The following is a 66,199-nucleotide window of genomic DNA, read 5'->3' on the forward strand; positions in this document are numbered from 1 at the left end:
ACGTAGTTCGTAATCACGACCCTGTGCCTTAAATTTTATAAAATTAATCAAAATTAACAAAACCCATATTTTAATCTCAAAAGAACATCATTCCCAATCAAAGTCAACCCACAGAAATTAACACAGACACGAACCTGGTTAGAAAGAAGACGATCATAAATGAATTTTCAAGAATAGGAACAGTAATTCACCAAACTATATAAAACCCTAGAGTAACTGCAAACCTTGATTAAAACGAAGCTGGTTTATGAAAGCTGAATCATCAGCAGTGAAGTCCAAATTCATACATACACATCTTGATTTAGATACATCTTATGAAACTACTCGGTGCATTCGAGTGAGTTTCGGTAATCAAAGATCAAACAAGTTAACAATTTCAACAGTAAAATCAATTTTCAATTACCTGTGCAGCAAAATCAAACTCAGGTCCTCTCTCCCACCGGCCCCCCCTCGCTCCCACCCACCTTTATATAAGCTGGTTGAATTGTCATTTTAGCCCCCTCGTCTTTTAAAAATATGCAATATAGTCCTTATAAGTTAACTTCTTGTCTGCTTATCCCCTTAGAAAATATAGACAACGCTCCTTGTTTAATATAAAGTTCAAAAACATTAAGGGGGTGTTTGGTTAGAGGCATTAAGCAGTAATTAATGGAAATGGAAAAAAAAAAACTGTTTGGTATCATATAATATAATTGATTCATCCCCCTAAAACAGAACAGCCCTTGAGCTGAATACTACTCCCTTCTCAAAATAAATATTTAGTTGTCCATCATAAAAAATACGCATAGTTTTAGACACGTGTAATTATTACAGTATTAGTAGTTATAGATGGAGTGAATAATTTATTCGTCTTATAATTAAAGATAAAACTGAAAATCAGGTATTTTATTTTTGAAAATCGACACTTATTTTAAGACAAACTAAAATAGAAATGTAGACATGTATTTTGAGATGGAGAGAGTATTTGATTTTTGTTTCATACTTTTCTTAAAAATTGTAGTAGGTGATCTTGTGATAATTGAGTAGAGTACAGGGGGGGTTTTTGAAAAATAAAATGATTGGAAGAGTGGCCGTAGATATGCAGGATTGTTGATAGACTGATTAAACTAACGGCTGGGATTGAACTCCTCTTCTAGTTTGATTTACCAATAAGATTTTTACACGTGGCTATGACAACTGCCATAGGCGGTGGGTTGCAAAGAAAACTAACCATTTGTCTTTAAAAACACATTTCTATTCAAAATTTTAATTTAATTCATTATTTGTTAACGCGGAACTTTTTTGTGAAGCAAAAGAAAGGAAGGAAAAGTGGATTAAAGTTAAAAAAAACTTGTGTTTTCGAGACGTTTTTTTGAAAACGGAAGGAAAGAAATTATAAAGGACGTTTGGTTCGTCGGATTTCGACGAAATCTGATGAAATTAGAATGATCAATTTCGTTGACCATATTTCGTTCATGTGTTTGTGTAACATCCAATTTTTTTTTATATGCCCAATTATTTGCTAAGTATATTTAATTATTAGGTTAAAGAGAACTTATGATTTAGTAGGATTTTAGGTTTGAAATTTTAGAATTATATTTTTTTTTTTAATATATTAGAGGATTTGGAAAATTTTACGTCGAAAAGATACGTAAAACGGATTTTTTTGGGAGATCTTTTTTGGAATATTTTGTTGGATGTTATAGATTATCTCTTTAGGAACGTGTAGACGAAAACCTCATAGAAAACAGAGGTCCGAGCGAAAAGTTATGAATAATTTAAGTGTTGATGGTCAAAATGGGTACCTAGCCGGACCAACCCGGCCCAACTCGAGTTTTAGCATTATAAATTGGAGTTTTGGCCCATTTTTCTTGTCATATAAGTCCAGAACTCACACACACACACTAGAGGTACGATTTTCACACACATAGCCTTGATTCAACTCAAATCAAAGAGGAACTACAAGATCTTGGAAGGATTTGATCATCAAGTAAGGTATAATCTATTTTTACACTTGTTCTTGGTTGACATTCTTGTTTTATGGATTGCATGTTGAGATAGAGTTAKGGTTTCATATGGGTTTGATCTTAAGTGTATAAAATGAGTGCTTTTTAGTGTTTATGGCTTGAAATGATCATTAGATTCAAGAGATTATCAAGATTTATGCAAGTTCAKCATATGAACTTTGACTTGATTAAGTCAAAGATTTGGGAGATAATATAAATGATAAAATAAAGGTTGGATTTTGGTTGTTTATGTCAACTATGTTATATTAAGTTGAGATTCAGAAGTTGGAATAATTTGGAATCGAAATGGTTTGAGAAAAATGTTTAAAAATGAGAATGTTGACTTAAGAATGCATTGAAAATGTGCAGACTTTGAAATTCTGTATAAAATCGTAGAAAAATCCAAATGAGATGAGACCAATTTCCTTAGTTAGATATTTGAGTCTAGTTTATTTCTTATTTTATGATCAAGGCATGAATTCGAGCTTAAAATGGGAAAAACAGTTCTACATGCAGCAACTGTACATAGAAATTTAGGTAAAATGTTCAAATAGGATATGTGTATATCATGAGTTTCTTATATTGGTTGCTTATGAGATTTTGTACATTTACTTCAAGGGATAATTAGGACATGATTTGATACTTTGGAAGCAATCTAATTGTGGTAGATTGGACTTGCTTTGTGAGCTCAATTCAGAGCTTTTCGGTATTATACGGTTGTCCGGTGAGTTATATAGTTAATTGTTACATATTGATTTGAACATATATATTTTCATATGAATGTTTTTGGTCTTGAATGGAGTCACACGATCTTGATTTGTCTTTGATTTCGTCTCTTGAGTCGATTCCTTATTACTATCTCGGTACATCGGTTTGCTTTCTGAATCCGGATTCGTTGTTTTGTTCCTTGAATTTGTACGCCATAGTACGGGTACTACTTCGTGTGGTACACCGGAAGTTTATGGTGAAGTCAAGATCCCGGGTTGGACGGGTGAGACTTTATGCGATTGTGAATAGTCATTGCTCGAAGAGGGAGCAATGAGTAGGGAACCTTGGCACATACCCGGTAGAGGAAGGCRGGCAGTGCGAGGKTTCCCGTAATGTATGATTCTGACTCGGACTTTGGCAAGAGCCCGGGAGGTGAAGGATGATGCACTGTCCTCGTTATGTTTACCGATTCGATCTCTTGGTTCTTGATATTTATTGGTATTCTAACGTTGTTGAATATATTTGGTCGTTGAGCCTGTCTCCTTGTTGTATCGAGCATCAATGGTATGGTGTATTATGGTGATTTGAATATGGAATCCTATAATCTTAGCATCCGGTACGTAATTGTTCACTCGGTTTCTTGTAAGTCTCGGTTTCTTGTAAGTCTCGGTTTGCATCAGGACGATGTCTTGAACTCTTTTATTGATAAGAGTTTATTATGTATGTTTATAAACATGTGCGATATTGATATGTAATACTTAACTATTTAACTTACTAAACGTTGGCTTACCATTTAAGTGGCAACCTCTCTCAGGAAAAAAGACGGATAAAAAGAAAGAACCCGTCGTTTGACTTGAAGATTTATCGGGGATCTTGAAGATATCGATCTTGCTTTTGGGTAAATAGTAGCTTGTATATAGTCTTGTCCCGTATTCTTTTGCTACTTAATTCGGGTTGTAATTAAAAATCCGTTATATCCGGTTTGAAATTGTGTTTTGGGTGGTTTTATCACTAAAATAGAACGGATATTTCGATGTTTTTCTAGAAATTAATATCTCATATTTTGAGGTTAATTAATGTTATGCCCAGATTTGTGTGTTTCAAAGTGTTGGCCTCTGGTTCTTCATAGCCTCTGGACCGATGCATCGCCTCTGGTCTTCTTCCAAACTTAGTCGTTTTATCAACATTTTTTTAGATTTTCCATCCTTGGCCCCGATTGCTTTGACAAAACTTTTAGAATAATTAGGATTAATTTTGGTCCCAATAATCAATAAATTATATTTTATTGGAGATTTTATAAAAATTGGTAATTTGGGGTTTGCTCAAGCGAGATGTTACAGTTTGTTTCTTCCTCTGGACAATAAGTTTGTTTCTTTCTCTATCAATCAAACGTGGGTCTCAATTTGGTTTTCTATCCATTTTGGGTTCTTGTTTCTCAATCGATTCAGGTGGCGTATGGCAGCCAGAAGAATGGTGCTGAGTTCGCGTTTCTCTTTCTCGATATGGGTCTCGATTCGATTTTCTATTTATTCTCGTTTCTCACTCGGTTTTCAATTTTCCAGGGAGGAAGAAAGGTGTTGGGATGGTGTATAAGAGGGACGGTGGTTGTTAGATAAAAAAAAATGAAAGAGGATTAAAAAATGGAGACAATGGTAATTCTACATATATATTATTTTACATTAAATGCTAAGTTTATTATTATTTATAGTTAAATTTACAAAAATACATCAAAAAATGGTTTTTTTTTTTTTTGTCAATTTTCATTAATCCATTCTAATTCCTTTGTAAACCAAACAGACAAATTCCAATTCATTTGACATATTTCATTCTATTTTCTATCAACAAAACACTTGGTCAAACCGGATAACATTTTTAATTCTTTTGACATATTACATTCCTTCCAAAAACATTCTACGAACCAAACACCTTAAGTTTCCTCCCAAAACTTTCCTTCCAAACGTGGAAGGAAAGGAAAAGAAAAGAAAGAAACTAAAACTTCTTTAAAAAATATTAAAATTACAAAACTATCCAACATTTTATAATAAAGAATACACATTTCCTTTCCTTTCTCTCCTGTTTGTTTACGAACATAAATCATTATTTTCTTGATTTTCCTTTACTTCCTTTTTTTTTCCTTCCCTTTCTGTTCTTTTCTCCCCAAGTTCAAAAACACAGTGTAAAAAGAACATTCAGCGGAAAACCACAAAAAATCTAAATATTGTAAACACCCTAACAACCATTCACTTGTCAAGTATCTACATGTGCGTAAAAGTAATTGAAAATGTTTCATGTTTTCCATGCACATATGCAAAACAGACAAATTACCTTTATGCACATTTGTATATCTAAAAAATAAATGGTTTTCTCAATTTTTTATTTAGATGTACGTATGCTTACCAGACAAATTACCTTCATGCATATATACATATAGGACAAATGAATGATTATTTGGGTATTACTGTCTTTTTATTTTTTATGGTTTTTCCCAAACTCCCTTTGTTAATACATCATAGGCATGCATAAGAAGTCTAATGGGATAAACCATTGTCTTACATAATATGATTTTGATATCTTGTGCATTACAGCATCATCTAGTGTCATGAGAGTCTCTTGAACATATACACAACTGTGAAGATATGTTTATACTGTGTGAAGGTTACAACATTTATAGAATATAATTTAACCTTCCAATACACAGTGAATGGAAGTTACAATCTTAACATAATATAACGTAACATTCACTCAATATAAGAGTATCTTCACTGTACTCAGCCTATTTCTCACGTGATCCCAACTCTTGGGTAGACACATAAGAAAGTAACAGAAAAGAACACGAATGTGTTTTACCCGTGTTGCTTTTGGCACTTGGATAAACGCTCAACGACTTCATTCCATGCTGCAGACACAACGAAACTAGTTGAGCGAAAAAGTGTAAAAATGTTTAGCATCATAAAGATCCATGAAGATACCTACCGGGAAACTTTTTATAATCAGGATCTATTCCGTTCCCATTTATGTCCAAATGATTTGGCGTGACATATTTGCCGACAGTGACCACGACGCCAGATCCATCATGAAGTTCAAATACAGACTGAATCAGACCCTGATAATGGTCAAGAACGTTAGAATTTACCATAACTAATCAGGAATCGGTTAAATACTTATATTCAGTTAGCAGAGAGGCAGACCTTTCCATATGTCCTTTCACCAACAAGAATGGCTCTACAGTTGTCATGAAGTGCAGTTGCAACCTATAAGAAGTATCAAAATCACTGGTTAGACTTGTGTATTAATATATATATATATATATATATATATAGAGAGAGAGAGAGAGAGAGAGAGGGGTTCAGGGGAAAACCCCCAAAAAGCTAAAAACACCTTAATAACCGTTCATCTGTATGGTATGCACATGTGCATACAAGTAATTGAAGAGGTTTCATGGTTTCTATGCACATGTGCATAATAGAAAAATTACTTACAAATTACTTGGATGCAGATGTGTATACCGTACAGATGAATGGTTACTAGGGGGTTCCTCAGTTTTTCATTTTTTTGAAGTTTCCCCTAAACTTGACCTTATATATATATATATATATATATACACACACACACTACTGACGAACAAGGTCGAAGAAGATGTAAAATGGTAACGAGAGTGCTTACTATTTCACTTGCGCTAGCGGTATTTTTGTTCACTAAAACCTGGATTAGAAATAATTAAACACATTGTCAAGCTTTTGATTTATTGGAGTCCCACGTTGGCGACCATTTCTACTTCCCTTCTTTCCTCAAGGGCTCGTTTGGAGGGTAATGGAATGGGGTTTCCAAATATTCACGAAATGCTCTCAAACCCACCACGAGTTTTATAATAACTATCAAGTTTTCACATAACTCTAATAAGTAGGAGTTGCCAAGATAGATATCGTACAATGACAGGAGCTGTAACAAGAGGCACCGTTTCTGCTACTATACTTCTTACGCTCTGAGGTTCCCTTCCAGCAGTATATATTACCTGTTAATAGCCAACCAAACCGTTAGATGGTAGATCATACTTCACCTTATAGTGAAAATAGATGCAAGATAGGAATGGAAACAATGGCAGAAGGGCAAAAGGGGAACTAAAAGAAATGCATGTATTATACAATTATAGATGTAAAAGGGGTGTTAGATCACTTAGGGGCTGTTTGGTTGGTTTTCTGTTAAGTCCTATACAGATAAAGTGGCTTGTATGGATTAATCAGTCTTTATAGATAGGGAGGGTTTTTTCATAGATGGAAGGAGCGTGTTTTTTAATTGGGAGGGACATGTTTGGAAAAAACTTGGCTTTCTACATAAAGTTTCCCCCTAAAAACTTACTGGTCAAGCTACTTTCTATATCATTAAGCCACTACCAAATAGTCATGTATAGCGAACCGAATAAGTTGAGAGTTGCATTGAGCTCGTTAAGCTGCTAACAAACAGGCCCTTACCGTCTCCCCTTCATTTAGAAATAGTTTGGCAATTTCAATACCCTCCTGTACCAATCCACCAAGATTATCTCTAAGATCAAGAACGAAGAATGAAGCTCCCATGCCTTGAAGTCTCCTCATTGCTATCAAAACAAAATCATAAGAAAATTTTAGTTTCAAAAAGGGAAAGAATGAGTTTAGCATTTTATGATATGATCCCACAATATGATCTCTATTACTAAAATTGAAATGTACCCGTAACCAAATCCTTTCTAGCGAGTGCATTGAACTCTTTCAAACGCACGTATCCAACTGAAGTCTTGCCATTATCCATTTGTTCCAAGCGATAGAAAACCGGGGTTTTGGCAACAAGTTGCCTTTGGACCTCAATAGACTGTATAGGACCACAATTACCATGCTTGACCTGAAAATCATAAATTTTTATCACAAAGTTAGATGAGGATAATTCATATCAAGCTGTAAATGCAAAGTGTTTATTTAGGATTACAACCATGATGTTTACGGATGTGTCATTGGGGCCTTGTAATATTGATAAAGCTTCAAATGTTGATTTCCCCTTCACATTTACTCCATTGACAGATAATAGTTCATCTCCCTGTAGGAAGATAGATTGCACGTAAAGTCAACCAAATCAAAAAGAGTCTATATATACTTGTGTGTGTGTGTCTATACATGTACACATATATGTATGGATGAGGTTTCAAATACAAACCATGTAATTCTTAACAAACCATAACCAACGTTTATATTAGGAAACAATTGAGATATTAATGGATAATAATCATGATTCATTCATAATGACCAAGATATTTATGGAAGATGATAAGGTTCATTGATAATGATCATGGTTTTAGATTAGGAAACTATGGTGATATTTATGGAACTAGATATTAATTAGACTAGATGGAGGTTAATATTGGTTTGTATGGTTTGTATTTGAAACATATTCTATTTGTATACGTTCATAAATATACATACATACACACACATACATACACATCGAATGTTCAATGGTACACATGTTGATGCTTTGGACCTTTGGCTTAGTACATTCAGAAAAGGTAGATACTACACAACATATTATGTGTGCATGTGATTTTAACGTGTTTCACATATGTTATGCCTCATTAGCAACGAATACAAAGTGATTCTACAATCATTTGGAGATTGCTACAAATAGAAAACAACGGAATTTTTAACTTTTTTTTATCAGAACACGTAACATTGATATATGTAGGATTACAATAACACAGATATGAGGTTTCAACATGATATTTCTGAAAAATGCCAATTAGCATAATATAAGTCGATGCCAAGTTCTTCTGGCAACACTAGGGACAACAAAACACGTTTCCCAGCAGAAACAAGAAAACATAATGGTTACCAAAAGGACCGTAAGGATGTAGCAGAGCATATATATATGTGTGTGTGTGTGTGTGTGTGTGTATAGATTAGGAATTATAAGTACCTGTCTTACACCGGCTGTATGGGCAGGGCCATCCAAAATGAGCCCCAAAACCATTAATTTTACTTCGCCATTTTCATCAGGAATTTCCCTGAGGTTAACTCCAATTCCAGACATATCATACCTCGCCATCTTTGAGAACTTCAAATATCGACGAAAGGAACAAATGCCATGGAATAAGACACTGGAAAGTTTGTAAGTGAAAACAACAATTATATAACATCAAATTCAAATGATGAAATGGTTAAAGAAAATTTTTATATTAGTATTAGACTATTACATAAAACATATGAAAATATCACTTGATGCATCCCAAAGAATACTACAACTGGATTTTGAGATGTCTCAAGTAATTGTTGCAAATACCAATTATTTCCGGTCCAAAATGACCACAAGATCCAATGCCACAACCCCAACAACATACGGATGCAGATTGAAATGTGCTTAACAACTCCAAACAACAACAATGATCATCGATATGCAACTAAGTACATCAAAAGCAAGTAAAATGACATGTGGTTCATGAGAACCAATTACCTCCGCAGGAGAAAGAAAACGTGTATAAGGGTCGCCTAAGCTAGATAACATCCTCCGGATTACATCATGAGCTTTTGATCTTGTTGGGAGTGATGTACCCATAATATCTTCCTTCTTTTGCTACAAGATAAACATTACATATTTTATTAACAAACCTTTGCATAGAAACCAATTATGAGCAAAAGAATAATTCAAGCAACAGGATTATGTATGATAACACAAAACGTAGTGGATATAAAATCTTTTCAATAAGAATGCATATTAAACTAACAACATTAACAATGAAATACTGAAGTTGAAGGATTTCAACTATTTTTTCAGGCTAAAACCAACCCTAAGTTTCGAAATTCATTAATGATAAGTGATGCATTTTGTTTCAAACTCTAAAATTGAGACAAGATTCAACAGATAGTGAGTAAATTAACAAAGAAAAAGAAACCCTATAACTAAACACAAAGACACATAACGGTTTTGTGAAAGAAAGAGATACACACAAGCCAAGATTGAGGAGACCATCGATTTCGATCACCACCAAGAAAACTATCATTAACAATCTCCCATGCTTCCTTCACAATTTCTTCATTTGTCACCAATTCAGGAGCCCTTTCAAACCTCCTCTCCTCTTCTCTCCGTTGATCTTCTTCCCGACACTCCGATTGAAAGACTGAAGGGGTAAAATCCGATGCGATTGAAGGCGGAGGAAGGGGAGATAGCGGTGAGAAGAAGAGGAGATTGAAAGAGAGTGCAGCCCCAGTTAGCGAACCGATTAAAGAGGGTTTTTGAGGAGGGATAAGCAGAGGTTTTTGAGGGCGGTGATGAGCGATTGGTGGCGGGGAGAAGGAAAGGGAAGAAGACGATGAATTACAGAGGAGGAAGACCCTCATCTTCTTCACTGTTTTCCCCTGTGTGTGAGGATACTGCTCCTGATTCCGTTCGTTAGTCGTTGGTTGGTACACGTGATAATCTGGGTCGGGTCGGGTAAAAACATTAGGCCATCCTAAATGGTTGGGTCGGATTGTACCACTAAAATAGTTTTAAGGGGCCATTTACCATAAATGTTTACCGCCGTCATTTACCGAACATGATAAGAATCGAGAATTTACTCTGTAAAAGACATAACAAAAATCAATAATCTTACTTGATAAAAAAAAAACTTACCATAATCCATTTTGGTAGAATGTTAACCGTTGAAATAACTAAGGTGGCGTCTGGTTTGCATAATGTTTTTGGATAGAATGAAATTTGTTATTTGACTTTGAAATAATTGGAAATAGAATATTGTCAGGTTTGACCACCTCTTTGGTTGACAGACATTAGAATAAAATATGTTAAGAAATTGGAATATGTTTATTTAGTTCCTAGAATGTAGCTTTGGAATTTGAATGAGATATTGATAAATGACCAAAATGTCCTTTTTGAAAATTTTAATTTTTGTAAAACTAAAAATACTTTGATAAAATAATTATTTAATATGTAAAACAATATAAAATACACAATGCAAATATAACCATAAGTCAAACGACATTATTAAATCAATGCTGGTAGGCAGTGGTTCAAATCGATGGTGATCCACGGTGGTTCAGGTCGGTGGTGGTCGGCAGTGGTTCATATGGCAATAGTCAGCGGTGGTCGGCAGTGGTTCATATGGTCAGTGGTGATTCAGATCGACGGTAGTCGAATGTGGTCGACGATTGACATATTGAGTTTTATGAGATTGGGATATATTGGGTTAAGAACATATTTGGTATTATAAAAATAGAGAATTTCATTTCATCAAAATATCATACAATTGCTAAAGAATATTAAATTCATTTATTCATGGAATTTGTAGGATTTTGAAGATTCCTTCCGTAAAAAAAAAAAAGAACCAAACAAAAGAATAAAATTTAATCAATAAAATTCAACATCAGATTTTTCTAAAATCTACAATATGTATGGCTCTTCATTCCTGACATTTATTTTATTTAATAACAAACAAATATATATAAAGTTATGAGGTCATAATCAATATAAAAAAGCACAAATGCTTTTATCAAGGGTAATAATGTACATGCCAATAGCCAAAATATGTTCCATCCTTCAAAACAAAACAAACCAAGCCAACACACCCAACGCTCATGTAGCTGAAAACAAACCCCTACTACACACACAAAGCAAGTTTGTACCAAATTTGATTCCACCCATACCTCATCAACAAAATAACATGATACAATAATTGTACTCCAACCCGACAATAATCACATCTTCACTTCTATCACCTACACATAACTAAACTACACTAACCGTTAATACTCGCTGTAGACGAAATAGCAACATCTTACCGATTCATGGCTTCTCGAGGATACATCGTTCATAAAGCGCCACGAGCTCTTTCTTGTTCGGGTTCTTCAGTTGAAGCAGCTCAGCACCAAAGTTGTGTTTCGTGAGCTCTTGTTTCAGTTTCAAAATGGTGAATTTCGTATGATCTTCGCTACTGGTTTGTTGACTCTGGTTATCTTCATCGCCTTTAAACAAGGAGCCACCATCTTGAGGGCTAGTCGTGCTCCTAGACCTCTTGCTTGCTCTTCTTCTATTTTCAACATCCATTTCTTGAACCGAATCCGTGCCCATTGTGTCTTCGACTCTAACACGTTTTCCATGGGAAGCGGTTTTAAGCTTACCATCGAGTGCAGATTCGTTTAGGCGGACGGTAGTCATTTGTTGCTGGAGCAAGTCGAGCTTCCCCTGAGTGGCTTGTAGCTGAACAGAGAGTGCTTCGGCCCGGTTATTAGCTTCAGCCCGAGCTATCCGCTCGGTCTCGAGAAGGCCTTCGAGGACGTGTACGGTACTAGCCCTTTGTTCGTTGTTTGATTTTAGTAGCGTTTCAATCTCTTTCTCCCTTTCTCCGACCCGTGCCTCTAGCATCGTGACTTTAGATACAGCATCCATCTCAGCAGCTCGGAATCTATCCAACTCGTTAGCTAGGTCCTTTGTTTGCCTTTCAAGGTTCTCTATACGTCTTTCGGACCTCGCGATTTCGGTTAATCTTTCGCCTGCTAACCGTTGGATCTCGCTTTTTTCTTTCTGAGCAGTGACTGCTTCGGCGCGTGCAGTATCGGCCAACTCAGTTGCTCGTTTAGTTTCCTTTTCGGCATTTCTACATCTTTCCTGGACTTCCTCAAACCTGTCAAACTCCGATCGATATTTCTGCTCCAAATGAACTTTTTCTTGCTCCAGAATCTTTGCTTCTCTTTCGTAAGATTGAGCAGTGGCATTTGCACTTTCCAACCTTTCTCCCAACTCCTTGATCTGACTTTTCAAATAAGATACTTCTGAATCGTAATTTGTTATCTTTGACTCGGCAGTCTGGGAAACAATCATTGTACATGTCATCAATTCCATGTGCACATAAAACATTTGAAGGAAATTAAAACCAATCCGTCCTGTGGTTTTGTTCACATGCATAGTCCCTCCCCCTAACGTCCGTTAAATGTTAAGTTGAGAGGAATTTCGGTCATTTTGCCTTTTTTTAGTTAAAGTGAAGTACTTTCCAATGGTGGTTTATTAAAGCAATTTCAAATATTGATAAAATAAGTCAAAATAACCAAAATGCACCTCAACTTGACCGATGCTCTTATCTGACGTTAAACTGAGGGACAATCCATGCAAACAAATTCAAATGACGGGGGTCTGGTCCAATTTCTAAACTGGGGTGACGATTGGTTGTAATTTACCCTAAATTAAACTTTGATGTAGGTGACGAAGGGCAAAGGGTCGCTCACCTTTAGTTGCAAACTCAAAGTCGTCACACACTGCTCCGCGTATTCAAGCTTTGATGCCCTATCTTTTAGTTCAGCTTCCTATAATTTCAGTTGTGGAGAAATCAAATCAAGCTTCAATGTTACATAAAAATAAGACAAACATAAGAGATTAAGCAAGAGATATCACCTTCTCAGCCAATGTACCAGCGAATTCAGCTCTAAGAGTATCTTCTCGATGTTGTGTTTGTTTACTTGAACGGTCTTGCACAGCAGCAGCTTTCTCGAGTGCACTCTTTGCTTCTCTAACAGCAATGTCGTATTTACGTTTCCACTCCTGTGCCTCCTCTTGAGCAGACATGGTTTGTTCTTGTGCAGCAGCTAATCTCGCCTCAGCAGCACTGTTTCTCGCCTTGAGATTTGCTACTTCTGAGCCAGCCTGATCTTCTAAAGCTTTTTGCTTAGATAATGAAAGTTCGTATTTTCTTTTCCATTCCGTGGATTCCTGTTTAGCGGCTTCCAGAGTTCTTGATAAACCGGAGCATCTTTCATCCAATGAGCTCGAGTTTTTCTGAAGATTTGTTATACGACTCATATAATCCTGTGAAAGCTTATTTTTGTCATTGATGGCATCCTCATAGCGCTTTAAGTAATCGGATTTGTACTTCTCACTAGCTTCTAATTGCTTGCTAAGCAATTCCATTTTATCTTCAATTGAGCGGCATTTCAGCTGGAGGGAACTCTTCTCTGAAACAATATGGTCTATTTGCTTCTTGACAAGATCAAGAATTGGACCTTCCAAACTTGAAGGTTCAAAAGAAAAATAAAATGTTAAAATCTGGAGAAAAGCTAGCAAAGTGGATTCAATCGGTATAAATGTCAAACCTTTGTCGTAAGAATGAAGTTAGTTTCTGCCATTTTTCAGGACCATGCGTAGTTGCTTCATACTTTGATAAAAGCCGATCAAGAACCTACATGACGACAGCAACCATTTTAAGCCCCTTAATCGTGCGAATCCCACAATCAATAAATTACTTGTTATCTCAGCCTACCCTTAACAACTGAAATAAGTAAATTACTTTTTCATAAGTAATCAATTGGCATGAAATTTAGACCAAATGCCGGTTTCCATGTAACAAATTACTACATTTACCTGACAGAGTAAGCTAAAGGGAAAAAATTACCTATATGCAAACTGTAAAGGTTGGTCATAATATTTTACTGTAGTGCTTCGAAGTCTTACCATGTCCAAGTATTTTCTTGAAAAATGTACCATCTCCACCAGGAAAAAAAAATCCAAATTTGGCTTCTACACATTAAAGTGGATACCTTTTAAATAATAAGGTAATACTCCCTCCGTCCCAAAATTAAATGTCCATATTTATATTTTAGTTTGTCCCAAAATAGATGTCCACTTTTGAAAAATAAGTGATTACTTTCCATTCTACCCTTAATTAGGAGATGGAAAATTTAATTACTCCCTCTATTGTTAGGGGTAGAAATATCATTTAGTTCATTAAAAGTGTAATAATTACACTTTTCTAAAACTGTGGACACTTATTTTAGTAGAGAGGGAGTAGAAAATAAAAATTTGGAGCTAAAAAACTTTATACATCCATGTGGTCTTCCATCAGAAAAGTGCTAAGTTTGAATTTTCAAAATAAAAATCAGATTCCAAGTATTTGAGCATGACATTGATGGATGCATCATGTTAACTTCACCACCAGAGAGCATACTTCATTCTGACATAATGTATAAAGGGTTACATGTATTTTAAGAGAGGTAAGCAAATGATAAAACAGTCACGAACTTTGCATATAGCTGTCACACAATCCCAACATATATGCTGAGGAATTGCTTAAAAGCAGGTGCAGCACTTGATCAGTTTTATAAAAGCACGAATTTCTGTTCTTTCAATGTGTAGATGGACACTTGATATTTGAAATAGTAACTTGCAACGAAGTAATGTGCAGCATAAACGCATAATCACATCTCTACTTTTCATTTATTAAATTCCTCATATAAATATAATGTATCCCTACATATTATCATTACCCTTTCCTGAAATTGGTCACGTCAACCATTCTGTTGTATAGTATCTGTTTTATGTGACATGATTATAATCATCATGGAATGCTAAATGCCTGCTAGGGCTACCACAAATGACTACTGAATGCTCCAATATTTTACTTTGAGAAGCTAAAGAAATACATTTACACAGACAAAAGAAACAGAAACAAGATATAAGAACGTTTAACAGATGAAAGTACACAAACTCCTTAGAGCATGCACAACTTCCACTCATGCATTTGACTCAAAAAAAAATGACAACCGCTGTTCATTTATTCTTTAAGCTCACAATCAATACTGTGCGAGCTGATTTTCAACACTCAATACAAACTTTCTTGAACATTAACAGTCAGCATTGAGCAAAGGCCATAACAATTCCATACATAGAAAATAAGTATAATAATACCTTTAGAACATCATCTAATTTTGTGGAAGGGGCCTGACAAGTTTTTCTTAATTCCTTTTCCATGTTCTGTATGGCATTCGAACATTGCAAGTAAGCCTCCCTGAAGGCATTCCTCTTATAATCCTGCAATAGTTTAACAGCCAGTAAAAACAAGAATAAATGGCTAAACAAAAGGCCACAAACTTCAAATATTTTAGGATGAACTCTTTATCCATAACGAACAAGCTATGAATAACATAAAGAATAGAAGTCTAGTTTGTGATTCTGACATATAACAATGCTTTTCCCTTTTGTACTTTTGTAAAAGCGAACCACTCCTGAACAGAATACATGATAAAAATCTGAAATTCAAGTGCATTGAAAGTTTGAAACAACATCATCACTCTAGACCTCAGAAAAAATAGCAGTTGCACTCAAATGTACTCTCCTAATTCTTGGTTTAGTAAAACAAATGCATTCAAAAGACTGAACTCCCACAAATCCTATGCTGAATATATTACAGGCAATGAACTCTAAAGACTAGCATATTTATGCCGGCAAACTGTAAGTTGGTAGCTTGGTGGTGTATAATCATCAAGGTATTTTGGAATTTCTAGCTTGTTAGAAAACCCAATTTTGTTGGTAAACCCGATATTCCACATACTATCAACTTCAGAGATCAAGAATTAAATAAATATATTTCAAAAACTTGTGGCTTTAGAAAAATGATGCTGAACAAAACTAGCATGTAAAAATAACCGTCACAGCTTTTATACTGGTGTTACAGTCTATTAATATACAGTAAATAAATTATGATGAACATCCCTAGGATCTGTAGTGCTAACTTTCTCTTTTCATTTTAGCTGGGAAATAACTAAAGCAAATGATGATGTTCCTCTGAAAGATTTGCAATTGTGAAAAACCGGTGCATATTTCAGTAGGTAAACATGAGTAATGTTTGGTAAAAGATCACAAGGAGGGATGTGTGTTTATAAGAAACAGTTCTGAATATTTTAATTGTTGATCGCAGGCAGACCATTAACAATCTAACGGAGGCAGCACAGAAAATTACCTCAAAAGCCTTCCTCAAAAATGTATGAAACCGTTTTTCATATTTTTGCCTTGCAGAACCAGTTCCCACAGCAATGGCATTAAAAGTGGCCACCGCCTTTTGAACAGCCTCTTCATGTGCTTCTCGCATTGCAGCCTACAATGATTTGGAGAGGTAGATTATCTAAACACTCATCCTTTGGGTTAAATAAAAAAAATGAAGATAATGAATCATACCTCCTCAGGCGGCTTTGTACGATCGAAGATGGACACATAGAGTTCAGTAGCCGAATCATATGCCCTTTCACACTCTGCTTCTTCAACACTCTGTAAATGAAAAATAGATGAGACCGACACCTCATTTACAAAGTGCCAACGCAGCACCTCAACATAGTTTACCATAAATATATACACCTCCAGAAACCACGTTCTCTATGGGATGATTAAATGTAAGTGAAAAATAAGACTATCAAGTTCATCAGTTTCCTTGTGTCACTAGCCTCAGACTTCAAGATACATGTCCTGCAACATTATGCAGGCAAAGAGTGGTCGGAACACTAACTTATCATCTCGGTCTGCAGTATTATTTATGGTCATATGTTGTATGAGAATTTTCCTCTAAAGATGGATTAACAATAAAACATCAGCATTATTCAAGCATGTACTTCTACAATTATTAGTATGAAGCCTATCAACTAATTATGTGACAAAAGAAAATTTTAAGTTACAGTTACTAAATTACAGGGTAGGTTGTGAGACGTATATAAAACTTAAGAAATTTAAGGAGCCTCATTCATAAAAGAGTCCTCCCAACTACCATTCTTCCAAACTGTGACTGTGAAACAAGATGAACTGCCAAAAAAGACAGAAAAATTCAAACCAATAATCATAGAACATCATAACAAACAAATTACTTAAAAACTAACCTGCCACGAGGAGGTTATTGTAGGCACTGCACCGTTATTAAGAGCATCTAAGAAGGATTGAGTGATACGAGCAAAAATGGGTCCAGTCATAACTGTGGCCCCAACTTGCTTGGGCCTGGTCCTCTCAAATACAAACCTTGTCAAAGCATCTAGTCCTGATTTGAACTCTGGCCTCATTTTCTCCAACTACGTATCACAAACAAAAAGAAGATATGAAGGTGTTGATAAAGCAAAAGACTAATTAATGCAGATGGTTATGATATTATCATTAATGCATCACTTGTATTGTAAATTGTACTAATGGTACTTGTATTGTACTAATAATAGTCATGTTCATGAAAGATATCACTGACCGGAATCTGGTCAAGTCGCTGAAGCTCATTCTCATTGTTCAAAGGCCTAACAAGAGTAAAGCAGTCTCTATCCGGAAAAAGAGCGCGGATGGATTCTCGAATCTAGCAATTATCACATGTTAAGAAATCTAATAAAACATGTGCAAAAAAAACAGCAGAAACGACATTGTATATTCTAAGACCAGCATCGCATCAACTCAACAGTGAAAAAACACCATATAAAATCATGTGTATATTCGTCTAGATAATATATACTAGTAGATAGCATGACGTCAAGTCAAATTGACAAACAACAGAGAAAACAAAGAGCACATGTTGCTCTCCGAAATAAAACATTAACAAACAAGAAGCCTCCCAACTGGAAAAAGATCTCACACAGATTCTGGAATACAGCGATTATAGATGAGCAATTGTTAAGGGATCTGATAACAACATGTACACCAAAGAGAAACGTTTATATGTTACCACCAACAAATGAACCTCTCCACAGGTATACATATACACACACGTACTTGCAATGATACAAAGTGCATGTCTATCAGCAACATATTATAATACCAAGGCAGTCCAGGCCCGTTCATGGGCGAGATGAAAAAGGGTCCCTCATTAAATCTTCAACATATTGTTTTTATCATCAGAATTAACGTTGTATTCAATAATTACTAATAATTCATATAAAATTGCTTTTCCCGAGTATTCCTACACGCAAAATCAATCAATAATTATTTCCAAACTAACATTATCTATCATACCATTTTTACGTAACATCATCAATCTGTTCCACCGTCAAAAACATCCTATGATATACCTTTAATATATAATTGACATCACTTGGGGTCACCATGTTGATTATTCAAAGTAACATTGTATGTAGATCAATATAAATAGTTGGGTTTCCATCTCACCTCATGTGAATGTTTTTCATCACCGTTTTAAACTATTATGGTTAAAACAAACTTTTTCAGAACGATCAATCTTAGAATCAAAAACCCATGTTCGTTATTGATTTGAGATCTTATTCTTGTTTTAGACATAGGAGAGTACTTAAGATTCATGCACTCAAGATAATGTAATAAGGAGTCAATGATGTATGAAAAACAAGGGTAGTTATGGAATCCTAAATATAGATACGAGCTGGATCCTCTCATATGGTTAATAATTTTTTTTCAAAAGTTAGGAGTTTCCTTAGTTAATGATAAGAAATCTATAATATTCTAATACAAAAATAGAATTCATGAAGATGGAATAATCATAAGAGTTATGAGATACGAATGATGGAGAATATATCAAGGTTTCCTAGGCAAGTAGTTTTAGACTTTGGTACTAGATCAAAAACCTAGAGAAACAATAAGCAATACTATAAAATAAACGACCAATTAACTTTTTAAATGTTTCTTCTCAAATGTGATTTTATAATACATGTTTGAGCCCGTAATGTAATACTAAATTATTTTTGGTTTCCTAATTGATACTAAATAAAGTTCTCTTTTTTTATCAAGAAAAAAAAGTTCTCTTTTTTTACCAAGAAAAAAAAGTTCTCTCTTTTACTTACTAATTTGTTGAACTACTACTATATATTAAGAAAATTGGGCCCCTATTTCTTGTGGGACTTGGAAGTGCATGCGGCCCACCCTCTCTCAGACGGCCCTGAGGCAGTCAGCACCAACTCCCTTCTTAAGAAAAAATGTTACCAAGAAAAAGAATGGAGTTGTTTGTCTGGAAAAAAGACTCAGATGCATCAAGAAATCTAATCACCATGTATATCAAGGAACAAAGAATCACGTTTACTTTGCAAGTCGAGCAACGACATGAACTCAATACCTATGTTGTTGATTGTGGCGCAATAGCGGCGAAATCTAGGATATCGGCCCTAAGCAAATTATTGGTGGTCAAATTGCGGTGAAAATAGCGGTAAGCAATTATCAGCGCAATTTACCACAATTTTGACCTATATTTAGGGTCAAATTGCATTCTACAATAGCTTTTTTTTTTTGGTTCTTTGGGCTTTATTTTGAGTCTTTGTTTTGGGCAGTTGGGCTTTTTAGATCTGGGATGTGTTTTAACTTTAATCCATTAACATGACAATTACTTTCTTTCTAATATCAACCCAAGTTGGGCTTTTAAGATCTGAACCTATTGCTTGCTATTAGCTCATTTATGAATGTTTTCCCTATTTTGTTTTGTGAAACTTGTTTAAGTTGATGGTTTGACGTTGAAACTATATTCTTAATTAATGCAAATGATATATTTATGTATGCATACATATATATATATATATATATAATTCTAAGAAATATTATATGAACCGCTACTTTTGGACCATTATACCACCGCTATAACCGCTATTTTAAATATTGATCCTGACCACAATTTTGTATTTTCACTGCTATAACAGCATAGCTCGATACTGATCATATATGCATTAGCAGTGTGGTCCGAAAGATCCATAAAGAACAAAAAGGTTGCAGTCTTATTTGCAGTCATTCACTTTCTTACATACTAAAATATTACCCACAAAAACGTTATAGTGAGATTGAGTTTAATGGGTAACCTCATTCTTGGCAGCAACATCTCTTACACCACCATTAACCGGCCTCAAAGCAAGCTCTAGGTAGTCACGAGGTGTTATTTTCCTATTGTCCTCAGCTAAATCCAAGTAAAAGTCCTGCAAATTGGAATGTTGTAATAATAAAATAACCACAAGAGCAGTTGCTGATTGTAAACAAACATGTGTAATATCAGCAACTCCTTAAGGTAAATAACATGAATATGTTTGTGACTCAACAGTCAAAAATGGTGCCACATGGATTTACCCTTAAAAGCCAGACAAAGATCGGGGAGAACTGTCCAAGCTCAGAAGCTGTAGTCTTGCCCCCAGAGGCTCTTACACGTATATGCTTAGTCATTTCAGTTACAAGAGAGAGGCGATCAAGTGCAGCCTCATCAATACCTCCCATCTGAAAAGAGAAGGAAAAACATTGACAACTAGATACCGAGGTAGCAACAGAAAGAATCAAAATAAAAATTAAGCATCAAGCATTAACCTGATTGTATATAAACATGCTCGATAAGAGGACAGCTAGGGAGAAAATTTGTGTGCTGTATGTCCCCTGTAGAATAACCCACAAAGAATAGGAATTTAACAAACATATTGCAAGAAAAATAAGCCAAAGAAACTAGATTTGTTATATTTGAACTGAAAAGGACGAACTAAATCTTTCAAAAGAAGTCAAGCCAACCGTTTGATCGTAAGCATCAATTCCTTCGCTATCTAATAGTAAAAGGTTGTATTCAGTTCCATCAAGAGCTGTTTTCTTTATAGGTGTACTCCACAACCAAAGTCCTTTTGTACATGGACGATGAGTTGATGCTACCTGAAATCCGTTACTCCTTCCAAGAAGCTACAACAAATAATAAACAAACTATTAGAAAAAAGACAATCAATAACCTATTCCACTTATCAAGAAGATGAAATACTAACAAAACATATGGTAATAGTATTAGAAAGAATATGTTTGCAGCCTTCACTTCACTCATGAATGGCGAGAATTACCTCAATAAAGTGTTACTTCTTAATCAATATATAAGAGGTTCTTGCCCTATTCCATAACTTTACCTCTACAACAAAAAACAATATTTCACAACACTCGGATTATGCATTTGGCCAAGGCATACACTGTGACACAGCAAGAGAGAAAAAAAAAGTCGCTTTTCACCTAGTCATGGAGAATGGTGCAACGAGGTAAACGTGTATGGGCATATGTGCCATTTTGCATTATTGGGCATTGTGGGTCAGGGTATGGCAATGCCATAGTGGCCCTCTTAAACCATTTGAGCTATTCCAATCATAGAGGTGTTGGCTTTTCAATTGGTCGTCTAGGAATTCACAGTAACCAAATAAACAGTTAAGAAAACAGAAAAGTTCAAGCTTTAGAACTTTGGATTCATCCACAAAATGCTCCAAAGAGATACGGGCCCCTCTTCTTTTCCTTGTTCCTACATCTTTTTTTCTCCTTCCTCAAACAAAATATCTTTAAGAAGTATGCAAAGTTTCATTATTCGTTTAAAAATCTCTTCAATAATATCCGAGATTCTATTTTTTCTTTCTTTACTCTGTCTGCTTCTCTTCCAGTTTGCAGCTTCCTGTTTTAGCCATGTTTCAGTCTCTGACGTCTTTGTTTTAGCTATGTTTCAGCTCAATGCTTCAGCCTTTGACATTGTTTCTTATGTACAGTTTTAACCTTTTAAGGTTGGAAAGATGATTCTTCTAGTAACTTAATCAATCTAAAGTGCATTACTATGGTTAAATGTCAATTAATTAAAATATTGGTTATGTGTGTATACTGTTTTTTTTTCTTATTAATTTATCAAATTAAATACGCCATGTCACTCTTTCCGTTTGAACCATGCTTGCCACCATGGCAGTTATGAGATTTTCTGCTTGTTACAGTCCAAATCCAATTAAAGACATTTAAGAACAGCACCTAACAGGAACCCATCTTCTGAACACACAGCCATATTTCTAAATAACAGGACCAACTTAAGTGACATTTGAGAAGTTGAAAATCTTTGTGGCTAACAATGCGTGATTGAGTGATTGTTACACAAAATGACGTTGTATCTAGACTGGGAATGTTTGAATTTAAAGCAACTATAGCAGTCTTATCTACTTCAAATAGTTTTAAATGTTTTATGGATTCTCTCTCCCCCACTTATGTAGCCTAGCTGGATACCCTTTTCATGCAACTAATGTCAATAGAAAAACTTTTTTGTTATATATCACAGGCATGCTTCAAAAGTCTAATCAGATACACCACTCTCTTGCTTATGATGATAAAATTATTAAGCATTTTCATCTCTTTTGCATTTATCTTCTACATCATCATGTAGTGTCGGAAGTTATACCTTTATACTTGTTCTTTGGCAATAATGAACTAAAACAAGTACATATAATTTAAGGGTTCATAATCTAATATTTTAAAGACAATCCTCTACCAGCATAATAATTGGGTATTTCTCATTAACCAGTTCCTTTCAAATGATATTTGATATGGTTTCCAAATGTTCTGCAATTACAAGATTGAAAATCGCCACAGCCACAGATTATTGCAATTCTTGTGAAATAAATATAATACGATAAATGTACCATCCTAGAATGGAAGCAGCCAAACTAGACCACCGGTAGTTGTTCCACGGTACAGATTCTACCTAAAACCCTAGCTTCAGAATGACTACTTATCGTGTCTACAAGGCCACGATAAATAATTCAGAAAATTTCCCTGACATTCTAAATTGGAGCAATCTATCGCATTGAACTTACATTAACCAATTTCATAAGCAACGTTTCCACCTAAAACCCTGGCTTCGAAGTTAATGACTAATCATATACTCGCAAGCAGTAAATTTACTAACCCTAAGTCTTTCCTGCAAAAAGAAAAGGTACCTGATTCAAGATGAAACTCTTGCCCTGGCGAGCGCGGCCGCAGACTGAGACCACGCCTACGGGTTCTTTAACTAGCTGAAGAACAGAGACGGCTTCCGGATCCATCTGGAATTTCCCTTTCTCGTCACAGTAAACAAGGCGGATAGGTCTGGCTGGGCCGGATGCTACGGCGGTGGATGAAGAAAAATTAGGGGCTGAAGAAGATGCTGTCGCCGTCGACTGCGGAGACGCGTCATCGGAAGAGCCTATGCCTAAAAATCTCATCGCCGTCGGTGGATCGTAGCAACGCCGATGAGTTGTGAGAGTGGGTTTTTTAGGACATTAAAGCATTCGAGGTTTTGAAACGGAAGGCGGTCGGAGGGAAAAGAGAATATAAAGGGTTTGTGGCCCGCACGCTTAATTACATCTTTATAACTTTATTTTTATTTTATTTTTTATTTTATTTTTTTATCAAGGGTCCCCTCCGATATAGCGGTTGTTTGGTAGCCGCTAATGGTTTAGTTATCAGAATCATTAAGTGGCTCTCATAATACAGTGTAAAATGAAATATAATTGTTTACAATGAAATTAGGGCGTTGGATAGTTAAGGAAGGCCATGATGCAAAATCATTCAGATAATTTTATAACCATTAAGAGACATTTTTTTACCAAACAAGATTCACATATTAACCATTTAGATGTTGCATCTTGATGGAACTATTAAGAGGTAAACAAACAACCACTTACTTAAAAGGTTCTTATCATGTTAACAAGTTAATTGTTTACCAAAAAAATCATCTTACCAAAAACTAGTGTTGACCGCCATTCATCATCTACTCCGCTTATCTCCCCTTTTATACCCTCAACCATTATCTCCCATATAATACCTCCATTGGGAAGCTATTTGTGTTTCTTGTTTTCAAGGGGGTGTTTGGTCCGCATAATGATTTATGAATGAATGGAATCTATCAAATGAATTAGAAACTGGAAGAAATGTTATCATGTTTGACCAGGAGGTGTCTGGTTGGTAAGAATGGAATGTAATATGTCTATTGGGTTGGAATCTGTCTGTTTGGTTTACAACGTAATTGGAATGAAATGATGAGAAATGACAAAAAATGCCCTTTTTTGAAGTAGAAATCGGAACATCACAACACCCCTTTTCCATCATCGCATCATCTTTTCCTTCTTCTTCCCTTTTATAACACAGTTTAGATCGTAACCCACATCTACATCACAGCATCCCCTTTTTCCATCATCGCATCATCTTTTCCGACGAACCAAACAACCCCTAAGTTTCTATCTCCCCTTGGAAAAATGGCTTGGAGTTTGGATTGTTCACAAATACCAAAAAGATATAAATATTGCTCCAATGTTACCTTTTTCTCTAAACTTTTTCTTCCTCTCTTTCTCTCTCACTATTGGCCCTTTTACTTTCTCAAGTACTTTTTTAAATATTTAGGGGACGTTTATTAAACGCTTATAGGTAAGTGCTTACCGGGTAATTTTTCATAGCGGATGAACATGACAAGGGTCAAAAAGCCTACACGATAAGAGCAATGATAAAGATGAAGGATCTTACTCGGTAAGTGAGGGTGACGACTCTTACCCGAGTAAGCTCTCACCGAGTAAATTGTTGCATACGATATCATTTTGAAGTACTACAATCTTACCCAATAAAATAAATTATAGTATTAACTACTAACAGTAAACACTTACCGGATAAGTATTTAGGTAAACGGCCCATAAGGGGTCGTTTACCAAATGTTTACTCGGGTTAGCGCTTACCAAGTCCCATTCTCTTACGTGAATATGGCAGTTACCAAAAATCTTACATGGTAAGAGCAAATGCACGGATCGTGAGTCTTACCGGGTAAGTGATGACGACGACTCTTACCACGATTATCGCTTGCTGGATAAATTGTTACATACAATGTTGTTTTGGTAGACAAAATCTTACCCGATAAGTAAGAGATATAGTTGAATTTTACCGTTAAACACTTACCGGGTAAGTGTTTAGATAAACGGCCCCTAGCTATACATGGAGTATATCAGTGACCAACAAATATCTTCTTATACAAGAGGTCATGAAACTTTGGCTCTAATGTGCATTATTTTCTCAACATACAAAAAATGTTATTAAACGTAAGTAAAAGCATGCAAACAGAAGAGGCATTTCGAACCACTTTTCATTCGCGCACAAACAATAATTTGCAAAGAACAAACGGTATTGTATGACATCTGAAGCATGGTTAATTCACTAGGATGTGTCTTGTGAGGTGCCGGTAAAAAGAGAAGATATAGACGTGGTTTGTGATATCACAGTGTAATATACCTTATTGGGATGAAAAGGCCTGTCGAAACGAGGCATAGGTGGAGCCTTCGGCACAAGCTCCTTCCCCGTCCTCCTTAATTATTCTTCTGCTAATACACAAGAAGAGCAAACGAAAATGACGGGATTTATAACTGAAAATGAAATGAAATATCAATATATTGAACAACAACGTTTTCTACTTACCCGTTCCAGTTCCTATACCATGAGCCTGCATTCAACACAATGGATCAAAACATTAGCAAAATCCGTGTTTAAACACGCATGGTATGTGCAATGTTAAGATAACTCATATCGTCGATTTATTTGATTCCTGTTTTGAGGGTTAGGGGCTGTTTAGCAGTTGCTGAATGGTTTTGTACAAAATCATTAAGGTGGTCAGAATGATTAAGAGACTTTCATGATATAGTGCAAAATGAAATATAATTGTTTACAATGAAATTAATGTTTTTAATGGTTAAGGGAGGCTCATGATACAAAATCATTCAAAGGGTTTTAGAACCATTAAGAGGTAGATTTTTTTTTTGCCAGACAAGATTCACCTCTTAACGATTCAGATATTGCATTTTAATGGAACTATTAAGAGGTAAACAAACAACCCCTTAAACATGAAAAGCATGCGGTCGCTATTTCATAAACTAGTATGCTTACAAGGGAAAAGAGTTTACTTGTTCATTTCTTATTATATTTGTATAAGTTATCTTATATTTTACAAGCGATGTTAGAAAAAATAATCAAATTATGCACCAGAAGATATAAGGAAATAATTTACGGTCACAAAAACCATATTTGAACCATAAACAACTTCTTAAACGGAGTGTCTGCTTTTTTTACCAGAGGTTGGAGGCTTCGATAACTAAATTTGTAGTGAACTGTATATTTCGTTGATCAAACACACGATTAATGCATTTTGTGTATGATATCCTTTTTTTTTTCTTCATAACACACGAACCAAAACTTTAATTTACTCGTTGTATTGTTTTTATGGAATTTTATAGATAAATCATACATTAAATATTATTGTAATAAAAACTATTGAATATTATTTTTTTAAATATAGAACAATTAAGAAAATTACGGAAAAGTAAATACACAATTTGTGACTCTTGAATCGAGGCAACACTTAAAGGGTTGTTTAAACAGTTGTTGAATTGTTTTGTGCAGAATGATTAAGAGTCACTGATGATATAGTGTAAAATGAAAGAATTTTTGTTGTAATTGTTTACAATGAAACTATGGCACTAAATGGTTAAGGAAGACTCATGATACAAAATCATTCAGAAAGTTTTAGAACCATTAAAAGTCATTTTTTTTTTGTCAAACAAGATCAACTTCTTAACAATTCAGATGATATCTCTTAATGAAATATTAAGAAGTAAACAAACAACCCCTTAAAAAATAAAGAATAATAAAAAACGAGCTCATTTAAATAGATTACACAACGGTTTAATTCAGTTTTATGGTCTCGTCATGAACCAAATACATATGTGGTTTTGTTTTAATTTGAAAAACACAACCCCCATGTCACACCCCGCCTAGGCGGAAACGTGAAGTGTGACGGAGAGGATTGTCATAACACAATGATATGATAATAGAGAACTCACTAAATGAATACTAATCCAAGTGTCATGACGTCTCTTCCTCGTCACAAGTGGAGACTTGTACTGTGGTTAGACAATTCCATGGCATCACATAGTCAACAAAATTTCAAACAGAAGTACTTAGCCACAAGCAAAAAAAAAACCACGCGCGGAATCTCTTAGGTCTCTCTAAGGTCCACAAGCAACCCTAGTACTCTTAGCCATTTTGATGAGTATTACCTGAAAATGAATACTCGAAAACGTCAACATAATGTTGGTGAGCTCGTAGGTTTAAATAACAAAAGAGGATTTGTTGTGTATCGTGAGCGTTTAGGACAACAGTGTGTATACATATATCGCAATTCAGCACTAATACATAGGAATAATTGTATAACCAATTTAAATCATACAACAAGAACATGATAGGTTTCCAAACATGTCATCTACCAGCTGGAGTTAAACCGTTGGCTTAATAGGAATATAGGAATCACATCTCATATAGGAATCAAACACTAGTACTTTCATTGTAATAGTAAACACACAAATTGTCCAAATAAATAAAAGAAAATGGTTCAACACAGCTTAAAAACAGTTAAATAGTTTTTGAGTATCTTTCCCCCCCCCAAAAGAAATATATAAGTAAAAGGGGCCACGAAACTCACCTGTGAGTAGATGGTATTAGGTATGCGAGAGGTCAAACAAATAATCTATAATTAAACAAGGGTGTGTGTGAGCTACACATGGCCATGGCTTAAAACCTTACCATTGTAATCTCGTAATCGATGGAATATACATGATCGGCCTGGTATTTCTAAAGGACAATTTTACCAAGCGTCGTAAAACTATAAGTCAATTAGTTGTGGTAGTCATCTCGACCTAAGTATCGATGGTTTGCCCAAGTTTTATAAGTTTGGTTTCTTAACCGAAATTTTAAGTTACTTCAAGAATTTTTCCTATACCTTAAATGAATTAGATAAGGTTCCAAAATTTAATGGTAGAGACTTCCGAGTCTTAGGTATTTTTCAGAAAATTTCCTTAATTTTAATTAATGTTTTACTAATTTTAAAAATAACATAAAAGTACAAGTCAGTAAATCGTTCTGTTTTGCGCAACAGAAAGTTATATACAAAATAAAATGCTTAAAGACCTCCAAAAATTCTGAAATTTTTACAGAGACTAATAGACATATTGAACTCAATCCAGAAAAGTTTTACCAAAGAATTTGAAAAAAAAAATGAGGGAGTTGTGAGGCACCCAAACGTCCTAGATTCTGTCCAAAAATTCCAGCTTTGCGACCCTGAACGGTAAAGGCTTTTTGACCAAGTTAATTTTGTTGTTTTGACACGAAACCACTTGGAACAGAAAGTAGACTCATTGAACTTGAACCTAAACTCAAAATTCGTATTTTAACTCCATGTTATGACTGAGATACGGTTTCTCCAAGTCAACACATTTTCTGCCCAGATTCTGGAATGCATCAAGCGACATTGTTTTTACTAAACAAGCACACCAATGACTCTATTATTAGCCAAGACTCATTAAAACTTATTCTTTTATAAAATATAAATGTTTTTAATCAAAAATATATTCCATCCATTAGAGTTACATTAACAATCGAATGAAAATCATAAAGACGATAGAAAGMCAAACAAGGTGAAGGTTTTTACCAACTCAACGATTTGTGATGAAGATATCACTTGTAGACTTCAAGTACCCTTCATGGATCATTAGAAAAAAAATAGAAGAAAATTAGATTTCTTATGGATTTAGAGAAGAACTTATAAAAGGAAAAAAAAACGTTGGACGCTTACCAAATGCTTCGTTTAGGAATCAAAGGAACTTGTTTCTTGCAAGTTTGAAGAACAAAACTTTGAATAACTTGATGGTGATGATGATTATTGACCAAGCAAAAGGGAAAAAAAAGATAGAATATTGTGTTTTGTTTTTCCCATGAATGAGAGTAATTAGGGTTTAAGAGGAGATAAAAAAGTATTGAAGATTATCAACAACTAACTACTATATTTAAATTTTAAAAAAAAGGAAAAAGAAAAAAAAGAAAAAAAGAAAAAAAAAATGGGATAAACTCCCTTATGTTTTCTTTCATGGATAATTATACATAAATATATTATTTAATTTATTTAAAACTACTTGATTTATTTCTTTATATAATAAGCTCCTTTGATAATATTAGTCTTTTTTTTTAGTTTTTTTTAAACAACCTAACTAGTTAACATTATTAACTCAATTCATTTACTTAAGGCTTTTAGTCACCGGTACAATGCACATAAAACATTTGTATAGACCAATTATGTACTCGGGAAAAGAAATTCAACTTAGGAATTATGAACACTTAGCTTTCCTCTACTATTAGAATGACTAGAATACTCAAGGGGAAAAAAAAACCCACCCAACTCCTAAAATTTCACACCTTATGTTTCAGGAAGCATGTGAGCACATAAATTTACTAAAAGGGCTAACGTTAGGTTTCGAGTTACGGTTGACTAACCTGGTTTGGTGACGGATGTCACACCCCATATTGTGCTTATGAATATATGATAATACACAAGTAATTAATAGATCATAAATCACTCAGGGTCTAATTTTGGTAGGTTTATCGACCATAAATAGACGTTATCTGTCGTTTAAATTACATATTTCGTAAAATTGCTTGCTTGTTTAAAAATTAACACATGGTTTTAAGTATGTTAGTTTAAATCAAAATAAGATTTGTAGCGATGCACCGTTTGTGGATTGGAAGTTTGGTCTTCTAGGGCCTAATTTGGTCAACCAAAAAGAACTGCTGATCTTGTTCTTTAAATAAAAAATTGTGAACGATTTAGGATTAAGAGTAATTGAGTTATTTGGGCCCCCGCGGGGGGGGGGGGGGGGGGGATTGACTGCATGAAATGTTACTTTTCCAATACGATATATTCACCCTAGTCACAATGGACGTATTTTGACTGTCCTAACTATGGCGGAACATTTCCGAGATGTAAATGAACACTTATTAAACATTGAGGTCTTTAGTACCTTTTATTTTTTATGTAAAAGAGGCTCATCATTGCCCTATCGGAACAGACGTTCAAATACAAAGATCGACAAAAAAGAACCAGATCATTCAGTCTCAGACCATGCTATGACATCGTTAAGCCAAGTTACTTGGCCTGATAAGACGATTAATCCTCTATTTTGAGACGGACCGGTTCTAGAATTTATCTGGTTTGTCGGTTTTTTACTCTGTCAGACTAAGGATTAATCCTAACCGAACCATTTTTAGACCGGGTTACCTAAAAGGTTAACCGGAACATATTTCGGTCCGTACCATCTCTATTTAGAAGCTCTAAAACTATGCCATGCTGTGGTTGGAAAATAGAACCCATGCGGACCGAATAGGGTTTGGTTATCGATTTTTGGTCTCCCTGTTCACCCCCTTAATCGGATTTGAATTATTTAAGCCCTAACAACCAATTTTCAGTCTATTGGACGAACTTCAAGCAGACGGAACAACAAAAGACATTATACTTTGCAGAGTTCTACGCCATCCGTCCGTTGCTTCGGTCTCATATTCTCAAGCAGCTTTTGATTTACAGTGGAATTGGTGTTTACCAAGAAAAAGATCAGTTCCGCGCCAGGTAACCCACTTGATCGAAGTTCTATTTTTGTTCTTTATGCGTTTTTACGTATGATTCTGTTACTAATTTATGTTTTCTTCGTTAATATGATGTGGGTTTTCGTTACATTTGATGTTTGTATTAGGGTTTTAGAAGGGTGTTAGTAGGTGCCATCTCAACCTACACGGGATCGGTGAGAGTTGGGAGCTTCGTGACAGGAGTGCGCCTGTAATCGTTTATCTTCCAGGTCTTCACCGTATTATTCTCCGTCACATTCCAGGATTACCCTTCATTGTCTCTCGATTCACATTTGCTACTCGTCGGGTATCTTGATTCAGGTCTACTGCTCGCCTCCTCGTCTCGTATCACCCTCTGTTGTTCTGTGACCAAACTCGAAATATGTATCCTTGTCTATCCATGAAAAAAATCCGTTTCTATTTCTGAACCTCGTTGCTACAAGTTGATTGGGGTCTACGACATGTTTAGTATTGCATTCCTCCTTGTTATGCATTGTTGTTTTTTTGATATCTGGTTACAAATGTTACTACAACTCTTAAGAACCTTATTAATTTCTTTTTCGTTGCTCTTCATATGTTCTACGTTGCTGTTGTTTTGATACCTGCTTATTGTAGAGTATATTACATAGCTTCTGCATTATTTCATGACAGTCAATACTCCCAATAAGCATGATATTTGGATCAGTGCTTTTGTAAAGTCTTGTATAATGTAAATGATTGATTAGAATAAGAATTTTATATGCATATTTGTTTGATAAAATTCATCAATGAAGAACACATGCTCGTTTTGAAGTAGAATGTATGGTGGAAGCCTGATTATTGTTGCTATCTTGGTTGCTGAATATTTCTTTGTTAGTTCTCTTCACTTCCTGTTGCCATCTTTGTTCTCTTCACTTATTTGTTGCCATGCCATTGTGTAAATTATCTCATCTTTGGATAGTTATTTTAGCAACTAAGCAAACTTGGACAACACCAAGTGAGCTGCTGAACAGCAGTTAAAAAATTGTGTCCTCTATGCATGAGCTAGTTGTAAGGTACAGTCAATTGGGTGTTGAACATTTGCGATTCTAAAGTTGCTATGTCTCAATTAGTTCAAAAATGTGAGTTGGGTTTCTGGTGTTTTACATTACAGTGGAATATCAAGGTGGGTTTGTGTTAATTTTTCAATAGTAAAACAAATTATGATTCTTAATATTAGGAGATACATTTCTAATTAAAAACGCCAATTTCTTAATCAATCGGTCTAGAACCTACGCTTGTAATCAATATTCACAGTTTTGATGTAGAATTCGTGTGCAAATATAAGCAACAAACACCAATTCACATTTATGATCATGTTGCCATCCAGCTCGTTGAATATGCACTTACAGAGCATACTGAAACAGATTCCCATTTATTTGAGAAAAGATTCAAAAAGGAAAAATATTGCTACTCTTCCAAGAACTCAGCTTTCACACATTCTGGCCAAGGTATTGCCAAAAAGATTTGTAATCTTTGTTTGTCCAAGATGAACACTTGTAACGTACACAAACCATCATCCTTTTTTCCCCCCGGTGGAACAGATAGTGAAGTTGGTACTGTTAATTATAATGCGTTGTGAAGTTAACTTAAGCAATTCCGGTTCGTAGATTTTCAGGAAGTTAACTGTAGTTCAATTTGATTGTAGTTGTTGAGTGGTTTTCTGTAGTTACCTTATAAATGCCTAAAAACCTTCCCCTTCATCATTGGTGGCAGCCTAGAAAGCTTATTTCTCTTTTGCCATTGCTGATTCTTCACACCAGTTTGCATGCTACTCCACACCACATCACCTAAGCTTCTGTTGATTGCTGCTAAACCTGCAGACAAGTGTGTGCTTCCTCTGTCAGTGATGCACTGGATATGGTTTTGATGCATAGAGGATGGATTTTTGAACACTAAATAGTAAAGGAGAAAATTTAATAGTTAATTTCACTGGTTTTTAGAAGTAACAAACAAGAAATTCTTATAGAATGTACAATTACTTGAAGATATATCACACAAAGAAGAAGTCAAGGGAGGTAAGGGAGAATACATGGATGGAATGCAGTGGGGTTTTCAAGGCAGTTAATACAGGCTAATTCATGTGATTAGATTGTGTAATTGATTATTATTATTTTATGGATCAAACAAATAAATTGTACGAGAACTATTATGTTGAATTTGATTGTTATATTTTTTTTAATCTAGAACGTGAACAACTAATGTTTTGTTTGTTTGTATTGATATAATATGGTGTTGTTTTGAACGAGTAATGTCGTGTTTGTAATCTATATTTGCAATTTCATATATGGTAATTTATATATTGTTTTGTAATTTATATATGCAAAGTGTTATATATATATATATACATACAAGGTTATTTATTCATTCACAGCACTTTTCAAACAGTCATACATGATTTAACACTAAATCATACAAAGGGTTAAAATGGTAATTTTTTATCATCCAGACTGTCCATTCAGAACATTTAGCAAACAATCAATTTCGTTTTGCACCAAGAAGCCTCTTAATAAATCTGACTTCTAAATCATTCTGCCAAATCATTCTGCATCTACCAACTACCAACTAACACCTAACATTCTTTTACTTTCAGTGTCTCCCTTTATTGAGAAGATCATATTCTGGAGACCGAGAAAGAGAGGAGACTGGAAAATGGTAAGTCAGGAGCTATGATTAGTTGTTTTACTGCAAACATATGTGTGTTTCACCTGCTTAATAAATGTAGATTACTACTTCGAAAGATTTGCCCAACTTCTTTTTATGTTCATATACAAGTTTTCATCCTGAATCTGCATATTTTTTGTCCTAAGATTGACTGCTACATAAAACATTTTCTAGAAACACCACAAATTGATAATGATGCTTGGATATTGGTAATAGAAGTCGCACTGATTATGCATTCAAGTTACTAGGTTTGAGTTCCAAGTAAAAAGTGTGCTTGGATATTACTAGAAACATCACATACTTTTGCAAATTTGGTTTATCTGCTGTTATATTTGCTCATTATTTGGAGAACATAACTCTCCTTTGACTTGAAAGTTAAATTCCTACAGCAGCCGGATATTAGAAAATGGTTCATGAAGCAACACGACAAAGGAAATGATAACGGCAACACATCAAAACCTGCAAAACCCACACTCACGATACCGGGAAAGTTGTCAACTGCTAAGGATGTCTCACCGTCATCCCCTGTGAAATCAGTAAGTACAGAAAAAGTTGATTGTTAGAGAAACATGCATAGAGTAATTGTACTATTCTTGTTTCTCTTCTTTCGTTACATTCAAATCAAAATAACCTCACTTAATAAGCAATTATTTTTTATTTGGATGTGTTTTTAAAGAAAATTGTGTTTTCCTGTTCTTCTAATACATGGCTGTTTTTTCTATGTTATGCAACGGACAAGTAATGAAAAAATGTACTGAAGTTAGGTGAATGCAGAGTTGCCTGTATTTGTTCAATTACGTTCTTTCTATCTGAGTAGCTGGAGGTTGGGTGTTTAAATACAATGTTTTCAATGCTTGTCGTCATTCTTTTGTGTAGAGAAAAAATAATCGAGGACTAATAACACCTGAAGGTTTGATTCTGGTTAGTTTGACGTCTCATAGAATTTTAAGCTCAAACATAGGACTCCTAAACGAGTCAATTATCTATTAGAGCCTTAGAGGAACACATGATACATCATAGAGGGAATCAGAAGACCAAAAAAAACAAGCTTTGTTTTGTTCTTTTACTATTGTCAGGGCTTTTCAAATGAGACATGTTTGTTGAAAATCTATAATGATGAGTTTGATGTCTGTTTGTGACTTCCAGGTACAAGGAGGTCAAGAAAGTTCAGGGAGACGGAAAACTAGTAAATATTTTGCCACTGACAAACAAAATCAAGAAGATGCAACAGAAGTATCTGGACTCGCAGCAAAAAGAAAGGTAGAAAGGAGCCGTGAGCAGTCGTCTCCTGATGTAAAACCTCCGCCTGGAAAGAAGCTGCACACAGTGGACGACAATGATAAAGATGATGACTTTGTATTACCCAAAACTGGGAAAAACTCGGTTGAAGTGACTCCTAGTAAGAAACTGAAGAGTGGTTCGGGTAAAGGAATTCCCCATGGGAGTGTGAATGAAAGTACTGATGCTGATGACAGTCCAAAAAATCCTAAATCTGCTGGAAGAGGTCGTGGTAGAAGGGGTGGGTCAGTTGTCGGAAAAGGTACCAAGTTAGACATTGATGAGGACAATGCTGAAGATGAGGATACTAAAGAGGTTAAGTCTGGTGGTCGTGGCCGTGGTCGTGGTGGAAGGGGTGGTTCAGCAGTGGCAGGCAGTGGAAGAGGTGGTGGACGGGGTGGATTCATGGCTTTTGGTGAAAGAAAAGATCCTCCTCACAAAGGAGAAAAGGTTTAGGACTATTTATAGATTGCCTGAACTGTAAGATTACCAATCCAAGTGCTAACATCTTATTTTGCTGACAGGAAGTTCCTGAAGGCTCTCCTGATTGTCTAGCTGGTTTGACATTTGTCATCAGTGGAACACTTGACAGGTATGTTATGAATGGCCCAAAACATATCCTAGTCTTGGGTGCAAAAGATTGCATCCTGGATAGAAGCTGTTGAAACGTATAATTTTGACCTACATCACATAGTAAAATCTGACATTACTTTTTGCAAGGATATTGCTGGCTACAACAATACTAGTTCTTTTAGATAAGTTCCATATTACCTAGCTGTGTCTAATAATAATATATTTTGTAATATAATGCTTCTAGTTTGGAAAGAGAAGAAGCTGAAGATTTGATTAAACGATATGGCGGGCGTGTTACTGGATCTGTGAGCAAGAAAACAGTTAATTTCCTAATGCTCTGTTTTTGCTTGGTTGCAATTTTTCCCATGGTTGTGTGGTTGACATTGTTTCTTTTCTTTTTCTTTCTTTATGAAAGAATTATCTCTTATGCGATGAAGATATTGGGGGAAGGAAATCAGAAAAAGCAAAAGAGCTGGGGTTTGTTACCTTGCATCAATATCTGTTTTGCCTTGGTTTGTCTTCTATTCTCAGTTTGTGACTATGTTTAATTGTTATGAAGTACGGGCTTTCTTACTGAGGATGGGCTGTTTGACATGATTCGTGCATCAAACCGTTCAAAAGCCACCACCAAAGACAATACCAAGAAACAAGTGGACACGATAGCTACTTCTTTGCCAAAGGCGAGTCCTCAAATAGCTACTTCTCTGCCAAAGGAGAGTCCTCAGAAAGGAGTAAAGAAGAGTATGCTCAGATAACTCTCTTTCAGTCTTATCTTGTGTTGTATTTTTTCTGCAGTTTTTGTTAAATTTTATTTCTTATGTTAAGTTGCTTTCTTTTTCTGCTTGCTTGTCATTACTTCCAGCTATAGCCAGGTCATCACATGATGACAGTTTTATGAGTTTCGTGCTAATTTTTACACGCATCCATGGTCTAACATTGTTTACTGATAAATATATATCTAAAATTCAGTTAAATTCTTGGTGTATAGTATGTTATAATGTTGGGAATGAATGATATACATATAGAATACCTTTACATGATTGGTAATAACACTGCAGAAGATAATAAAATTCAACTTGGCAATAAATTATACGAGAATATTGCGTACTGGTCTGATAATCCATTGTTATTGCAACACAGTGATATAAGAATATATAATGCTGCAATCAACTACTTGTCTACTCCCTCCATTCCCACAATAAGTGTCCACATTTCTATTTTACTTGGTCCCAAAATAAGTATCCACTTTCAAAAGTGTCTATTTTCTCATTCTACCCTTAATTATGAGATCGAGAAAATTTCTCTCTATTATTAAGGATAAATTGTCCTTTAGTTAATAAAAAGTGTAATAATTACAAATGTCCAAAACTAGGTGCATTTTTCATTGTGGACATTTATTTTGGGACAAAGGGGGTGTTTTTTATTTGTTCATTTTTTTTTAAATTTTGTTGTTTCTTTACATTGCAAATGTACTATATCATAGAACATATGGTAGGAGAAGTATGCATGTATGATCGTTGGTCGTTCTTATTAATTTGTTTGTAAGTTTGCAACTTGATAGTTGGCAGTTGATTGCGGCCTGAGATGTAGAATTCAACTGGATGCAACTTGGTTGTTCTCAGTATGTGGTCATCTGTTGTTTATGCTGACACTCTTCTGTCCTACTTTCTTTCTTTATTTTTTGCCTTTTCCCATCTAATACTGGATAGTTTATTTCAACTTGTGATGCAATTGCATCACTCTCCATACTGATCTTTGGATCATGCTGAACCGTCTATGTTTTTGATCAGTTTATAGGGACCTTCTAATGATTATTTGATTCCCTCTTCTCTTTCTGCATGTCCTCCGTTCAAAACTTTAGCAATACCAATCTCATCATGTAGTGCTATCCTTATACATCTAACATTTTTTTGGCAATTTTCTTTAGAGGATGAAGTTCATGAATCTCCGGAGAAGGGTAGAGCTACCAGGAATGCTAGTTCAGGCATCTCTCCTGCTAAGCGGAAGAAACAAACCGTGGGGAATTCTTCACTGCCATGGACTGAGAAGTACAAACCAAAGGTTCCAAATGACATCATAGGAAATCAGTCACTGGTATTCTGTCTTCTTTAAGCTTTTGTTAGAGTCTGTTTGATTCATGTAATCTTGTTACTTGCTATCGCTAAAGTAATGTTACTAAGATACAATTTTGAAAATATGTCAGGTCAAGCAGCTTCATGATTGGCTGACACATTGGAATGAAAATTTTCTGGGTGGTGTCAGCAAGGGGAAGGGAAAAAAACAGAGTGATATGGGGACAAAGAAAGCAATATTGTTAAGTGGTACACCTGGTATAGGGAAGACTACATCTGCAAAATTGGTTAGTCAGATGCTTGGTTTCCAGACCATTGAGGTGTGTTAGTATTGGGAAATTCCCTTTTTGGTATGATTTTTATGTGTCACATTTATGTTGATAGTTTATTTTGTTTCAAAATGTTTTTCTAGGTTAATGCTAGTGACAGTCGTGGAAAGGCTGATGCCAAAATTGAAAAGGGAATTGGTAGTAGCACTGCTAACTCTGTTAAAGAACTTGTCAGTAATCAATCCTTGAGTGTTGGCATGGACCGGTGGGTACCTCTTCTTATTGCAACAATGTATGAAGATTTAAGTACCTTGCATATGCATTTACTTTAGGCAATTATCAACTAATGGTGCAGCTCGAAGCATCCAAAGGCGGTGCTGATTATGGATGAGGTTGATGGTATGTCTGCTGGAGACAGGGGTGGTGTGGCGGATTTAATTTCTAGCATCAAGATATCCAAAATTCCTATAATTTGCATATGCAATGATCGATACAGTCAGAAGTTAAAGAGTCTTGTGAATTACTGCTTACTTCTTAGCTTCCGCAAACCAACAAAGCAACAGGTTTTATGCATTTTCTTTTTATTTTGAAGGAACTCTTACTTTTACCAAATGTATATTTCTCATATCCTACTGTATACTTCTCCTGACAGCTGTCAGTCTGTCACTGTCGTGGTGGGTATTTGTTATCTTATTGTTATTGCATTAGGGATTATATGTGACACCGTCATTTGAATAGGTGAGTGTACTATGCTTTACGAATTATAAACATTATTTTCTTGCTGTGTGATTGGTGTACACAGAGTGGGGGTTGATGCAATTGTAGGTTATCTGAAAATTGGAGATCAAAATTGCTATTGTTGTAGAGACTGAACATGAGTTGGATTTGCTTAGGTATTGGAGGTATGAGTTAAAGGACACTGAGTAACATCTGCTGGTAGAAAGGTTTGCTTTTATATTTTGAAGACTTGGAGTTCATGACAACTCATCATGCCAAGATGTGCTAGACCCTTCATTTTTTCTGTAGACCAAAGGTTTACTAAGTCTATGATATGAACTTGTCTAGAAGACCACTCTGCTGTTCCTTTTTTAGCTTTTCAAGATCTTGTTCTTTCAAAAACTTTTTCAAGCTGGGGCTTTTCATGGGAATAACTTCTCTAAACCCTTAAGGTTTATTTAGTAAAGGCAGCCCATCAATGTTATTGCTAACTTGTATAGTTCATGTTCTTCGGCTCTATCCATGAATTAGATTACTTCTACAGCACGTCCTCGTATAATGCTTAAGGCTATCTGTTGAAAGGTGTCCCACCCCCTGACCCCCTCAAGGGTGACAGACGTTAAGAAATGTTCTTGAGATTCTCAATCCCAACCCATTGGATAGAGGTAAGGTCTGCGTACATCCTATCTCAGACCCTACTTCTGAGTATGCTTGGGTTTTTATTTATTCTTGCTCAGTTGCATGGATGCTGAGAGGGTGCTACTTTTCCCCTGTGTTGATCAATAGTTGACCCTCAAACCAAATTCTTCATGGGTATGATTTAGTGCCAGTTCTTTTGAATTGTCTGGTAAATAAGTTACACCGGTTAATAATCGGACATTTTTTTTTGTCCCTATTGGCTATAAGGTGTAGGGAATGCTTGTAGCCATGGTTTCTGTACGGTTGATACTTGACACCAAATTCAGGATAGAAAATAGTGTTTTGTTGCTCCATCAGGATAATTTCTTTGTACTCCTTTTTACTGTTATTAATAATCTGTTTTCTGAGCAACGATTTGTTGTGATCATGGTAGGTGCTAATGTTGTTTGTTATTTATACTTTCACATCAACTTTTTGTTCGAAATCATTTTTATGGTACATTCGTCGAAGTACCTTTAGCATGGTGTGTTCTTGCATTATGAAAAAATTGTGCGGATATATTACCTTTAGAAGGGGTTCAAGGTTCAGTTTGCATGTTTAAACAGTTACCTGAAGTGAATACTGTCTATAAATTAGCGATAACTATAATAGAAAAAAAAATATGCAGCTGTTAGACAGCTTATTTTGTGTTGTATCATAAATGAATTTTGGAAGCACTACTCTCCTTACCTGCTTTACCAATTAAAGATCTAAAGCATTAAGTAATAATCATAGTTGATTTTGGTGATTGCAGATGGCAAAGAGGTTGTTACAAATTGCAAATGGAGAAGGCCTTCAAGTAAATGAGGTACACATTTTGCATATATGTTGTGTATAATCCAGTCTTTAGCTCGTCACGGCAACCTAACTGCTTCATGGTTACCTGAATGATTCAGTAATCATAAATCACTAACAATGATGTCTCTCTCTTTCTTTGACACAGAGAGAGAAAGACACTTGCACAAAGCAATAACCAATTGTACTGGGATTCATATATGTCTTCAATCCTGCATCGATTAAACAACTTACTGTTAGTTAAACTTCATAGAGGTACCTATTTGGGTTCATCTAGGAGTTTTCATGTATGTTTTTATTCGTTTGGTATTTTGTTTACTTTTTTGTTTTTGTTTTTTAAGAAGAAACCATTAGGGTCAGAACAAAATGCAATGGGACAAGTTTCTATACAGATGTTGGAAAAGAATCCAGATAAAAAAACAGAACAAGAAAACCTCATGGCCATGATAATTTGGTAGGCTGAAATTGAAACTGATAACAGATGTGAAACTAGGTGAAAAGTCAAGCTCAAAGAAGTATTGTTCCATGTTACCCTTATATCCTTTAAACAGGCAATTCTTTTTAACTTCTATTTCAGTATCTTCATTGCCACCTCTACGTTGTCCCATGGATCCCCATATCCAACCCAGTCTGTTCTTGTGTGGTTGCACATCTTCCTTGAACTCACAACACTAAGCTTGTGTGCATGTTGTCTCTCGATGACCCAACTCAAAGAAGGCTTTCTGGTCTTTCTCCAAAACTTGGCCTAAAATGTATTTGTTTTTTTTGAAATATATAATATTTATATACAACTGATACTCACGAAAACTCCTCACTTTTGGCGAGGTTTGAACCCTTGACCTCTGGGGAGGTTGGGCTCTACCGGTGACCCGGGTACCGCTGGGCCAACCGCCAATGACCCTTCGGTTTCTTGGCCCTGAATGTTAAGTGTGATATTTGGGCCACATAGGATTCTTGAAGCTTAACGGCTAACACTGCTTCATCCACCCATATTGTATACTATTACTAATGTCTTGCACAAGGACTAGTAGATATTGAGAATTAAGCAATGAGGGGAACATTGTAGGCAGCTCTTAAGAAACCAGATGCATAACATAGAACTTCCTGATCAACCCATCTTATATCGGAGATTGCCAACTGCCAAGTGCCCAAGCTTCTTATAATGATGGCCACAAGGGAGCCAAAACCAGCATCACCATGTTTGAACCTGATTACATATCATTTTGTTTGTACCCTATAAGGATCCGTTTCCAAACCATCGCAGAAACAAGTGACTACAACAATGAAATCATAATTGAAGATAGTATCAAACTTGCACATTATTATCATCAGATCTGTGCATGAAGAAGATAGATGTGGATGTTGTTTATACAGACTGTTTGACAGTTGGCCGGTGGTCAAAAGCATTTCACATATACAATATCATTCATACATGTGGGGCAAGCAAACCTGCTTTTGCATATTATCTCCTTTTTACCCTATTTAATACAATATCATTCATACATGTGGTTCTCCAACAATTCAACAACACAAACAAAATCTTCCTCAGTTCGTTGATCTTTAATTCAGTTCGATTTAAACGGAAAGGAATCATTCTCATCAGGAGCCCTTCTAAAGTTTCTCTAACTAGTCTGACAACATTTTTTGTTGGCTGGGTGCACTCTGAAGATTCATCACGGACCCCAAGCTAGCCATTCAACATACACCAAAATTTTAAAGTATATGGTCGAGGGGAATGAAATGGGTTTATGAAGCCGGCTAATGTGATTTAAGCATTTGATAGAAATAAGCACATAGTTTGTAGTTCAATTAACAATTTCTTCCATGCTTAGAGCTTGCTGACCAGACAAGGGCAAGTGTGCTGGCGGATTATTCTCTATTCCATGACTTCCTAGTGAAATCCCTTATAAGATGCGGCTAAAAAGAATGGAAGGATACTAGAATAGTATCAATTAACAAATTCTGTAGCTTCCTGGCAGAAACGAAGAACTGCTGAAGGCATCCCGATCATAGTTTGCCACCTTCTTTACTTGGAATTGGTGTCTGCCATCAATAATGTTAACTTGGAAGTTCTTTGGAGATGTTATCTTACATAACTAAACATAAATCCTGTATTGGAAGCTTCGTTTTATGGCTGATACCAGCCTACTGGGTTCCTAGGAGAATTGGTGTACCAGTTGTTTTTTTTCTTCTTTCTGCCACTAATAAATTTCTTGAGTGTCAACTTTCCCCCTTCACTTAACCTGCATTAGGCCATAAGTTATTAAAATAGTCTCTTTCAGTTCTTATACTTGCTGTGAATTATGAGTTAAGGTTATTAGCTTTAATTTCTTCTTTTTATAGGTTGCGCTTGAGGAACTTGCCGAAAGAGTTAATGGAGATATGCGTATGGCTCTGAACCAGTTGCAATATATGAGTCTCTCCATGTCCGTCATTAAGTATGACGATATAAGACAACGACTTCTTAGTAGCTCCAAGGATGAGGATATATCTCCCTTTACAGCTGTTGATAAGTATGAACCAATAACACGCCCATATAAGTTTTTGTACTTCTGCTATTTGTCAATATTCATTATCATCATATATCAAGTAGCGTATAATATCATCTGACTTTAGAGAGCTGTTTTCCAGGTTATCAGTGTGCTTTAGTTTCATTTTTCAGAAAAGGCCAGAGAGAGAGTGAGAGAGGGGGGGGGAGATGGAGACATGAGGAACGGAAAATGAAGTCATAACATGAACATGGACAAACATTAATGCAATATCTCAATGGATATGGTTTCTGAAGCTGCCTTTAGCAATGTTGACCTGTGGTGGTTTTGGATTAAAGAGCGAGATGCTCATGTCCTAGATCTTCAAGAACCATCAGAGTTCATATGATGATATTTAATAACTTTTTCCTGAATTTTCTTTATGGTAATAGAAAATGCTACAAACCCCTTAACCTTAAGTAGTGACACTTAAAAGATTTATGACTTTTTTAGAGCAAACTACTGTTTTCGTCTCTGTGCTTTGTTGCTTATAACTAGTTTCGTCCTTGGTCTTTAAAAATTGCTTTCTTCGTCACCATGGTTTCTATTTTGTTGCTCTTTTTGTTCCTTTGTCTAACCCCCTTTAGAATTGTTTGTTAAGTCGGGGGTAATTTGTTATTTTTGTTATTGTTTATATTTTTGTTATTTTTATTAACTAATAATAATATATAATATTATATATATAATTTATATTTATATTAGAAACCCCCTAGAGAACCGTGTCCATCCCTTTCCCTTCCTCTCCGTTGACCCTTGACGCCCCTTTTTTTCTCGTCGACCACCCCTGCGTTTCTTTCTCCTTCTCTTGCCAATGATCAGCCCTCGCCACCCCGTGACTATCACCAATCGCCAGCCCTCCCTGCAAATTTCAGGTTTGAGCTTTAGAGTTCTTCATCTCGTTTTCTCCTTGCTGTTAATCTTGTGTTTGTCTGCTGCTCAAACTCAATTGTATTTTGTTGGTTGTTTTCAGAGAAAAAGGGCTTTAATGGATCCCACACTTAAACTCGTGTATTTTGTTGGTTGTTTTTAGAGAAAAAGGCTGTAATGGATCCCACACTTAAACTTATGTATTTTGTTGATCTCGTACACCTGACCGGTGCTGTAATGCCCTAATGTGTGGGTTGAAAGTTCTTTATTTTTTGGGTCTGAATGTTTCTTAGTTTCTAGGTTGAATGTTCTTTGTTTGCGTTTTGTTTAGTCCTTGGTTTCACCGATTCAAGTAGAAAAGCCCACTGTGTTCTGATGTTCAATATGGGGTCGCAGGAGAAAGATGAAAAGGGTCCCAGGAACAATTTGGCCGGAGATGAGGCCACTGTTGGGGGAGGTGTGGGGGTGGGTTTACTTTGTAGAATAAGAAATGCAGAATGTTAATGTTGGATGAGTTTTAATCTTTTAATAGAAAATCATATCAAAAGGTATCAAGACAAAAATGCCTTTGATTTAGCTGATTTTTTTTGACGGAGTTAGTGCCAGGATGAAAATCGAAATGAAAGGAAAACCCTAGTGACGAAAGTAGTTATAACAACAAACCACAGGGACGGTTGGTACAAGTGGCTAATGCACGAGTACCAGTGGCAATGCAGGGATTTGTAAATCGGTGAGTGGCTTCAGTTAGTATAAATAAGGGGGAAAAGGTGAGAAGGAAGCATCGTTTAGAACTAATGTATTAACTGGTTGGGTTCCCTTATCATTATTGTGAGTAGCATAAGAAGAGATCTCCACCCATGGATCAATCCTAATTGAATGTCAACATTAATGAGGTGTACCGAGATGCACCGGATCAATTCCTTCTAAAACGTAATTCATGGGTGGGCATGAGATTAAAAGAGATCAAGGGTTCAGATCTCTTCTTATGCTTCTCACCATAACTTCCCTTCTCACACTATTCTTCGCCATGTAGTGACACTTAATATTTATGGTCGGTAAGAAAGGACGTTCATGAGTGGCTTAGTTCCTAATGTGTGGGATTGTATTTCATTATGGAATATAAAAAAATTCCATGTTCATCATAGTTTATGAGTATCACTTGTAAGCTCCACGGCTTCTTCCTAAGTACTCTAGGAATATAAAATTTTTCCGTGTTCATCATGTTACAGCTCAATGCTTAACCTTCAAATATTTTTGGCTGCCAGTACATCATTTTCTCCATAAATTGTAATTTATGCTAACTCTCCTTTTTTTGTGCAGGTTGTTTGGTTATAATGCTGCTAAACTGCGAATGGATGAGCGGTTTGATCTGAGCATGAGTGATCCGGATTTAGTACCTCTTATTATACAGGTACCTATCTTTGTTATTGTTGAATATTTACAATGTAATATCGTATTCTAGGCAGAATTGGCCAAGATAACTATTAAATCTTATCACCCCTCCACTGCGAGATTTGAATATTGTGTGCTTGCTTAAGAGGACAATAGTTCTAAACTTATACCTTGAGCTGGAAGCTAATGGCAAGAGGTGTATATTTAGCATCTTATGTAAATGACACCATTCTTCACATTCACCTTGCCATAGTCTTTTAATTGTAATTCATATTAAATATCATTATCTAAAATTTTGTAAAGAGTAAGCCTTGACCCGAGTTCCTTTGAATGAGTTATGGCGCCTTGAACTGTTTCAATGGCATGTTTAATTGATGTTTGACTAATATGTCGAAAGTTGTAATAACTGCATCGGCCACGATCATTGTATCGTCATATATCTTCCGCACTTTGTTGTTTATGTTTGTTGGATTTCTGCAGGAAAACTATATGAATTACAGGCCAAGTGCGGTTGGCAAAGATGAACACGGAATCAAGAGGATGAGCTTGATTGCTCGTGCTGCCGATTCTATTGCGAGTGGGGATATAATCAATGTACAAATACGAAGATATCGACAGTGGCAGCTCTCTCAAAGTAGTTCTCTTACGTCTTCTATAATTCCGTAAGTTTTACAGCGTTTGTTGGAGATACCTTCTGGATATGGGGCTAACTTTCCTGTAGACAGTGATAGTTTTTAATTCTGTTTGTTAATTGAAAAGGGCTGCTCTTCTGCGTGGACAAAGGGAAACACTTGAACCGGTAAGGGCTAATATGATTTGCTGGTACTTGAAAGTTCTGTTTCTTATATTATTTGCATTCCCACTAAAAAGAAAATAGAAATGTGAACTTATGCCTAATATTTTTGTGATACCTGACATTGGTAATGTGTGAGTTTATATTTCTATTGTTTTAATTAATGAGTTTTGTCCTTGAATGGCTTTGGTATGTGTGGATATAACTATATATATATATATATAGGGTCAGGGGAAAACCGTAAAAAATGAAAAATTGATGAACACCTTGGTAATATTTGGACGGTATGCACACGTGCATACAAGTATTGTTAATGGGTTTGGTGGAATTAGAGGATACCATCTCGGTTACTCCAATTAGAGGATACTATCTCCGTTGCCATCATTTGGAATCTAGATATAGGTTTGGACTTGATTCTAACTTGGCCGGAAGCGTCCATCCGACTACATGGCAACTCCATTGGTAACATCCAAAGGTGACAAAGTCACTCACTCTAGTAAGATGCTGGAGAAGAATACATCAAAAGAGGGGTTTGCCGCTGGGAAGAGGACACCAGGAAAGGTCTACCATTGGAGAAGAAAACAAAAAACTGGCCGACGGTGTGCCAATATTAATCTCATGACGGTGGCGCTATACATGATGGCTGGTCGATGAAAGATGGTATGTCGATTGGCTGTAGGGGGCGGGACGACGGAAATAAATAATAAAAGAGGGTGAAGTTGGAGGTATTGCTCTTTCTCGTGCCCTCGTCAAAAGCAAACCCAACCCTAGGAGGGTGGAAAATTGGAAATAGAAATCGAAGATACACAACAATTTTCAAACATATAATATAAAACGTATGGTAAATATCAATTTCTAACAAGTACTTTATACAGATAGAAGGGTACAGTGGGTATTCTTTTACTCAATCAGCGCTTGATGCAAAACATTTGGTAAACATAAATTTTTAAATAGCATTTACCCTAGTCGGTACTTACCCACAAATTTTGGTACACAACCCCTTACTAGGATATTACATAGTCGCATGACTAATTACTTGCACCTTTGTCCCTTTGGTTTGCACCCTATCTATTACCTCTCTTGTGGCTATCAGTATCCACTTTCATCATGAAACTCCTTCATGAGATTATTTGTTTGTGTACATGATTATTAACTCAACTTATTTGTATCCAACATTTTAACGAGAATAAGAAGGCTAAGTGCCATATGATGTGGACAATCGTATTGGAAACTCTCCATATAATGATGACCACATTGCAGTTACTGTACCGTTTTAGTTAGTGCAGCATCTAGAATATGGTGAACTTTAAAGGGTAATCTTGCAAATAAAAAGGATTGGCTGCGCAATTTGTTGTACCCTATTTATGTTAATTCTTTCATCTGGATTTGAAGTTAGCTTCACCGTTTTGACTAAACTTTAACATTAAAAAAAATAGCATTCAATATGTGTCATTTTTCATGCCCCAAAAATAGAAGCAAGACCCAGAAAGTAGGTCAGTTATTGAAAGAGGACATTTTACGCCTATTGTTTCATTTGCGAATCAATAACTTGGATCATGGAAGAAGTTAGTAGTTTTAGTTACTGCGTTAACAGCTTTTATTGGCTATACATCCATATTTATTTACTTTGTACTTTTCATTCTGTAGGGTGAACGCAATTTTAACAGATTCGGGGGTTGGTTAGGAAAGAACTCTACCATGGGAAAGAATTATAGACTCCTTGAAGATGTGCATGTTCATCTATTGGCATCCTCGCAATTTAATTCAGCCAGGTGTGTATTTTACTGCTAGATCACTTTGTTGACCATAATATTGCTGCATAAATTCTTGAATTTTGTTTCCTGCTAACTACTTTCAAAATACATAATTGGTTCATGTGATCAATGTTTATTAATCAAGGTTGTGTATTCATAACTGTCTGGCTTAATTTCTGAATCATCTATTTGAGTTCTCCATGCTTAGTACTTCAATATAAAACATCTGATTCCTTCTAGAAAATTCATATCCTTATAAACTTAGAAGGTCGCATCCATTGGTTTACGTGATCGATGTTTATATACCTATGGATGCATTCGGAAAGGTTCCTGAGAATATAGTTTTTAAGCCTTTATGGAGAAGGTGAAATACAAGTAAACTTCTGTGTAAATCCCATGTTAATAATCAACTTCGCTCTTGCTTCCTCAGTATCTAAGCATGATTCGATCAAAATTTATATATGACCACATATGCTCATATGCATGGTATCAGTATAAATCATTTTTTTATTAATTAAACAGTAACACTATTGGGCTCGTTTGGTTTGGTAACACTACCTACATGTTTGAGCATTATCATTACCAAATCCAGCTATGCCTGTTCATTGGGTCACGGGTGGACTAAACTGAGAAATCCAAAATAATGGAACCGGACCTACTGGAACCTGTTCAATCCCAAACTGAACTGTGAACATAATATAAATTTGGGACTTCTTTTTTTGAACAAAATAAACCGAAAAGATGGTGTCTTTTCAAGTTTGAGAGTTAACAAGTTAACAAAAACTTTGGTTCCTAACTGAGAGCCGCTATTTTTATAGTCAGTTGCTGGTTGAAGAATACCCAGCTTAGGTATCGACTGTTGCTTGTATGTGCTCAGAAATGGTGTAATCAAGGGAAATTTAGTATCGTTCTTATAAATCTGGATGATCCGTAATCCCTATAAATCTTGCAGCATAAAAAAATACCTTATTTTTTGCTTGAATTTGTTCTATTTCCATCGTTTCCTTGCATTGTAATTTCAAGTTGATATTGTTGTGAAATCTTATTATCATGCTGCTCAATGTTTGTAGGACAACCCTGTGTCTCGATTATCTCTCCCTTCTCCTTAAACAAATGACTGATCCATTGAAGATGCTGCCAAAGGTTGGTGCCACCAATTGCTACCCGTCGTGAGGAGTTGGATTTCAAATTGACATTCTTTCTCATGTTGGATAATTATCAGGATGAAGCCGTCGAAAAGGTTGTCGAATTTATGGATGCATACTCCATCAACCAGGAGGACTTCGAGTCGCTGATGCTTATGGCCAAGTTTCAGGTATCACTTCCATTCAATCATGGTAACCGCTTGTTTCTTGAAATGCTCATATTTTTCACTTGATCTCTAATTAACAATGTATTTATGTACTGTTCAGGGGCGTCCAAATCCACTTGATGGTGTTCAGCCTGCTGTGAAAGCCGCACTTACAAAGGCTTACAACAAAGGAAGCAGGTCACGTGTGATTCGTACAGCAGACTTGATCACACTTCCGGGGATCAAAAAGGCTCCAAAGAAACGGGTTGCAGCAATGTTGGAACCAGTAGATGATGGTGTGGGTGAGAATGGTGATGCCATAGCAGAGAAAGAAGAAAACAACTCAGATACCGAGGATTTGGGTATAACTTTTTTTCTACCAAGAGCACTCTACTTGATCTATGTTCTTCATATTAATGGGTTATCATAACTAGTTAATTTTTGTGATTTACATTAGAAGGTACAGCTGATGCCGAGGAAAAGCCAAAAGTGGATATTGAGAGTCTCAGTTCAAAAGGTAGGCACTGTTTTTCCGACAAATGTGGAACATATGTTCCATCTCATTTCCGTACTCTTAATTCTGTGTCAGCTTTCAATTGCGTATTCTTTTTGTTTGTGTAGGAATTCAAGTACAAATGAACTTAAAGGGTGCAGCCACAAAGAAGACCGCTTCTGGCAAGGGGCGAGGGGGAGGTAGTACTGGTTCTGCTTCCAAACGGAAAAGATGAATGATAGCTTCTGTGATCCATTACTTTTGTGACTGTTTTTGGGGTATCTAAGCAATGACAAAAATGTAAAGTTTTGAAGGCAGGAGGTAGATATGTTTTGGATCTTGGGACTTCTAATTGTGTGTGCATGCTTTCGGCATCACAAAATGCACTTATATTATGATCTTTTGCAATGCCCATGTTTAATTTTCCTTCTAGTTGCTGGTTGCATTTAGTATTTCCATGAAGTATAGGTTGCTACGGTTGATATCACCCACGTACTTACGATGGTGTGCGTTTGTGGGTTATTTGGCTAAATGACCTGTTAGACAAGTGTTTTTAAATCTATATCCTCTTTGACGGATTTCTAGGCATTTCTTTGTCTGGAATTGATATTCTTCAGTTAAGCCGTCACATTTTCAAACCTAAAAGAAGGGAATATATTTGGCCTGACTTTACTGTCTGCAAGTCTATACGGATTCAAAAGCTCGTAATCCCAATGCTGTTGAAAGAATTATAAAAAACTTGCTTGAAGATGACCGATCGATTACAACTGGACCCTTTCATCTTCTCCTCTACCGTTAACAATAAAATTCGTTTGTACTTTTGTTCCAAAATATATACAAAAGGGGTGTCGCTATACAGTCTCTTTATGTCGAAATAGTTGGGACGTTTTTAGACATGAGCCTTCCAAACATGTTCTCATTAAGCAGAAAATCTTGGGTTTTTTTGGGCATGGGCTTTTTGTGCATCTCTATATAAAAAGGGTTCAAATGGCATTAATAATGACCTTTTACAAAATTACAAGTCATCGTGTATATAAGTTAACTTTGTAAACCATAAAACCAGAGGTAATTATTTGTGAGATCTCTTCAGTAACCAGTTTTCTTCCTAATATATGTATGTAGTAAATAATCATATGTGAAAAAATAAAGCCTAAGCCTGAACCCCTATTTTCACAATATTAAACCAACCTAATCAATCACTCATGCCAAAATCAACCACCAAATGAAATCTGGTCTTAAAAAGAAGGGTTTGAGGGACCGTATCCGTTATGGTGCAATTTCTGCCATTTCCATGCAACCTGCAAACTCTTTTCTAAATCCGTGTATTGTGCCGACCATTTCAGTTCACGGAGGATCTTTGATGGGTCGCTGAATACTTCCGCATAGTCACCAGGTCGACGTGGCAAGTAGTCTACTTTAATTGATACCCCTGTTGCCTTCTTACAAGCTTCCACAAACTCTTTAACTGATCTGCCTTTTCCTGTACCAACATTGTAGATTCCGACTTGTCCAGGTTTTGAGTTCTCGAGTGCTTTTACATGAGCATCAACTAGATCAGTCACGTCAATGTAGTCACGTATGCAAGTCCCATCTGGGGTTTTATAATCTGTTCCTCGAACCTGGATGATCACATTCACCATGAATATAAAGGAATCAAGATCAGATTCTTCCTATTTATTCATTCTAAATAATATCTATTTTTGACAACTTGGCATGAGTTTGAATCCTAATCTTGGTAATGAATTACCAGGGGTGCATCTTGGTATGGTTTCTTGAGTCTTTCTCCAGTTTGTTAACAACTTAATGAGCATAATGGGACTTGTAGTTTATTCGGTCAGCTTTACATGACTGCTTGGTAGTGGCTTACTGGCTTATTTAGTAAGCTTTTAAGGAGAACTTTGTGCAGAAAGCCAAACATTTTCCGTCTATGAAAAAATCCTCCCAAACTGTAGGGACAGATTAATCCACACAACCAGTTTTATCCTTGCATGACTTAAAGCTTGATTGTTAGTAGCTTAATGAGCTTAATGGGAGTATGGGACTCACGTCTTATTCGGCCATTTATACATGATTGTTTGGTAGTAGCTTAATGATATAGAACGTGGCTTATTCAGTAAGTTTCTCGGGTAGAGCTTTATGCAAAAAACCAATTTTTTTTCTCCAAACCTGTCCCTCCCACCTATAAAACACGATCCTTCCATCTACGAAAAAGCTTTCTCAAACAAAAACCTTTCGAAACTATATAGACAGATTAATCCACACATATAGCTTTATTCATAGAGGACTTCATGAAAAACCTACCAAACAGAGTGGAAAACCAACCAAACAGCCCCTTAAAGATTCTATAAAAGCAGCATAGAAAGTAAAGTGTTTCATGAGAATTACCTTGAGCCCGTTGGTAATCCCACGTGCTGCATCGAAGCATGCACCTGAAATTCTTCCATGTTCACGTAATTCAGGTCTCGGTGCTTCTCCTAACCTTCCATCTGGATCTGACCCAATCACATTGAAGTATCTGGGAATCGAACAAATAGTAAGAAGAAGCAAAACAAAAAGATAGGGAACTGTATGCATATCCAGTTACAGAAACACCAACCTTAAAATCATGACCGCCATGTCTGAATTTTTATGGAAATCCTGAATAATATCTTCCGACATCTTTTTGGCTTTCCCGTAAGGATTAATTGGGTGCTAGAATAACCAACACAAATATTAGGTGCCAAGCAAGATAACCACATATTGCACGTAACAAATACCTGAGGAGTTTCTTCTGTAATGGGCATCTTCTCCGGCTCCCCATATGTAGCACATGTGCTCGAGTATATCAGAGTATTAACATTGTGTGCTGCCATTGCCTCCAATACCACCAACGTATTTGATGTGATATTGTGATAATATCTACACGATTACGAAAAGAAGCTTGGGAAGTCAGAATTTTTTTATATATATAACTACTGTTACATCAGATTTCAAGCAAGTTTAAAGAATCATTATGACGGTTGATAATAGAGTCAACAAGAAGATTAGGCATCTCTTTTATAAAAAACATCCTAAGCAAATGGCAGTCAAAGCACCAACTACATATATACGGTGCATGTAAGCATGCAATACAAATTTCCAGTAGTCGTTACACGCACTCAGGGGTATAAAATAAGCAACACGATATAATTGAAATATGGAAAAGAACACACATAAAAAGCATGGTTCACTAAAAAGGGCCTGTTTGGTTTGACTGAATGTCTTTGAAGGATTTGGATTTTGTGGAAGGCTTTGGAATCTTTGATTTGCAGGATTTGGAATGGAATTGAATCCCATTATTTATAAAAACAATATATAATTTTTTTCAAATCATTAAACTACCTTTTAATTAATTGATTATTACAAAGCAAGTGCATTTTAACATATTTTAAAACATTATCACAAAAAGAATTTTACGAAATCCAGCGAAATACCCACTACACCCATGGGATTTCTAAAATCCATGTTTGTGGGATTTCATTGAAATCCTGGGATTTTAAATCCAAGCACTCCTTCAAACCCAAACATAGGATTCGAATGGAATTTAATCCCAAATCCTATCAAATCCCACAAACCAAATGGGAGCTAACCTCCTATGGAATCAAGGGTATACTTACTTTAGTGGATCAAGGGTACTTTCCCCAACATATGCAACTGCTGCAAAATGCATCACTGCATCAAATGCATTTTCAGAAAAGATTTTGTTCACCTGAAATATTTTATCAAGGAACACACACGTGGATGCTGATTATTGTTATCAACACGATAAGTATTACGGGTATATATTGTTATTGCTCGCTTATGTTTTAGAGGATACGGCTTTTGGATCGCCCAAATCTGCATAAATGAATTGAAGTCTCCCAGGTTCTGGGAACAATTCTTGAAGTACTTTGACAGCACCTAGGTTTCCACGAGAGAGATTGTCCTATCACGCAATTATACAAATTTGTCTCGATTACACCTCACAATATGGCAGTAGATTGTTATGGTATTATAGTTTAAGGGTCAGGTTCTGGGGAAAACCGCAAAAATAATGAAAAATTGAAGAACACGCTAGTAACTACTCATCTGGACGGCATGCACATGTGCATACAAGTAATTTGTAAGCAATTTGTCCGCACACGTGCATAAAAACCAAGAAACAACTTCAATTACTTGTATGCACATGTGCATACTGTCAAGCTGAACGGTTACAGGGTGTTCCTCAGTTTTTCATTTTTTTGGGGGGTTTACCTCTAACCTCCCTCTATAGTTGAATACCAGGTAAGTAATTAACAAGAAGCAAAGAGATATACCACTATAGTCACACGATAAGACTCTTTTAAAAGCCGTAGTGAAGCATGAGAACCAATATAGCCAGCACCTCCAGTTACCAACACGTGGGTAACCCCTGTTTCGTGCCGAGAGAACTTCAAAACAGAAACATAAGAGTGTCTCAGATACAGAGCATTATTGGATCTTAGTATAAAAAATTGTAATTGGTTAATAGAGCATCTCCAATGGAGCGACTTATAAGAGCCTTCCTTTTGCACTTCTTTCGGTCACATCATTGCCAACTCAACAAATTAAGAACTACTATAAAACTCCACAATGGTAGTGACTAATAGGAACCTCCTTTGTGGGTCCCATGTATTATTTCAACATCAATAATGAATATAAAAATAAATAAATAAATAAATATATATATATATATATATCTTATAAAACTAATAAAATATCATTTCACACAAAATTCAAGGTAAGAACCAAGGTGATACGACCATAGACTAGGAGGTGTAAGTGCTATAATGCCTAACGATTATGTAAATAAATCACATGTATTTATTATTCAAAACTTAGCAGTTCACCAAAAATCCATACTGTGAAACGGACATGTCGAATGATTCTAGAAAATTTTCTAATCAACACAGCTTTAGAATATATTTAAATTGTTACATTGAAAAGAACAAACTGGCAAAATTAAGGATGGAATGACTTGAAGCAAATTAAAACATAAAACTGAATGATAAGGGTCTGCTTTACTTACGACGTTAGGGCTCTTGAAAGATGGGGATTGTTTGAGCATAAAAATGCATAATCCTACAAGGGCTATAGCCAAAATAATCTTTCTCACGAAACCTTTCTTCTTGTTTGGCTCTGTATGATCCATGCCTGCAACCACAAAAAACCAAAAATAACTTTCAAATCCTGTGAACTTTTAAGGTTATAGGATAGTTAAAACAGAAAGATGTCATCACCATTATCAGCTGACCAACCACGTGCAACTGTTTTTCCCTGATCGACTTGGTTTAGTTCATTAATAAGAACATCAAGTTGATGTTTTACAATAAGAGACAAAAAATCATTGAATACCATATACAAACCGAATAAACAAAGATCAAATCATCTTGAAAACTACATGTAAAGATCAAGATATAACGTACTGACCCAAAGCCAAAGCACAAAATTTCACAGGGTTAGGGTATGTACGTTAGCAGCTTAATAAGCTTAGTGGGACTCGCAACTTATCCAGTCGGCTACACATGACTGTTTGGCAGTGGCCTAATGATTTAGATAGTGGCTTATTCAGTAAACTTCTAGGAGGGAGCTCTATGCAGAAAGCCAAGTTTTATCCAAACCTGCCCCTCCCAACTAAAAAAACATGTTCCTTCCATTCATGAGAAAGACCCTCATAACAAAAACCTTTGCAATTATATAGACAGATTAATCCACAGAGTATCTTTATCCTTACATGACTTAATGGAAAACAAACCAAACAGCCTCTTACTGAAATTAGTGAATGAATTTGTAGTGTTACCTCCTAAAGCATAGGACCTGTTAGGCCGTGCTTGAGATCTTGACTTGTTAAAGTTCAGCATTTGTAGAAGAATCCCTATGTGAAATTAACTATTGGTGATTAAACTGCTGCTGCACATTAAGATAAACTTGCTTTAATAAGTTGTAGATTTAAATTACGAACAGAATTGCTACAGAAATTCTTAAAAAGGTATAAAGAAAAGGGAACAAGAAAACAGAAACAAGAGCCTTGTTACTAATATTTGTTTCGATATATTCATATGGGTAATCCTTAGATCATGATATTTGATCATATTTAGTTTTTAAGTTTAGTGATCTAACGTTGATTATGCCGACTTTTGCTTGTATTTGATTGCAGATCAAGCTTTGTGAATTTTATCCTCCTTCTAGGATCTCAATTAATCTCTGGCTTGCTACATATTTCAAATCGTTAACGTTTTTTAGCCGATACAGGTTGATTTTGATTTTTTTGAGTTGTAACAAACTTAAATTGGAATGCGAAAAATCAAAATCAAACTGAAGCAGCTAAAGCATTAACAATTTAAAACATATAGCAAGCAGGGGATTGTTTGAAATCCCAGAAAGACAACAAAATTCACGAAGCTCAATCTTCAATCACTTACAAGCAAACAAAGGTGGGCATGATCAACGTTGGATCACTAAACTAAAACACAAAATATGATTGAATTTCAATGATCTAAGGATTACCCATATGAATATAAGCAAACAACAATCAAAACACAAGCATGGTTGTAGCAAAAATCGATAATCAAGCTAGAAATCGAGTGAAACAAAACCATTTTTTCCCCCAATAATTGGGCAAAAGAATTACTAGCATCCAAAAAACCTGCGTATGCACAACAAGATCTAATCTATGAAGAGAGCAACTTGTTTTTACATTTCGAAGGAAATGATTCATCATTATGTGATTGATTGGAAAATGAGAAAAGGGTAAAGAAAGAAGATGTAAAGAAAGAAAGAAGGGGAGAGACGTACTGCGATTGAAAGAGGGAAGAAAGCATAGGACAGACGAATGGTGTTTGTTGTGAATCGTCGTTCTCTGTGTGTAGGTTTTTTGAATCACGAAACGGAGCAATCGCCGGTGGTGGTGCCATCTGCCAAGTCAAAATGGAGGAGGGAGAATGTCTTCCAAAACACTAAATATTTTATTCCATTTAAAACCATATAATCAAGAGTCACCATATTTGAACTTCCATGGCTACATGGGGATTTTTATTTATCATTGGATTTGAACCTGAAACCTCAAGACACTTTTGACATTTGGAGCCGAAGCTCAAACCAATCAAACACCGCTCTTGTGGTTTTTAAAACAATTTTTTTAGCGTTTCTTAAAATTACTGTCTATATTTCTGTTCTTGATTCTTAAAATAATTATCTGTATTTTTATTTATATTTCATAATTCACTCTTGATTAATGCATAAATATTTAATAAGATAGATACATACCTTGAGACCAGAGCTCCGCTGAATTTTTTAAAATGTCATCTGATCGGTGCTTTGAAAAGATCATGCTTGAGATGAGGTTCGTGTATTTGTTTTGGTAAGGTCCGTTGTCCAATTTTTGTGTTACCTTCTGTCAATCGTCAATGCGGCTCGTTCTTCCTTGTTGAAAAGAGGGACCTGCTTCGCCGATGGTTTTCGAGTGTCTATTGATGTTCGCTCTTCCCTTACTTATATTCCAATTATTTTGATATAATCAAAGTAATTGTATCTGATGAACGATACTGATATAACATGACATGTTTATGTGTAGGTAAGAGTCACGTTTTCAAACATGTTTAGAAGAAAAATGTGAATAAGAAAGAGTCGGGATTGGAAAATTTAGGTGTGAAAAAGCAAGACGAAAGAGAAGGTTAGGTGGAAAAAAGTTCGGTTATCTTCATTTTATCTTATCACTCGAATTCATATGTGGAACCTAACATGTATTTTATTTAACCTTCGTTTTTATATTTTATAAAAAAAATATAAACTTGTTATATATCGGATAATTCAAGGAAGAACTGATTAGTTTATAGTAACCGTGAGATTCAATGTGAACCACTCGTTTGAGATACTTAAGGATATTTTTTAAATAATTTAAAAGGTTAATATAATAATTCAATTTTGACAACTAATCAAAATATTTAATTAATTTTTTTAGAAGGAAATATTTAATTAAAATTAGTTACATAGTATATCAATTACCTAATATATATCGTATTTTAAAGACGTTTGTGAATCAAAATTTATCATAATGATAACGTTCACAATATTTCACGTGTATCACAATATATTTTTCTTTGTTTTATGAAATGTATCATAGTGTGCATTTTTGTTATTTTCATTGATTTACAAAGTGTATCACATTATGCATCTTATATGTGTATCTGGGTATCACAATTAATATCGTTTGTAGGCATCACAGTTTATATTATGTGTTTACATAAGGTTTATCGAAATAACATTCACCGAATAAGATTCGCCGGAGAGAGAAGAGATGATATTTATAAAATCCCTAAAATGTCCTTAATTAATATTTTAAGTTAAAATTACCAAAAACTTATATCTTAATTTAACATTTGATTTGTGATTGAGATTAGATCTCACGATTACCACACACAAAATAGTTCTCATTTGATTAGGTTCTCTCTCTCTCTCTCTCTATATATATATATATATAGTTGGGTTCACGTGAGATCAAAGGTTTTTCGTGAGACCCGTAAGACCAATTTATATTCATTGATCAACTTTATAAACTAATGATCTAATGGTCTAAAGTTGCACGGCGGCATTTTTGTAATTATTGAGAAGTCTCGTGGCGTTTATAAATGTTCAGATCTGACGATTGTAAATCTAATCCAAGGGTTGAGAATTGATCTTACGGGTCTCACGAAAAACTATTATTCTCACATTATGCCAAGTCTATATATATATAGGAAGTTTCAAATGTAACTCATCATATTTGTACAACCAATATAACCCAATCAATTGAAATATTTATGGAAATGATGAGAATTCAGTTTTTATGATTTGAATATTTATGAAAGATTATTAAAATTCATTAATTATGATCACTACTTTATATTAGGAAACAATACAAACTTTTATGAAATCACATATTCATCAAATTAAATGGACAGTTGAGATTGAATTGTATTGGTTATACAAATGTAAATGGTTGCATAATAATTCACCTTATATATAAAAATAATATTTGTAAAAGAAGTCAACAATTTTATTAAATTATATGTCAAAAGTAAACATTATAATGTTTTTAACATGAAGAGATTGTCGTTTTTAGAGGAGAAAACGTGTTTTATTAATTATTGTGTGGGAACATCATATGATTAAATTCCAAGTTATGATTTTTTTTCAATTTTAAAAGTTACAATGTTTAACTTAATAAATAATTCTGTAAAAATATTGTTGAATAATTGAATACATAAAATAGTCGTTAATATAAACTAAATAAAATATTATAAGTATCTTATAATGATTGTCAATAGACAAATAAATAAAGAGACTGTGTTTTGAACTTGTGATGGAACAGATATATCATACATGTTGAATAACAGGTAAAAATAAGTCGAGCTCGACATACCAAATATACGAAAACCGTATTTTATTAATAATACATCTATACTATCTTATTAAGCAAATTTAGCAAAAGTCTTAAAGTTTTAAAATACTGACCAAAATACCCTTTATACTCACTTTTTCACCCCCTCCTCTCCTCATATACACTCATCCCCTCACATAAACTCACTCTCTCACAACCATTTTTTTAAAATTATAATTTTAAATTTACACTTTATACCCCTATAATTAATTAATTAATTAATTTACTTTACGTCATTTACTTTTAAATGTTTTATTTTAAACTTTTATCAAATTAACATACATAATTGTATATCAATTAAAACATGTTTAAAAAATACATTTTTATTTTAACAAGTTACATCATTATAATCTTCTTAATACCTTCGAAATGAGTCCAATATTGAATAGTTTTTGACTTAATTATATTATTATATATTATATATACGGTGAAAAAATATTTTTAATATTTACGATTTATATTTTTATAGTTATTTATTTATATATATACTATATATTTTGGGGTTAGACTATCCAAATTGCACTGTATAATATGTTTTGAATTAATATATTCTTGGGTTTTTTTGAAATATATATATATATGTATTAATTCAACCTTAATCTGAGTTTCTGAACAAAAAAGAGGGTAAGCAGTTGAAATTTCATTCTAAAACCCATTTTTTTTTGTCTTTTCATGGCTTATGATATGTCAAATTTGTAGTTTTCTTTATTGGTTTTAAGTGTTTATCTTAAAACTCAAGTTTCTTGGTTCTTTGCTCTTGGTGTAAATCGAATACATTTGTGGAGTCGTTTAAATATGTTGGATTTTAAATATATTGGATTTTAAACTGTCATACAATTTTTTGCATCGATAGTCTGTAATTGGAACCATAACTCTTATTTATTTAAATTGTATTAATATGTAAAGATCAAGTGTAACCTATATCATCGTTAAATCTTATCTTATAAAACCAGTGGAACTTCAAAATCGTTAAAATTCATGGCTCCCGCCGTATTGCACGGGTACACAACTAGTATTACTAAAAGGAAATTTGAGTTTTTATGCCAAGTGTTGCCCTAAATATAAAAAATATGCTCAATGTTACAAGTTTCTTAACAATATCATTCAACTTTCAAATCCTTCACAAAATAACCCCACTCTTAAATACAAACTATGCTTGATTATATCCACCAATTCTAAGAGGGTCTTTGGGATTGCTTATTTGAAACAACTTATACTTTTCTACAAAAACACTTATCAACCTATTATCAGAATGGTTTAACTTCTTTCAAAACTCCTTATTACCGGTTTGACACCGGTATAAGTTGTTTATCCGAACACTCAAAAATGCTTATTACCGGTGTCACACCGGAATAAGTCAATAAGTTGTTTTTATAGGCAATCCCAAACACCCCTTAAACAACTAAGAGGATGTTTGGTTAGAACCTTAGAGACCTAGAGGTATTAGACAGTAACCAATGAGCATGAAAATAAAAGTAACTGTTTGCTTTTAGATAATACAATGGACCATTTCCCTGGAAGTCCAAATTTTGATTTCAGGTTAAACCTGTCATTTTCATTCCTCTGACTGAACCAAACGCAATCATTTTGATAGCTCCTTTACATGTCTTCTATCCTAACGATGGTTCGATTACTTTTAAGAACATCATCCCGCTCATGCAAAAAATAATAATTTATCTGTAATAGTTTCTCATCCTCGGTCACATTTTCTGTTAAACTTAACTCTACCTGCATAACGCTAAACAAACATTAATAACTTTTAACGCTTTAGCTCTTCACATACGATGATCTCAATGCTATCTCGAGAGGTTCACCCGATTCCAATAAAGATGTATTAACTTGTTAATTGCAACATTCTGCTTGAAAAGAACGTATGTTGAAAACAAAAGGATCATGCCCGACTTCTTCATTTTTCTGATGTGCAACACGAACGCTAGTCATCCCTCTTACGAGAGACCCAAAATCAACATCCCCACATTTCCCTATTAGGTTTGGAGGTCTTGGGTGAAGGTAATCCAATGACTTTTTTGTTCTATTGTCTACCTTCTCGTAAAAGTTGCAAACCACTACTCATTTTTATGAGAGACAGGTTCGGAAAAACTTGACTTTTTGCATAAAAGTTCCCCCTAGAAGCTTACCGAATAAGCCACTATCAAACAATCATGTATAGTTGACTAAATAAGTTGTGAGTCCAATAAGTTGGGTACCTCTGAATTAGCTGCAAATTGCAACCAGGGTTTGATGGATCTTCATTCACACTTGTTTCAGTTTGTTGGTTCTTAGCACTTATTATCAAAACACATTGATTTGTTCATATATCTCCCTGTAAATCTTTCTATTTCCACAAATGAAATATCACTAGACAAAACATTCATGCAAAATCCAATTCATTTACGGATTAATTCTTACCTTCAACTCAATACGGACTGAAAAATGGCACCAATGTCTAGTTGCAACTTCAAGATCTATCTTACCTCAGCTGGTTCTACAAGCAAAGGGGAAATGAACATCTGATCATACAGATGATTAATTGCTCAGTAAAAGTAGCCCAAAACCTGACCACCAACGTTCTGCCGAATTGCCTCTTCATGGTCCAATACACCATTTGGGGTCGTTATCACCACATATCCCCACTGCATCAATCGTTAAAAAGAACAATGTAAACTCAACCCGTGAATAGATGACAGTATCCTTTCCGATACACTACTAGCAAAAATGACATGAAAATTCAATCTAGAAGGGGTTTGAACTCATAACCTCTAAAAAGTAAACACATATGTTATCTATTCTTATGGATATAGTTTGTAATAAACAAGTTTTTCTCCAAATAAATCTAACCCGAAAAGGTTGCCTTCAAAGTAGAGCTAAATCAATCCTATAAAGCTAAATCTTTTATGAATACACAGGCACCGTTAACTACATTTCTTGATCATGGGTAAATAGAGTCATATTAGAACAATTCACATGAAAATGTTTGACAACAAATATTGAACAGATTTCAAGAATAATAACTTATACATGACATGAGAGGTTATGGATGGTAAACCTGCTGTGTTGGAAGGGTGCGTAGTCTATAATTCTCTATCTCGTGAGCTTTGATGTCTTGTCTATATGTAATAGCTCGACAATCTTTAATCCTTCCCAGAAGTTCGACTTTTATCTTTCCCACTCTGTGAGGATCATACACTTCAAAATTTTTGACATACCCTGGAATTCAAAGCAAAAAAATAGTAGCACGATATATGTGTGCAAGGACATTCAACTACTTTTAGAACTCAATAACACTGTCTATGATAACAAAATTGAAAATGCACTGCCAAATTCTAGAACAAGAGGTGGATGTAGCAAAGATTTATATACTTATAACCTCATAATGATCAATGCAGCACCAATTGACGAATATGTGAGAATGTGATACTTATCACTTCATGTAATTATATGTAATCACCAAAATCATGATTTCATAACTATATTATACCAAATGTCTCATCATGTATTGGTGTTTCCAGAAAAGAAGTGCAAGCATATGAAGCAGATCCTATTGACATATCAAATGGTAAATAGACTGGTTCCTGTGGACGCACCAAGGTGCGTCGTGATGATTGGACAGCCATTAGCCATTATTTCATCATTTTGCACGACATGTCGACATATGGGCTTGACTTTTCTATAGTTTCAACATTTGAAGCTTACCCCACAACAGAGAGAATCTAGTTGTCGATATAAACAAAGACACAGACAAAACTCAAATAGTCGAATGCCCACATGAGAAGGAATGACTTGATAAAAGTTGAGACTAAAGTTATTATCAGAAATGCCACCATGTTGGATGGCGTAAATGCGGGAACAATTACCCTTTGAGTCCAACTATGGTGAAAGCAGGAACAGTTGGACACTGGAAAGCAAAACAAGGATAAATGTCTGGCACCAAACATAGATAATGGCATGATTATTCATGGTTGAAGAACAACAATATAATTCAAACCTCCCCGCAGAGGATGAAACCTCCACACACTCACAGCGTAGCAAGAAACAGAAACCAAAATAAACAAACCCATTGCTCATTTTCACTCAAATATTACTTCCTTGTAATATAAATCCCAAGATTCTTCATAATACCATCCTTAACCTTCACACAATCGTAGCTTTCTGTAATTCAACTGCTGAGCAGGTTCTGGTTGCAATATAATTAAGTTTGTACAAGTTCTTTTGCACCTTTGCACCTCTTAGAAGCATTTCCATCTATCATCCCCATCCTCAAATAGACATATGGCAACTTGTTGAACAGTGAATACAAGGTCACAGATTTAAAATTTTATGTCATATTCCAGCAAACACCATGGATAGTACCAGAGAACTTAAAAGAAAGCAATTTCCTTCCTTGATTCAGAATCATATTCGCAAACCTATTCGATGGTCCATTTGGTGACATGAAACAGATTGGGAACTTGAGTTCAGTTAGACTTTAGCTCTGTAGTTTACATTAGTACATACAACTTCAATATAGTAACATACTTTATCAACCTATAATGTGGTCCTATATCACCCACAAAGAGCAGATCCTCCAATGAGGCTAATTGATATGCTCTTTGATGACAAGTAATCAAAATTATAGAATGACCATGTTATTCCTTCACCATAAAGTAAAAACAACAACAACAAGCATATCATCCAAACTAATACCAACATAATGTCTACCGATAAATTGCAAACACATAGACTTAATTACAGCAATCTGAAATAACTCAGAGACCAGTCTAAAAACCCTAATTGCAAGTCCATCAAGTTCAGATGCTTAGAATTCTGATTACAGACCCAACAAGTCTTTCAATTTGAAATAACAAGATGTAGGAGAAAAATGAAGGGTACCTACCTCGGTGTTTCATGATGCTGAGAAAGGAAGAGATGACATTGGAGATAGGTTGAAGCTGAGCCGATGCAAACCCTCTCTTCTCGGCGTTAACCATGGTCCTCAAAGCGTCGTTCAATATCCTCCTCCCCATTTCGTTTTCGTCGAGCTCCGATGGACAGCCGATGTAGTGACAGTGGACATATCAACCACCTGAGCCCTAGAAAAAGACCCGCCCAATATGGATATTGGGCTTTATTCTGGTACCCGACCCGTAACTCTATTTTGTTCGAACAAAATCTAAAATCTTCAAAAACCATTTTAACATAAAAAATTTCTTTATTTTAAATATTATAATATTAAATATATTATTAAAATATTATGTATATAATAAAACATTATTTCTTTCATAAACATTTAATTTTAAAGTTTATTATCAATAAAAATTTAATAAAATATTATTTCCCTCTTACTAACTACTTTTTGGTAACTACTTGAATTTGGACGATTTCACCTATTGTCTTACTTTTTCCATTTTCGAAAAGAGTTTGTTAAATCTGTTGTAGCAAAATTTAGTTAAAAATACCAACAAAAAAACCTCTGCTTTATTGCATTTTGGAGAATTTGTTGAAAATGCTCTCACGTGACTTATTTTTTAAAATAAGTCAACGTAAACTATATTTTTATCTGTAATTGTATGAAACCAGATTTTTCATAATTTATTTAAAACGAAGTAATTCAATTTCGACATTTTTTAAGAGAAAAAGGGATGGAGATGGAGATGGCTGGTGGTTGTGGATTTACCGGCGATGGCCGGTACTTTGAATTTTCAAAAAATCCTAACCGTTGATCAAAAGAATGAAGATCAAAATTATGTTGTAACAGTTGTACCTTTTAATTTGGTTGCATTTTAAGATTAACATAATTTCTAAAATATAATTGAGTGAAGATGTACTTCCATACTTCTACCTTCCCGCCCTAAACCGAGTGCTAGCGAAGAACAAAGGTCCAACAATCATTGCCCGAACTGAAGCAAAAATATTCTGATAAAGACGTCCATCAGTAATTTAGCAAAGCCCTACATGAAAAATCATAAAGAGGCTATTGTCATCATTAAGAGGTTGGTTTTTTTTTGCCCAACAACCTCAGCCTCTTAATGATTCAGACATAACCTCTTAATAGCACCATTAAGAGGCAAACAAACAGCCCCTAAATATGCTAAACACACCCATTCCATTAGCATACAAATTACCAAGGTATTTCTAATATTGGATAGCTAGGAATTCTTTACAAGATTTCAACAAATTCAAAAATATTGTATTCGGTTCTTCGTTTCTAATCGACAAAATGGTGATCTTATCGATCAGTTGGAGAAGCGTTTCCTCCCGGAAAAGGTGGGGATCGTCGTTGAAACGATGCAACCACGAGTTCCGGGAATATTTATGTGATTCCGTTGACGGAAGACAGATTAAACAGGAGAAAGCAGAAGCATAGTCTTCTTGCTTCAGGTTCATGCAAAACATTTCTTGAACTAAAAGTGGTGGTGGAACTTGATTACCTTCAATCAACTGCTTCCAGGTTGTTTCCAATAGATTCACCTGTGCATATACACACAAAATGAATCAAAAACGTCTTATCAACTTTTGTAACATCTTTACATATGACACACGATTGTTTCGTCCTATAAACGTAAGTTCTATAAAGCAGTCTATTAGGACATTTAGACATATTTGGCGCAACCAAAGATTAAAGAAATGGTGCCAAAGAGAAAAATACTACCTTTCCAGCCTTGGAGGCTTCCAGTATCATTCGACAATGTCGTTTTGTATTGAAGTAGTATCCATGTTGCAGCATCCGTGTGTAGAAAAACTCGAGATCATCCCATCGTTGATTCACCAAACAGGCGTCTAACATCAAGTTGAAAGTATAAATATCTGGTAACACCGTGTGCCTGTAATCGGCTGAACTTGTAACATGTCCCCTCTTCTCCAATAATTTATGGAACAACTCTCTTGCTTCTTCAAACAGATGGTGATCAAGATACCCTTTGAGCATAACATTATATGTAACTAAGTTTGGGAAGCAAAACTTGTGCATGTGATTGAATATGTAGATTCCGCTTTTGATTTTGCCAGAGTCCAAACTAGCTTGAATTAACCCGGTATAAGTCACCACCAGAGGTTTATTTGCTACCTTGCATACCTTTTCAATCTGTGCAGGAAATGTAAAAACATAAAAATTACACATCATGAATATAAAGTTTGATCATTGGTCGGGTATCTCAGATATGCTTAAATGATGATACCGTAGGAATCTTGTGGACCAAAATCAATACTGATAATAATTTACAACGATATAGAGAGAGAGGGTTGAGATCAAATGAGAAGATGGTCAATTTTCGAGAAAATGAGAAGTTCCAAGATCACATGTAATGACATGCGATATAAAACACATAATCACTTGATACAAACATGTGTTGTCGACTGACCATAGAGCGGGCAAGCTTTCCCGTGACCCTTGGTCACAAGCCGGCGTCCTTTTGGACATCATGTATCACATGCGATCTTGCACTGTAATCACATATGATCTTGAAACTTCCAGTTAATGTTCTCATTTGAACATTAATGTTCTCATTGGCACCCTTTCTTAATCTCTTATTTAGTTAATGTTCATGTTTGAACCTCCCTCTATATATATATAGACAAGGGATTGTGTGAGAATAAGAGTAAGGTGAGAAGTGTAAGAACGGATTTGGACCCTTGATCACTTTCAATCTCAAACCAACCCATGAATTGTGCTTTAGAAGGGAATTGATCGAGTGCTTCTCATTAGTATTGATCTAGTGGAACTCTTCAATTAGGATTGATCCAAGGGTGGTCTTCTTACCCTTCTCACCATAACTCCCATTCTCACCGCAAACCATATATATACATATATATATATATATATATATATATATATATATATATATATATATATATATATATATATATATCCATGGTGAAAGCCATTGGTATCCCACAATCTAGGACTCCCAAGGAGTTTATAAATCGCTATGTGGGACGGGATGTCACAGTATCTCTCAATT

At 35.2% G+C, this 66,199-nt stretch overlaps 7 protein-coding genes across 12 annotated transcripts in view; 1 reads left to right on the top strand and 6 right to left on the bottom strand.

The window, feature by feature from the left end:
- Positions 1 to 437, bottom strand: part of LOC112522557 (CTD small phosphatase-like protein 2) — a 5,732-nt gene extending 5,295 nt beyond the window's left edge. Inside the window, exon 1 of one of the 2 annotated variants that reach the window (XM_025131754.1) lies at positions 404 to 437. The gene's annotated coding sequence lies outside the window, so the exon portion shown is untranslated. Of the gene's footprint in view, positions 1 to 224; positions 383 to 403 lie in introns of those variants that run through there. The other variant, XM_025131755.1, reaches the window with a different exon arrangement.
- A 4,848-nt stretch (positions 438 to 5,285) lies between these two features.
- Positions 5,286 to 10,086, bottom strand: LOC112523152 (carboxyl-terminal-processing peptidase 1, chloroplastic). Of its 3 annotated transcripts, none has more exons than XM_025132630.1 (11): positions 9,659 to 10,086; positions 9,165 to 9,284; positions 8,631 to 8,768; positions 7,653 to 7,757; positions 7,397 to 7,565; positions 7,163 to 7,284; positions 6,622 to 6,705; positions 6,357 to 6,395; positions 5,882 to 5,944; positions 5,667 to 5,796; positions 5,286 to 5,589 (listed from the first exon to the last, which is right to left on the bottom strand). In XM_025132630.1, exons 1-11 carry the CDS (start codon positions 10,046 to 10,048, stop codon positions 5,537 to 5,539), a joined length of 1,413 nt encoding a protein of 470 aa, XP_024988398.1. In that variant the 5' UTR covers positions 10,049 to 10,086; the 3' UTR covers positions 5,286 to 5,536. The 3 variants fall into 3 exon arrangements, with proteins under 3 accessions (XP_024988398.1, XP_024988400.1, XP_024988399.1); XM_025132632.1 differs by having other exon boundaries at positions 8,631 to 8,811; positions 9,659 to 9,867; XM_025132631.1 differs by lacking the exon at positions 6,357 to 6,395.
- A 1,088-nt stretch (positions 10,087 to 11,174) lies between these two features.
- On the bottom strand, positions 11,175 to 23,459 carry LOC112522618 (guanylate-binding protein 3-like). The gene is made up of 14 exons (XM_025131859.1): positions 23,129 to 23,459; positions 20,925 to 21,086; positions 20,730 to 20,795; positions 20,499 to 20,642; positions 20,237 to 20,350; positions 17,686 to 17,787; positions 17,333 to 17,518; positions 16,644 to 16,733; positions 16,429 to 16,563; positions 15,378 to 15,500; positions 13,787 to 13,872; positions 13,092 to 13,704; positions 12,926 to 13,003; positions 11,175 to 12,509 (listed from the first exon to the last, which is right to left on the bottom strand). The coding sequence occupies exons 1-14, from the start codon at positions 23,390 to 23,392 to the stop codon at positions 11,490 to 11,492; spliced, it is 3,183 nt and encodes a 1,060-aa protein (XP_024987627.1). The 5' UTR covers positions 23,393 to 23,459; the 3' UTR covers positions 11,175 to 11,489.
- Positions 23,460 to 30,398: 6,939 nt separating this feature from the next.
- On the top strand, positions 30,399 to 49,261 carry LOC112522655 (replication factor C subunit 1). 3 transcript variants are annotated; one of them, XM_025131922.1, is made up of 24 exons: positions 30,399 to 30,651; positions 30,776 to 30,968; positions 33,259 to 33,320; positions 33,719 to 33,865; positions 34,476 to 35,057; positions 35,132 to 35,199; positions 35,425 to 35,500; positions 35,596 to 35,657; positions 35,740 to 35,921; positions 37,108 to 37,274; positions 37,384 to 37,572; positions 37,665 to 37,786; positions 37,877 to 38,084; positions 39,671 to 39,724; positions 42,055 to 42,224; positions 44,427 to 44,517; positions 44,979 to 45,160; positions 45,258 to 45,297; positions 46,939 to 47,063; positions 48,116 to 48,188; positions 48,268 to 48,360; positions 48,458 to 48,698; positions 48,794 to 48,853; positions 48,958 to 49,261. In XM_025131922.1, the coding sequence occupies exons 3-24, from the start codon at positions 33,318 to 33,320 to the stop codon at positions 49,062 to 49,064; spliced, it is 3,042 nt and encodes a 1,013-aa protein (XP_024987690.1). In that variant the 5' UTR covers positions 30,399 to 30,651; positions 30,776 to 30,968; positions 33,259 to 33,317; the 3' UTR covers positions 49,065 to 49,261. The 3 variants fall into 3 exon arrangements, with proteins under 3 accessions (XP_024987690.1, XP_024987692.1, XP_024987693.1); XM_025131924.1 differs by having other exon boundaries at positions 30,776 to 30,877; XM_025131925.1 differs by lacking the exons at positions 30,399 to 30,651; positions 30,776 to 30,968 and adding an exon at positions 33,074 to 33,095.
- Positions 49,262 to 49,861: 600 nt separating this feature from the next.
- On the bottom strand, positions 49,862 to 55,727 carry LOC112522656 (UDP-arabinose 4-epimerase 1-like). Its single transcript, XM_025131926.1, has 10 exons — positions 55,640 to 55,727; positions 54,645 to 54,754; positions 53,874 to 53,998; positions 53,143 to 53,256; positions 52,665 to 52,772; positions 52,465 to 52,556; positions 51,586 to 51,727; positions 51,426 to 51,520; positions 51,215 to 51,344; positions 49,862 to 50,448 (listed from the first exon to the last, which is right to left on the bottom strand). The coding sequence occupies exons 2-10, from the start codon at positions 54,703 to 54,705 to the stop codon at positions 50,065 to 50,067; spliced, it is 1,251 nt and encodes a 416-aa protein (XP_024987694.1). The 5' UTR covers positions 54,706 to 54,754; positions 55,640 to 55,727; the 3' UTR covers positions 49,862 to 50,064.
- Positions 55,728 to 60,530: 4,803 nt separating this feature from the next.
- Positions 60,531 to 63,325, bottom strand: LOC112522889 (40S ribosomal protein S15a-5-like). The gene is made up of 3 exons (XM_025132215.1): positions 63,136 to 63,325; positions 61,309 to 61,469; positions 60,531 to 60,895 (listed from the first exon to the last, which is right to left on the bottom strand). The coding sequence occupies exons 1-3, from the start codon at positions 63,263 to 63,265 to the stop codon at positions 60,797 to 60,799; spliced, it is 390 nt and encodes a 129-aa protein (XP_024987983.1). The 5' UTR covers positions 63,266 to 63,325; the 3' UTR covers positions 60,531 to 60,796.
- Positions 63,326 to 64,347: 1,022 nt separating this feature from the next.
- Positions 64,348 to 65,593, bottom strand: LOC112523448 (pentatricopeptide repeat-containing protein At1g30610, chloroplastic-like). The gene is made up of 2 exons (XM_025133064.1): positions 64,891 to 65,593; positions 64,348 to 64,709 (listed from the first exon to the last, which is right to left on the bottom strand). Exons 1-2 carry the CDS (start codon positions 65,359 to 65,361, stop codon positions 64,374 to 64,376), a joined length of 807 nt encoding a protein of 268 aa, XP_024988832.1. The 5' UTR covers positions 65,362 to 65,593; the 3' UTR covers positions 64,348 to 64,373.
- Between the last annotated feature and the right edge of the window lie 606 nt (positions 65,594 to 66,199).

Source organism: Cynara cardunculus, assembly GCF_001531365.2.
Source record: "Cynara cardunculus var. scolymus isolate 2C chromosome LG 12, CcrdV1, whole genome shotgun sequence".
Taxonomy (NCBI): Eukaryota; Viridiplantae; Streptophyta; class Magnoliopsida; order Asterales; family Asteraceae; genus Cynara; species Cynara cardunculus.

What these genes read in the sequence shown, in the direction of transcription:
- LOC112523152 (XM_025132630.1), bottom strand. Translation starts at nt 10,048, where the DNA reads ATGAGGGTCTTCCTCCTCTGTAATTCATCGTCTTCTTCCCTTTCCTTC. An exon ending in GTTTTCTTTCTCCTGCGGAG is followed by an intron (nt 8,769 to 9,164) that starts GTAATTGGTTCT and finishes CGATATTTGAAG; the next exon opens with TTCTCAAAGATGGCGAGGTA. An exon ending in ATACAGCCGGTGTAAGACAG is followed by an intron (nt 7,758 to 8,630) that starts GTACTTATAATT and finishes ATCTTCCTACAG; the next exon opens with GGAGATGAACTATTATCTGT.
- LOC112522618 (XM_025131859.1), bottom strand. Translation starts at nt 23,392, where the DNA reads ATGAGATTTTTAGGCATAGGCTCTTCCGATGACGCGTCTCCGCAGTCG. An exon ending in TTTTGAGGAAGGCTTTTGAG is followed by an intron (nt 15,501 to 16,428) that starts GTAATTTTCTGT and finishes AAACTATTGCAG; the next exon opens with GATTATAAGAGGAATGCCTT. An exon ending in ACTTCATTCTTACGACAAAG is followed by an intron (nt 13,705 to 13,786) that starts GTTTGACATTTA and finishes TGAACCTTCAAG; the next exon opens with TTTGGAAGGTCCAATTCTTG.
- LOC112522655 (XM_025131922.1), top strand. An exon ending in ATCAGTGGAACACTTGACAG is followed by an intron (nt 35,200 to 35,424) that starts GTATGTTATGAA and finishes TAATGCTTCTAG; the next exon opens with TTTGGAAAGAGAAGAAGCTG. An exon ending in TGCTTATGGCCAAGTTTCAG is followed by an intron (nt 48,361 to 48,457) that starts GTATCACTTCCA and finishes TGTACTGTTCAG; the next exon opens with GGGCGTCCAAATCCACTTGA.
- LOC112522656 (XM_025131926.1), bottom strand. Translation starts at nt 54,705, where the DNA reads ATGCTGAACTTTAACAAGTCAAGATCTCAAGCACGGCCTAACAGGTCC. An exon ending in ATTTGGGCGATCCAAAAGCC is followed by an intron (nt 52,557 to 52,664) that starts GTATCCTCTAAA and finishes AAAATATTTCAG; the next exon opens with GTGAACAAAATCTTTTCTGA. An exon ending in TTACAGAAGAAACTCCTCAG is followed by an intron (nt 51,521 to 51,585) that starts GTATTTGTTACG and finishes TGGTTATTCTAG; the next exon opens with CACCCAATTAATCCTTACGG.
- LOC112522889 (XM_025132215.1), bottom strand. Translation starts at nt 63,265, where the DNA reads ATGGGGAGGAGGATATTGAACGACGCTTTGAGGACCATGGTTAACGCC. An exon ending in CAGCATCATGAAACACCGAG is followed by an intron (nt 61,470 to 63,135) that starts GTAGGTACCCTT and finishes TTTGAATTCCAG; the next exon opens with GGTATGTCAAAAATTTTGAA. An exon ending in GCACCCTTCCAACACAGCAG is followed by an intron (nt 60,896 to 61,308) that starts GTTTACCATCCA and finishes CGATTGATGCAG; the next exon opens with TGGGGATATGTGGTGATAAC.
- LOC112523448 (XM_025133064.1), bottom strand. Translation starts at nt 65,361, where the DNA reads ATGATGTGTAATTTTTATGTTTTTACATTTCCTGCACAGATTGAAAAG. An exon ending in AAGCCTCCAAGGCTGGAAAG is followed by an intron (nt 64,710 to 64,890) that starts GTAGTATTTTTC and finishes GTATATGCACAG; the next exon opens with GTGAATCTATTGGAAACAAC.